The following is a 64,883-nucleotide window of genomic DNA, read 5'->3' on the forward strand; positions in this document are numbered from 1 at the left end:
TCTTGAACTGTATTGAAGTGAACATGTATTATTTGGGACTGTTTTGAAGTAATCCTATATATATAAACCTTCTTACCTACACTCCATAAGGCAGATATCACCAACACACACACATACACCTCCTGTCTCCAGCACACACACATAAACTCCTTGACCCAGATATCAGCAACACACACACATACGCCTCCGCTTATCAGCACACACACACACATACACTTCCCCTCACTAACACACACACATGTTCTTTTTCAAGGTTCTTTCTGGGGCCAATATAATCCCAAGCACCAATATTTCTGTGTACAATGTTTGATACCAATATATCTGTATACAATGTTTGATTGTTTGGGAAAGAATAGTTTGTGTGAAATCTTCCTTGAGAAATTAAAGGAGTTGAGTCCGGTGGAAGATAAGAAGTGACTCTCCGCCCCAAATATGTCTATATATACTGTTGTTTCTTCATGCAAAATGCTCCCTGTTTCTGACTGGCTGGTCCCGATATCTGTATCGCACGGCAGTAGAGCGGGGAGCCCGGAGTGCTCTGTTTCAGGGCACTCTGTATTTCGTATTGTGTTTTTTACTGTATTAAAATCTGATTATTGTTATAACTTTTATGCCGGTGTTTTGAACTCCTTCTTTTATTAAATCTGACCAGGCTCATCTAAAGGACGGCGCGGAGCAGAGGTGGGCTTTAAGCCACCACTATTGTGTTTGCTCACCAGAGAGTTTAAAAGCCAGGTGTTCAAATGAAGGAGCAGATGAGATGGAGATGAGGCTGGTTTTAATATCCTGTCAGTGTATTACGGCAATTCCACCACCTCGGCCCTCCCTCTTGTTTTGCTTTTTTGTGTAGTCAACTCTTGATTTGTCAAGCTATGCCCTTATAATGCATTTGTAATCACATTTATATTATATTTCCTCAAGTATCTTCTCCGACTTCGGCCCTCCATATTGCCAACAAAACTGTTACAATTTTAGACTTTTCTCTGATCCCTTAGAAGCCTGTCACTTTTCAACACAGTGACGCCTTTACACATATATAGTAACTATAGTAACTAAGTAAAGGAGCATGTGCGTGCGTGGAAGTTGTGTGTGAAGTCTGAGAGCGTGTAGCTCCCGTAGCAAACTTTTTGAGAAATCAGGTTATGATCAGATGAGCAAGTTGATCACTCAAAGTTTATAGCGAAATACGATGTGGGGAATGTAATGCCACCGAAGAAACCAAACAAAAAGGCTAAAGTGCCATTGAATGAGAGCAGCGGTCTTTCGGGAGTGAGTGACACACAAGCAGCAGAGGAGAACGCCATGGAGAGCGGGGCCTCGCAGGTGAACCACTCGGAGCTGTCAGTACTAATACGCTCCATAATAAGAGAGGAGATAGGGGCTGCTTTCGAGAAATTCCAGCCGCAGCTTGATGCTTTAAAGGGAGAACTTGACTCATGTTGTCAGAAGCTCGGTGATATGGAGGAGGGGATAACCGACATGGATTGTAGGGTTGCTTTACTCGAAACCGCAAATGGAAATCTAATGAATGAAAACAAAGAGTTCAAAGACAAAATAGAGAGGATGGAGATTCAAAGCAGAAAGTTTAATCTGCGTGTGATTGGACTGAAAACGGACATTGAGAAGAGCGATCCCATTGCCTTTGTGACAAACTTTTTAAAGGAGGTGTTCGGAAGTGAGCTCTCATGTGAACCGGCAGTCGAGATTGCATACAGGATTGGGCAGGGGACTGATTTGAGACCCAGACCTATGATTGTCACTATGCAGAGATATCAAGCTACGGAAGCTATCTTGAAGCTGGCAAGAAGCAAGGGAGAGATTCGTTTCCGTGACATGCGAGTGAAGATATTTCCTGATATTACTCCGGATATTGCCAGGAAGAGAGCCCTATTCAATGACGTCAGGATGAAGCTGCGCAAGGCTGAGGTGAGGCATGGAGTATTGTTCCCCGCAACGCTCATCGTAACCTTCAATGGACAAACCAAACTTTATCGGGACTGTAGTGAAGCTGAGCATTTCTATATAAACAGTGATAAGCCCGGTTTCAGTTCAAACCAGAAATGAAGGTGGGAAATGACTGATTGACATGACCTGATAGATGGTATGATTATACATAGAGAAGAAATTAATTGTATTATGAAAATGGGAATTGTTGCAGTTTTGGTGATCTCCACAATTGTTTTATTTTCTTGTAGGCCAATATTCACTGGTCTATGAGTTATCTACTCATTTATTTGAAGTTATTTACTTCATCATCTGCGACTGCGAGTATGAATGTATGTTTATTAGATTTTGAATAGAGACAAATTTCAACTTGTCTCTATTGTTGTTCATTCCTCCTAAAATATAATTGTTATGTATTGATTAGATCTAGTGTTGCGAGACATTACCATGAATCTATTTCATACTATTATTTAAAAATGTTTGGGAGCTACCGGGAGGCTCGTCTAATTGAGCGAGTGAGTATGCACATTTATAGCAATCTATGTGCAGATAAATGTTATGTGGGTGATGGTGTGTGTGGTTGAAATTGTGTTACATGTATGTTTTAGTTCAGCTCTCATTTTGATAGGAAGTGAAAAAGAGATAACGTTTAAATTGCCATCTTAATGTTGAATAAGTTACCAAGTAAAGGGTTTAAATTGGCTCACATAAATATATGTAGTCTAAGAAATAAAGTGTCTGAGATAGAGGAAATATTATCATGTGGTATTCATTTGTTAGCAATATCTGAAACTCACTTAGATGACACATGTAATGACGCTGCTGTGGATATTGATGGATATAGAATATTTAGAAAGGACAGGAATGCATATGGAGGTGGGGTGGCAGTATACATTCAAAAGCAAATACCAGCTAAAGTGAGATATGATTTGATGTCTGCTGATATTGAAGTACTTTGGTTGCAAATTAATTTACCTCACTTGAAAACTTTGTTGGTAGGATGTTGTTACAGACCTCCAAATGCAAACTTAATTTATTTAGACAAATTATGTGAAATGTTAGACAAAGTTTGTGATCTTGACAGAGAGATTTATTTTATCAGAGATTTAAATATTGACTGGAATATGTTGCACTGTGCCCTTAAAAACAAGCTGCAGACAATAATTAATACATGTAACTTGGTACAAATGGTGACTAAACCTACTAGGATATGCATAAAGAAAGATGGGTCAAAAAGTGCAACTTGTATTGATCATATATTTACTAATTTTAGCCATGTATGTTCTCAGGCAATATCAATTCCAGTAGGGTATTCTGATCATAATTTAATAATTATCGTGAGAAAGACAAAGGTGCCAAAAGCTGGACCAAAAGTAATTGTGAGGAGATCTATGAAATATTTTAGTGAAGAGTCATTTATACAGGATGTTCAAAAGATATGTTGGAAACATGTTTTTGAGAAAGTCGATCCAGATGATGCTCTTGATGTCTTTAATTAGTTATTCATGCAGGTGATTGATAAACATGCTCCACTTAGAAAACAGACTGTAAGGAACTTTAGAGCACCCTGGTTAGATGAGGAATTAAGGGATCTAATGAAACAAAGAGATGATGCAAAAAATGTAGCTCTCTCATCAAGTTATGAGTCAGATGGGCAAATGTATAGAAGGTTAAGGAATTATGTTACAGCATTAAATAAAAAGAAAAAACAGTTGTATTATGGAAATACAATTAAAGAGATAAAGGATGACAAGAAAAAACTGTGGAGTTTAGTGAATGGCATGATGGGCCGTAAGCCGAAATCCACCTCAACATATCTTGAGGTGGATGGGTCATTTTTGACAAAACCAGTACAAATTGCTAATCGTCTGAATGATTATTTTCTTGATAAAGTAAAACATTTGAGGAGAAATATGAATCAAACTATAAATAGTAACTCCACATTTCTAATAAAGGATTTAATTATGAAAAATAAGAAGTGTACATTTAAAATAAAAAAAGTGACAATTACAGATGTTGAATGTCTGCTAGGTAAATGTAATGATAAACCACCAGGAATGGATCATTTAGTTGGTACATTTCTTAGATATGTAGCTAATTTTGTTGCAGAGCCTATCTGTCATATTATAAATTTGAGTATTGATAAATGTATTTGCCCACAGGCATGGAAAATAGCAAAAATTATTCCACTTGCAAAAAATCCAGCTGGACCATTTTCTGGTACAAATAGCCGTCCAATAAGTTTATTACCAGCATTAGCAAAGATAATGGAGAGAATAATTTTCAATCAAATACAAAAATACTTTGAAGGTAACAAACTTAATACTGTAATCAACATGCTTACAGACCTGGCCATTCCACATGCACCGCTTTAACACAAATGACAGATGACTGGAAGGGCGAACTAGATAATAGGAAGTTAGTGGGTGCAGTACTACTCGATTTTAGTTCTGCTTTTGATGTCATTGACCATTCTTTGTTGTTACACAAGCTGGAACAATATGGTTTTCATTTTGAAACGCTGAAGTGGTTAGAAAGTTACCTGACAAATCGAAGTCAAACTGTTTTTTTTAATGGAAGTCTCTCAAAGATTAAAACAGTCACTTGTGGAGTACCTCAGGGTAGTTGTTTGGGACCACTTTTATTTTTACAAATGACCTACCATTAGTGTTAGAAAAAGCTAAAATTGTAATGTATGCAGATGACTCAACAATATATTATGCAGCATCAACTACAAGAGAGTTGACAAATGTTATCAATAAAGATCTACTACTGATATCAGAGTGGGTCATAAATAATAAGTTGGTACTTAATGCGGGAAAAACTAAATCGTTATTAATAGGATCAAATCATCAGTTAAAAGGTGAACCAAAATTGCAACTACATTTGAACCATATTGAAATTGAACAGGTCAAGGAGACACAATTGCTAGGTATAACCCTGGATCATAAATGATCTTGGTCTAAACAAATTGATAATGTTGTATGTAAAATGGGAAGGGGTGTGTCACTTGTAAAAATAATTGTAAAATATTTGCCTGTGGATGTCAGTAGACAAGTTTTGGATGCTTTGGTTCTGTCGCAGCTTGATTATTGTTTGGTTATATGGTCTAGTGCTGCTGAAAAAGATTTAAACAAACTACAAGTAGCACAAAATAAGGCAGCACGATGTGCACTGCAGTGCTCCTACAGAACCAGAGTCACTGAAATGCTGGAGACACTGAAATGGTTAACTGTCAGACAGAGGTCAACTTATATTTTATTAAATTTTGTCAGAAATATTACAGTGACTCACTCACCAGATATATTATCACAAAGGTTTATATCGCAATATGCACAACATAACTATCAAATACGACATACAATAGAAGGAAGGTTTGTATTACCCAAATCTAAATCAAATATGGGACAGAAAACAGTCATGTACAGAGCCATGGTCAGCTGGAACTCTTTACCGGTTCACATCATTCAGGAAAATTCTCAAGTACATTTCAAAAGGTTGCTAAAAAATTATTTAAGTATTACAAAGTAAATTTGAACTGTGCCTGTGGCTATGTATGCATATATTATTATGTACACTTATTTGTATTTACTTTTGTTTGTATTTAGGATGGCGATAATTGGATGACCATTTTAGTTTTCACTTCATCCATCCATCCATCTTCTCCCGCTTATCCGTGGTCGGGTCGCGGGGGTAGCAGTTCCAGCAGAGAGCCCCAAACTTTATTTTCCCTGGCGACATCAACCAGCTCTGACTGGGGGATCCCAAGGCGCTCCCAGGCCAGCGAAGAGATATAATCCCTCCACCTCGTCCTAGGTCTACCCCTTGGTCTCTTTCCAGCTGGACGTGCCTGGAACATCTCCCTAGGGAGGCGCCCAGGTGGCATCCTAACTAGGTGCCCGAACCACCTCAACTGGCTCCTTTCGACGCGAAGGAGGAGCGGCTCAACTCCGAGTCCCTCCCGGATGACCGAACTTCTCACCTTATCCCTAAGGGAGACACCAACCACCCTGCGGAGAAAACCCATCTCGGCCGCTTGTATCCGCGATCTCGTTCTTTCGGTCATGACCCATCCTTCATGACCATAGGTGAGGGTAGGAACGAAAATGGCCCGGTAGACAGAGAGCTTTGCCTTCTGGCTCAGCTCCCTTTTCGTCACAACGGTGCGGTAAAGCGACTGCAGTACCGCTCCCGCTGCTCCGATTCTCCGGCCCATCTCACGCTCCATTGTTCCCTCACTCGAGAACAAGACCCCGAGATACTTTAACTCCTTCACTTGGGGTAAGGACTCATTCCCTACTTGGAGTGGACAGTCCATCAGTTTCCTGCTGAGAACCATGGCCTCAGATTTGGAGGTGCTGATCCTCATCCCAGCCGCTTCACACTCGGTTGCGAACCGATCCAGTGAGTGCTGAAGGTCGCAGACCGATGAAGCCATTAGAACCACATCATCTGCAAAAAGCAGTGGTCCAATCCTTAGTCCACCAAACTGCAGACCCCCTCCCCCATGACTACGCCTCGAAATCCGATCCATGTATATTACAAACAGGATTGGTGACAAAGCGCAGCCCTGGTGGAGGCCAACCCTCACCGGAAATGGGTCCGACTTACTGCCGAGGACCCGGACACAGCTCTCGCTTTGGGAGTACAGAGATTGGATTGCCCTGAGTAGAGACCCCCTCACCCCATACTCCCGCAGCACCTCCCACAGTAACTCCATGGGAACTCAGTCATACGCCTTCTCCAAGTCTACAAAACACATGTAGACCGGATAAGCGTACTCCCAGGCCCCCTCCAGGATCCTTGCGAGAGTAAAAAGCTGATCCGTCGTTCCACGACCAGGACGGAATCCGCATTGTTCCTCCTCAATCTGAGGTTCGACAATCGGCCTGACCCTCCTTTCGAGTACCTTAGAGTAAACTTTCCCGGGGAGGCTGAGTAGTGTGATGCCTCTGTAATTGGCACACACCCTCTGATCCCCCTTTTTAAAAAGGGGAACCACCACCCCGGTCTGCCACTCCTTCGGTACTGTTTCCGACTTCCACGCAATGTTGATGAGACGTGTCAACCATGACAGTCTCTCTACACCCAGACCTTCAGCATTTCTGGGCGGATCTCATCCACCCCCGGGGCTTTGCCACTGTGGAGTTGTTTGACGACCTCAGTGACCTCCCCCCGGGAGATTGGTGTTGATCCCCCGTCATACTCCAGCTCTGCCTCTAACATAGAGGGCGGAGTTGTCGGGTTCAGGAGTTCCTCAAAGTGTTCCTTCCAACACTCCATTAGTTGAGGTCAACAACGTCCCATCCTTACTGTACACAGTTTGGATGGTTCCCTGCTTCCCCCTCCTGAGGTGTCGGACAGTTTTCCAGAACAACTTTGGTGCCGCCCGAAAGTCCTTCTCCATGTCTTCTCCAAACTTCTCCCACACCCGCTGCTTTGCCTCGGCCACGGATGAGGCTGCTGCCCTTTGGGCCTGTCGGTACCTTGCAACTGCCTCGGGAGTCCCCCGGGATAACAAATCCCTGAAGGCCTCCTTCTTCAGTCGGACGGCTTCCCTGACCACCGGTGTCCACCAGGAGGTTCGAGGGTTACCGCCCCTTGAGGCACCTAGGACCTTGAGACCACAGCTCCCCGCCGCGACTTCGGCAATATAGGCTTTGAACACCGACCACTCTGGTTCAATGTCCCCAACCTCCACAGGAATGCCCGAAAAGCTCCGCCGGAGGTGTGAGTTGAAGGCCTCCTGAACTTGGGCCTCCTCCAGACGTTCCCAGTTCACCCAAACTACACGTTTGGGCTTACCAGGTCTATCCAGAGGCTTCCCTCGCCACTCGACCCAACTCACCACCAGATGGTGATCAGTTGACAACTCCGCCCCTCTCTTTACCCAAGTGTCCAAAACATACGGCCTCAGGTCCGATGATACGATAACGAAATCGATCATGGACCTTCTGCCTAGGGTGCTCTGGTACCACGTACACTTATGAGCATCCTTATGTTCGAACATGGTGTTTGTTATAGCCAATCCATGACTAGCACAGAAGTCCAGTAACAAACCACCACTCCGGTTCAGATCAGGGGGGCCGTTCCTCCCAATCACGCCCCTCCAAGTGTCTCCATCATTGCCCACATGTGCGTTGAAGTCTCCCAGCAAGATTAAAGAGTCCCCTTCAGGAGCCCCATACAGGACTTTTTGCAGGGTCTCCAAGAAGGCTGTATACTCTGAACTGCTGTTGGGTGCATAAGCACACACAACAGTCAGAGTTTTCCCCCCCATAACCCGCAGGCGTAGGGAGGCGACCCTCTCGTCCACTGGGGTAAACTCCAACAACGAAGCACCCAACCGGGGACTTGTGAGTATCCCCACACCCGCCCGGCGCCTCACACCTTGAGCAACTCCGGAGAAGAATAGAGTCCAACCCCTATCCAGAAGTAAGGTTCCAGAGCCGACGCTGTGTGTAGAGGTGAGCCCAACCAGATCCAACTGGTAACGCTCCACCTCCCGCACAAGCTCCGGCTCCTTCCCCCCCAGAGAGGTGACGTTCCACGTCCCCAAAGCCAGCTTCTGTCGTTCGGGTCTGGTCCGTCGAGACCCTCCGCTTTCACTGCCACCCTTCTGGCAGCGCACCCGACCCCATCGCTGTTTCCCATAGGTGGTGGGCCCGCGGGACGGAGAAGCGGAGGTATTGCCCACGTTGCCTTTTCGGGCTGGGCCGGGCCGGGCTCCGTGGCAAGCCCGGCCACCAGATGCTCGCCGACGAGTCCTCCTTCTGGGCCTGGCTCCAGAAGGGGACCCCGGGCTTCCTCCGGGCCGGGTATCCTCACTTCCTGTGTCGTCTTTCATGAGGTCTTTTGAACCAATCTTAGTCTGGCCCCTTGCCTGAGACCAATTTGCCATGGGAGACCCGACCAGGAACACAAGGTTCCAGACAACACAGCCCCCAGGTTCATCAGGGCACACAAACCTCTCTACCATGGTAAGGTGCTGGTTCTTCAGATTGTTCACTTCATTTCACTGTAAATTGCATGAAATTATGAGCTGTTTTGTTTTGTTTTAATTTTATTGTATGTATGTTTATGTATGTTTTGAGTGTGTGAGGACCCCAGGAAGAATAGCCAATGCTCATGCTAGTGCTAATGGGGATCCTAATAAAGACAAAAAAGACTGTTTTGTATTTGTGAATCCCTTCTCATTAGATTCTGGGATTCTTTAAATCCTTTAATTGTAAAATAGAGCTGTGCAGCACACTTCAGTTGCTATAAATATTAATGTAACATACTCTATACGTTACCATGAACTCCATTGTAATAGACAATGACAACCTCTTGGCAGAGCGGCTAGATTAAGTGATGGAGCACATGTAATTAACCCTGGGGAAATTGCTGCCTAAAAGTCTAATTTCCCAGTGGAAATATTTCTCAGTGGGTTTAAAAGCCTGAGGGTCTTCCTTGTATTGACCAGCAATAGCACATTGAAAAGGAAAAAGAGTAAAAGAGTCATGTTATATTAGCTACGGATAAAGATGTGTAGCTGAGCAGCAAAACTGTTTACTTGGCATTTTGTTGCTGCTTAAACAGTTCATCCTGGATGTATCTACAATGTGTGAATACTGCACTATCAATGGTATTCAACAAATGAATGCCCAATGGCGTTGTAAATTATATTTAATTTAGATTATTTAAATGTATTGGATGTCATGCATAATTAATTTAAGAGCATATACATGTGTTTATATTCCTATGTTTACATACAAACCACATACCATTAGGCGCGTTCACACTATGGTTCACACCAAGTACTTTTCCCACAAAGGTTCCTGAGAACTCTTTAGTTCTCATGAACTAATAAATACAGATCGCGTTCACACCGGAAATTAGTTCCTGGGGGTGGATTAGGCAAATTAAGCCGCTGATGTCACTTCTTCTTCTTCTGCTTTGGGTTTACTGGCAGGCCGCAAACAACTTCACGGCGTATACTGCCGCCCAAAATCCCCGGCCGGAAGTCTCCGGAGTTAGGGACTAGCTTCAGTAGAAGCTGCTGGGACTCCCAGCAGCTTCTACTGAAGCCTTCCGAGTAAATCGCCAGAACGCCGACACCTCCTCATCTCCACCGCTCCCATGTTTTATTTTGTGTTGTCATAAATTAGTCTCTCTGCGTTTCTGCGCTGGGCTAATGCTAATGCTAATAATGCTAATGCGAGGATAATAAAATGGCGGCTTCACAAAACTTTTTGGGAGTTTGACGGGGCGTGGTTTGCAATCCGCCCAGCCAATCAGACATAGGAACCGTTTTCTCCCACGAAAGTCCCTGCTCTCTAGCACTGAAAAGGGGGTAAAAAAGGTTCTCATGAACTAATTTAGTTCCTGGGGCTTGTTGGTGTGAACGCAACTAAATCGTAGTTCTCAGGAACCTTTGAAGAAAAAGTACTTCGTGTGAACGCGCCTATTGGGCATATTGTCTGGATAGTTTTTTTGAAGTTTGTGGAATTATATCCTGAAGTGAAATTAAATGTTATTTTGTCTGAACGCTCATATTTAGAGATTCAAGTTACAAAAACAAAATACACAAGAATAGTTGCCTTAGTGCTAACTTGTGTTACAATGATATTTATAGAAATCATAAATGAGGTTACCTCAAACAGCTCCAACATTGAAACGCTGCTGATATTTTTATAAATCAGTAATATTTATCAAGTGATTATGTTCATTATAACACACTGAAAGAACTGTCATTTGTATTTGTGTTTTTCATAGGGTGTTTATTTTTAATGAGTAAAGGATATATCTATATGATACCTTTACCGCTGGATCTCATACTTAGGGTCATATTGTCCTTCTGATTCTTAAAACCCAGAGCAGGACACTCACTCACTTTAATGGAGCTGTATTGACTAAAACTGCCAAGTGGAGAGTGCAAGTATGAATAGGGTGAAAGTGACGTCCACTGATTGGAGCTGAGGGACAATCTTATAGGAACACTGCATTAATAGAAGGAAGGAAAACCACAGCCTTTTCTCCATATGCATCTGATATGCTAAGATGTCTGCATAAAACATATCTAGGCCTGTTAGGGTCATTGTCAGGAACAAGAGTGAAGTATTCTTATTGGATAAGCAGTTCATATTCATGGCTAATTGTGGTGCCTTAAGTTTTCTTAAAGCTCTATATTGTCCAATCCTGCTTACATATGCAGGAGGTGTGCACCATGTATGTACAGTACATGTATAATTAGTACTCCTCATTGGAGGCGAAGCAAAACTGTCTTCACTCTGACTGTGTGCTGTAATGTATGAGTAGCACAAACATGTCATTGAATAGCTTTTAATTTATTTTATATGTATTTTGATCATGTCACTCACTTTGCACACAATAGTACAATAAGCCACAATGTAAGGGTATTGAAGTAAGGTTGAATGTACAAGTATTCGAAGAGCATGGCTCTTTCATTAGCAAATAAATTGCTGTCCCCGGTTACGTTTTGGAATTGATCAATGCCAATGGCCCCGAGGCCTGACACAAATTCTGACACACCACAGAGGCAGCTGTGAAAAGAGCTGTGGACTACTCTGCAGCCAAACCGTTGCCCTTACACGTTCAAGTAATATGCACTGGGAGACGTGTAAAAATGACATTTTGTGTCAAAAATGTAATTACCTCACAACAATCAGGACTCTACATGCACATGGCAACATCACAGCCAGACAATGGGCTCACAGCACCTCATTAATCAGCCAGTGTGTAAAGGATCAGAGGAAAGAGACAGGGATCAAGATGAGTCTCAGTGGAAATATGCATCACAAATAACTTTTTATTTGTCTTGGTCCCTGTGTTTCATGACAGCTGTTACTGTAAATCACATGCTGCCTTCAAAAAATGTACACAATATGCCTAATGGGGTCCCATAGTGTTTAATCAGGCATTTGAAGGCTGAATCTATGCTTTTCACCCTCAATCTTGAATCATTATCTTCCCTCCACTTTTAAAAGACTAATTTCAGCTGTGCTTTTTAATATGGCGTGTCAGGATAAATCAATATGAGCACAGCATTCCTGGTTCAATTCTGTCTGGGGACCTTTGTTATGTCATCCCTCTCTCCTCCGATGTATCAAGTATGTAGACAAATGGAATCATTTTTTCTTTTCCTGTTAACTTTATAAACCTCACATAACTGAGTGAGGTTTCCATCAAAGTGTATATCTGAAAAGGTCAAAACTGCAAAAATGTTAACTTAAGCCTATGTCAGTAATTCAAAATTGTCCAGGAGTGGACCTGTCAGTGTGAGTCCGTCTAAGGTGTACATTTGCTGATCCACAAAAGGAAACTAAAAAAACTCACAATGTACAAAGGATGTACAAAAACCAATAGTTTTTCTACAGAACCCGAGAAACATTGTGGTCATTATTCTTTCTTTCATTATCCTGTTATCAACCTAACCAGAGTTGTTACCATTCAAGGCCTAATGTTACAATGTTAATGTACACAACTCAATGTATTCCTTCTTGCTAAATACAATATTTATGCAAATCGATTTCCCATTTTGGTGAATCTAACTTCCCACTGTTCTTCTCTGCATGTATCTGTGGCCTTTCAATCACAAAGTAATAGCTAGACCTCCCACGCTCTGTAATAAAAGCCTCTCAGATTGCACAGTTGACAACTGGAGAGTTGCCAACTGTGTTGACACTAATAGTGATCTTTAGACTCAACTGAAAGCCATATAATTAAGGTCCAAGACTTCTGTAAGTGGCAACCTGAAAACAAACTGCATTGTGGTTTCTAGGTTTTCTTTTTAACCCTTTTTCCTCCAATGGACTCCTTCACACTGTTGAAATCTTGGTTTTGATGTTGCTTACATTCATGTCTTCAATTAAATGTTTTCTTAAAATTCACACACAAAAGATCACAGTAAATGTCCAACTTACTGTACGTCAAAACCTGAATCAAATGCTTAAATTGACCTAATATCTGTTTTCATATTCATTAAAATGAACTGAATCACTGAATATGTATGCTCTTGGCAAATTCCAAAGACTTTTGTATTATTAAACTAACTGTCATCATGAAGCTTTTGGAAGTATTCATATCCTCTTGGACAACACAGTTTTTCATGAATTTCAATCAGCATTTACATAAAGTATTGCTTGGCAGAGCAAACAAATTATTTGATTTACTTAGCAGGGGCCTTGGTATTTTGGTTTTAAAACACTGTACCATCAATCATTTAAACATCTTGCAATGAATCAGTGTTGTTTTAAATAAGAGTTAAATTAGTATTGTTCCTGCATCAAACAACATCCCTCTCCTTTACCCTGACTGCAGATGCAGTCAAGAGCATCCAGTTAATAGTGAGAATATGATGTGAGGGTAATCTTTTGAAGCTTTTCCACGTATTTGTCTGTGAACACTAAAAATAACTTCAGAATGTGAGAAAGTGTGAAATGGAATAATTATTTTTCCTATAGTATAATGCATTCACACAGTGCCACACGTGAGACCTAATGAACTGCAATCACTGCATTATTCTGCAGTGTAGTTTGACGTATAGCGACAATATCCCGTGACTGACCTCTCAAATTATACATGTCCATGATTCAGTATCATTTCAATATTTATTGCAAGTAAAACATTGAGTTTTTAGAAAATTCACATTACTGTGAACTGGGGATTTTTGATTGACATCTCATATTATCAGATGGCTGTTTTTTCAAAAAGCTAAATGATTCTGAGCACGTGCAACTGTACAGTGATAGACATAGACATAATCTGTTGAACTCGATTGATTTGATGAGGTCATGTAAAAGTTCCAGTGTGGAGGTTACCAGGGCACTAAAGGCCATGAAAGCAAATAAAGGATGCTTATTTGATGTGAACATTAAGATGTCTGGGGGGAACTTCAGTCTGTTGGTTGTGAATATTAATTTGACAGAAAGGGGGAGAGTCACTTCAGATACAGGACTGTACAATTATATTCTCTGTGGTGAACAGTGAGGTTGATTTAGGAGAACACACAATTTTGATGGTGGTTGAAAACTCAACTGAAGGAGGGTAGGTTTAGCCATATGGGCTTGAAAAGATTGTGTCTTTGTATTTTACACACACTACTTGCAATATTTCAATATCCTGTTTGTGGCTTCTTCATGCTGTTGACACAAGATCATCTGAAAGGTCACAGGAGATAAAGGTATACACTGTGGGCTGGCTGATAGCAGGAAGAGGGAAAGCTTAGTCCATCTGGTATTTATGAAGTTTAAAACAGAAGCCACAAGTATCAATCAATCTCTTTCATCGTGTGTGCCATTCGTGCGTCACTGAGTGCGCACTGCTCCCTGCCTGCCTGCCTGCTTCTGCTGCTGCTGGAGGAAAGGAGGTGCGCTCACACCCACATTCAACAGGCAGTGTGGGCTACTTGTTACATGTTTCACCGCGTTTATATTAATATTGATTTAAACTGAAGAGTGCAGAACGATTGGAGACTTTCACTGCAGGGACCTAGGGAGGAGATGTGCTGTTTTTAGGGATGGTAATGTAATTAAGTTGCGCGCAATGGTACATAGACACAAATATGCTCTCTCCATTTGAGTTTTCAGCTTAGTAAGTAGCTCATACTCGTGAAACTACTAACACTTTTAAGTTTCGCGGAAAGGAAAAAAACTATGGCAGCTCCACACAACGGATCCAACATAACGGGGAACTACACTAACCAGTTCGTGCAGCCGCCATGGCGCATCGCTCTCTGGTCCGTAGCCTACAGCTCGGTGCTGGCGGTGGCGGTGTTTGGAAACCTCATCGTGATATGGATAATCCTTGCCCACAAGCGTATGAGGACTGTGACCAACTATTTTCTCCTGAACTTGGCGTTTTCAGACGCGTCAATGGCCGCATTTAACACTTTGATCAACTTTATCTACGCTGCCCACGGGGAGTGGTACTTCGGGGAAGGCTACTGCAAATTCCACAACTTCTTCCCGGTCACATCCGTGTTTGCAAGCATCTACTCCATGACTGCGATAGCTGTGGACAGGTGGGCATGTCAAATGCTGCAAGGAAATTATTAAAAGAATGGGATATTATGTTGATTTGTCTTCAAGCCACCACTCTTTCTATACTATAGTTGGTAGCTTATGTGTGTGTGGAACATTTGTATTGTAATAATGACGATTTAAGATTGTTAAATGAAAATCTAAATCTAATCTGCATTTTGATACATTGATAATCAATTAATTTGTGGTGAAGAGGGTTAAATCAATAAAGCCACTGAGGTAGGTTAATACATTGTATTGCACAACCATTCAAAGACCTGACCATCAAAGAAGAGATGAATCTTTGGGATCAAATGCACAGAGTAATGTTTTCCAAGAAAGAAAATCTGTGTCCCTTAAAGACTTTCATATCAAGTGCTTCAGCATGATGTTTCGGACATCTTTTTTCTGATTATTCCACTTGGTCACTTTCCAGAAGAAGTGGTGGAAAATGTAATCTGGTGCTTTAAAAATAGAAAAACGTACATCAGTGTTAAGTCTAGCTTGAATAAAAGCTGCACTCCATTTGGCAATGCTTATGCAGTTCAACTGATGTAATGTTCTAGCTCATGCCTTCTTGCTCGCAGGAACTAACTGTATGGAGTCCCTATTAGTTTAATTATTATTGTTCCAATAGAGTTAGTGCTGATTTTAGTAGCCTTTACATTCATTTCAGATCATTATGGAAAAATGGAAAGGCACTTTCTCAGTCCATCCACCTCCCCCCAATCAGCCTATTCCTAACATTTATTTTTACATTTCACTGCCAATTAATCTTAGATTCAAGATGTTGTTTCTGAAAGAGTCTGCAATGCAGTCACTTACTGTTTGTGTGCCAACACCCTTGAAAAGATCCCCCATGCCCATCATGCTTTACACCCTCTGATTCCCTGGTTTTCTACCATATGAACTCCTATTATTCATCTTCTTTCCTCTTTCACACTTCTTTATTCTTTGTTCCTCCAATCTCTATCTCTTTCCTGGCGCTGTTGTTTACAGTAATGTGTTGATGCAGTCATCATTATCAGCCGGGCTTTGATACTGTTCAGTGAGCCATCATATGTCATACTGTTTGAATAAAGGGATTTGACTGATGAAGGAAGAAGCCACAAGCCGAACATAATGAAAACAAAATGGGTTTAGAATCTCCATGCAGGCACAGTGTGTGTCCACAGCTAGTGTTGAAGTGTCACAGTGTGTTTGGGTGTTGTGCGAGGTGTTGTCCTCCTCCGGTACTTCTCCTTGACACACAAAGGGAGGAATGCATTTCCTGAAGCCATTCTCATTTTGGCTCCTCTACAGAAGCTTCCCTGGGTTTATATTTTTGGCCTGCAATGTCTGTTTGATTCTGTCACTGTGTACTAAGATAGGGAACATCGGAATGACCTAGATGATGCAGATGTAACCTCCGGTCATGCTTTCCCTAACCCCACTATGGTGCTGTCTCCACGCTGATGTTTTGAAATGGCATGAGGCCACAGTTCAGAATCATCTGTGAATTTGTCCTTATTGTTGACTCTCTACTGGCCAAGTGTGTTTCCATAGGCACTGAAGCAAAGTTAAAAGATAACTGGCGAAGCCTTGAAGCTTTTTTGATAAAACAGCCAGTGCCTTTTTCCATTCCTCACACCTTTTTATCTTCTTCTGTGGATGTATATACACTTTATTATCGTGTGCAGGTAGAACTGAAGAAGGGGTCAAAGGCAGACATATGATCATAACTGTAGTTTATTGGTTAAATTGGTCTGGTTTTTGAAATATGCATCTGTGAGATTCCTGCCTCCACCCTAATACAATGTACTGTAGGTTAATGGGAATTTGCTTCAGCAGCAAAACAAACAGCAACATTCCTTTCATGAGACAATAATCCTGTTCCTCTGGAAGATCCACATCATTTGCCTTAACTACTTCCGGGATTAATAATAGTCTGAGCTCAAATAGTCAAAATCATTCAAACCTATGTATTTTCCTAACCACTTTTCCTTGACTTGATGGGAAACGTAATGAGGTAAAGGACAGATGTAAAGGATAATCCAAAGGATTTAGGAAAAGATACACGGTGAAATGAGAATCTGACTGCCCTTTTTTAGCATATTTATTCATTAAACATAGAACAAAGTCTGCCACAGTGAGAAATGCACTACAATTCAAGAACTATTTATTTATTTAAATGTACCTGCTGCTAATAGTTGTGTGATGGCATTTTCTCCTTTCCTTTGGTAAAGGATGCTCTAGTGTTCCCATTGCTAATGTAGATAGAGAGAGGAAGCAACTTTAGCATTTATTGAATTTCTTATCATGGCTGCCAATTAATACTCAAGAATCGTTTCACGCAGTTATAAATCCTCCTTCAAAGTAAACAAAACTATTAATCGGAAACGTATCTCTTTGACAACTGTAAACAATGATATCTGCAAAGTTATGTATAATGTGGACTTTGTTCCTGGGAGATGTTTTTTTATGGAATAGTTTATTACAATGCTGTCAGCAACACAAATAACGGTCATTCACTACCTTTGTATTGTGTGACAGCAGAAGTATCGGAGGTGGATTAATCCAAACAAGAAAAACTCAAGCTATCTGCATTGCTCAATACCATTAGTGTTGTCATTTGAACTAACCATTTAAGTATTTTATTAAAATATGCTTTGAAGTAAGTGTGGCAGAAACATCAAACACACTCCTCTCCTCTGAGAACATGTAAGCCAACACCAGACATTAAGCTGTCTGCAAAATGATAGATTCTCACGCTGGTAGTGTCATCCGGTAATCTCTGCGTGTTAAACACCAGGCGGTGATAAAGTGAGTGTTTAGCTTGTGTTGTCACAGCACAACTTTTCTAAACAATACGTGGCCTGTAAGTTGTCATGCAGCTTAAGGCATAACAGACTCCCAGGTTGAACAAAAAAGGTGAAATTATTTATTAATTTGCTGTTTTAATGTCTCTGTGATCTTAAAATGTGTGATTGGAAACCGAACAGGACTGTGTGTGTGTGTGTGTGTGTGTGTGTGTGTGTGTGTGTGTGTGTGTGTGTGTGTGTGTGTGTGTGTGTGTGTGTGTGTGTGTGTGTGTGTGTGTGTGTGTGTGTGTGTGTGTGTGTGTGTGGGTCTTCATATTTTTCTCGTGTTTCAGGCTCAACTTGCCTGTCTTGGGCAAAGGGGAGTTGCATAAAGCCGGATGAGGAAAAATGAAGATTAGCTTTGTTTAGTGGTTTAAGGTATATTAGTTCAGCCACCATTGTGCAAGCTCCTTGGATTGGACTGTGTGGCACATACTTGATTGGATATCTAATAATCTGTTCACACACTGCCAACCACAAGGGCCGTGAATAAATGCCAAGCAATTACTGGTACATAAACGGGGCCTTCTTGTTGTTGTTCCTCAGAGAGTTCCAGTCATTGAGGTGACAGGACAAGACCCATTATTTACCATGTTATGCAGATACATTTGCATTTCAAAGCCTGCGTTAGCAGCTATTGGAAATCATGAAGCATCCTGACATTGGTTAATGTCCAGCTGGTAATCACTTTCCCGTTCTGAGACCTTCACTGTTAGGCTCAAACTAAATCTGGAGCATGCATCAATTTCTCTGAAGAATCCAGCATCACAGTGTTAGTGGACTTTTACAGACAGAGAGACAGAAAACATAGTATATTATTGTTGTAGAAAAAGCGTTTGAAAATCTTGAATCATAATGATTTTTTTTAGAAATGTCTATTCAAGCTTAATCACATACAGTTGTGCGTCCCAAGATAAATCTGAGAGTTTGGCAAAATAGAGTGATGCATATATGAAATTATTCTTTTTTTACCTCTTGAGTAGAGTGAACATCCTTAAATAAAATACTGAAAAAGAATGTGAAATTGCTCGTACACTAGCAATAATCTATAATGCCATAACCTGTCCAAGTTGGTGTCAAACGCTTAACCACTCTTAAAGTATACCTGAATAAACAACAACTAAACAGGGAAGTGCCTTCCATGGTAAATACAGAGTAAACCAATCAGTTATTTATTTTTCTTTATTTTATTGTAACTGAATCAGCAGTCATTCCCCTAGGCTCCACAATATATGTTGTCGAGGCTTTCAACATAATGATCTCTTTCTCATCTCTTTCCTGCAGGTACATGGCCATCATCTATCCTCTGAAGCCTCGTCTGTCAGGGAAGGCCACCACAGGAGTTATCATCTGTATCTGGAGTCTGGCCATTGTGCTTGCTTTCCCTCTCTGCTACTTCTCCACCACCCAAACTCTGCCCCGCAGGACCCTCTGCTACGTTGCCTGGCCCCGCATGGCTCAAGACCCCTTAATGTGAGAAACATTTTGTAGTCAACAGTATTTCATTCAGTAATTTCAGCCTCTGCTAACCGTTGCATCAGCTTGGTTTAAGTTCCAATGTTGCTTATTTTAACAGGTTGTCGTCATTTTTTTGTAACATAAATTAGGATATACCATACATTTTATGTGTGATACAGCCATCCTCAACTCAGTAAACATTTCGAAGCACAACATACCAATAATTAATTGGTAATGTGAATTGCTTGCAATACAAGGATGCTGCCGTCTTAAAGGTCCCCTATTATACTGTTTTTCATCAATATTATAGGTCTCAGATATATACAAAACATATTTCTGAAGGGCTTGGCTCGAAATACCAAACAGGTCATGCATTGTAGCATCCCATAAACCCCTCTGTTTCAGCCCTGTTCCAAAAGTGCTGATTCTCTGTCTGTTACTTTAGATGAAAAGAAGGAGCCACTCCCCACGCCCCTCTGAGAGATATTTGGTTAAAAAGAACACAATAGTGCTCTAGGAGGAGATTCAGGTGATAAGGTGGGCGGGGTTACCTTGGTTGGTTATTGGCTAATGGTTACACAAGCCAAAAAAATGACATCATAAAGTGGTCAAAATCTGATCAGCTCCTTTTCAGACAGGTTTTTATATAAATGGATCACGACAGAGAGAGATCGAATCTTTTTCCTAAAAACGTTCAGAATCTCTTAACACAGAGGGGACACATATTTATGTATAAAATACATGAAAAAGTTGATTTAGGTGACCTTTAATTTAAAGGGTTCCCATGCCCCCGAGAAAAACCCAGAAGAGTTTTCTGATCTTACTTTTCTTTACCCATCCGTCCAGTCCGACTTACACAGACTTTGCTACTCTACAAACATGTCACCTGGCTCTCTCCTTTGCATCTTTCCATAATTACTACAAACAGCATTTGGTTAAATATACTGTATTTTGTCATGCGGCATTTGCTTAAAATGACTGACACTGTCTTTACTATGGACAGTCTCAATCAATTACAAAGTAACAGTCTGTTTGTCTAAGTGGTGACTCTCAAAATGTAGATAAAAACGACATTCCTCTGGCGCAACAGGTCCCATAAGTACATGAGGCTGAGTAAATAGTAGAATAAAGTGACTGTTGAAAATCAAACAACTCAAAATATTTCATAAATGCAAAAGCTCTCCTTTCTCTTCCTTTTCCTTCATAGGTATCATATCATAGTGGCGGCCCTGGTCTATGTGCTGCCCCTAGTGGTGATGGGCATCACTTACACCGTCGTAGGGTTGACTTTGTGGGGAGGGGAGATCCCAGGAGACTCATCTGATAACTACCACGGACAGCTTAGGGCTAAAAGGAAGGTAAGCATGCTTGCGTGGTAATAATACACCATTAATTCAACAATTCAGATATGACCCGGGGCATCCCAATTAGTAACTGTGAACATGATGATCTTTGAATGCCACTAGTCAGAGAACGAGGCATAATCTGTAATGTTCTGCCACTGAGCAGCCTGAAGACAATTTGAGCCAATATGCCATAGACTTGACATAGAACTGGGAGATCTCTTTCTTTATACAACTGGAAGGCATTTAAAACGTATATGTCACAGCAGAACAATTATCCACCTTGCTGTTACTTCTTGCCTTTAGGATTTATGCCTATAGGCTATCTTTGTTAATTTGATTGCTGAAGCAAGAACATGTTTGGTCTAATTAGGGAAATCCCACCCCACTGAATCTAATTAAGTCTTAAGGTTATCCTGCTGATACTAAACTGATGCAAACATAACATCACTCTAAGGAGATAAGACCAAGACACAAGAAGGTTATTCTTAACACAATCTGTATCATTTTGAACAAATCGAAATAACTGGAAATAACTCCCTTTAAGCTCTCTGTTGTGTTTAGGCACAGACTGAAAACTCATCTCTTTCGACTCCACTTCGAGCGATAGAATTACTACCAAAGCACTTATATACTAATAAAGGGCTGGCTTATCTAAAGCCAGTTGAGTAGCACTTGAAATGTTTTTGCTCTATGAAACCTGATGTACTTATATGATTCTGTTTTCTTCAAGTTTGTATTTTGTTGGTCGAACGCACTTATTGTAAGTCGCTTTGGATAAAAGCATCAGCTAAATGCAATGTAATGTGTTTAATCACTTGAAGCTATATTACAGCTTTTCACTTTTCTTTAATGAGTATAAAACATGCAGCTCATGCAGGACTATTAAGAAACCTTAAACATTGTTTTTCTTCACTAAAGCAGGAAAACTTGGGTCTCTAAAGGAATACATAAAATAAATAGGAATATTGCATCTGATTCTCATGGTGGGATGGAAAAGCAAAAATAATTTAGATTAAGCTCAACAGATAATGAAATGTTCTTAGTTCCTCAGTGTTTTAATTATCTCTTAAGTTTTTCAACAATTAAACTTTTACTTAAAAGTGAGCACAACAGCTACAGCATATTGCTTAAAACAACAATAATTATTTTGTAAGCCTTTTGTATGTGTGTGCAGCAAGTAAATACACCTCACTGTGAACATTTCAGGGAAGGAAACCTTGATTTCTCAGAACAAAATGTGTGTGGTTGTCGCCAACACTCAATCAACTCCTTGTCCATGCACAGGGACAGGCACAGGCTCTGAAGACTAACAGCCTCTTAAGGCATTATTTGTTTGGAGGACATTTTTGGAGTCAAGGTCTTTATTTTTCTCAGCAGCTAATTCAAAACACACTTTAACAATAAGACGGCTACTGCTACAATAAAGAATGACTGTGAATAACTTGCAGCAGACAACACAAAAGGGTAAAGGTGGATACATCAATTACTAGAGCATAACTTGCAAGTTAAATATTATAATACTTCCTGTTTATATGTCCACTGGAAAACATTAATATGCTTCTGATTTGGTCACCTCACTATATAATTTCCCTTTGGCTACGCGAGCTCTGGAGCACAAACAGAATTGTTGCCGATGAGTTCACTGTTGGAAGTGCTTTACCTCTACACACATTACTTGTATCCAATCTTTTAATAAGAATCAGTATTTCCGTGACCGCAGGGATCATCATTTCTGAGTCCTCCAGGCAGAAAAGGTTTCTATGGGGAGTGTGTGAAGATCAATAAGTGAAAGAAGTATTTGTGTCTGTGTGTGGATGTTGATGGTGCACAGGAGAATTCAGGTTGTGTCCATTTCTGTTTTTACTATGATACATCAAACAGGCTTTTCTATACACCCTAAGGGAGGCTGTTTGTGCCGCTATGCATGGGTTGTAACTCCGTATTTGTATATGTATATTCAGTATACTGTAGACTTTCAATATGAAAAAGCTATCTCATTTTACTATTTGAAAGAAGAGTGCCTGGGACCTCGTTTTGGACTTTTAGTTATTTCTTATTCTTCCACGCTACTTTCAAAAGCAGTTTGCCAATTATTTTGGGTTTAATGTCTGAATTTGAAATGTTAACATAGTTTTGAAGGATACATCTTTCATCCTACAGCCTGTCCTTACCACTGGTTTACAAGGTACAGTGTGTTATTCCTGAGGATGAATGTCATGAAGGTTGAGAGTTTTGTGCTGTCAAGCTTTAGTCAGAAAAGGTCACAGAAAGGAGAGAACAGCCTGGGGCCACACAGTCAAGCATCATAGCTGCAGCTCAAAAGCAAATGCTTTACCCTGCTCCAGTCTTGTGGCAATGAACCTTAAAGTATGTGTAAAACCTTTACTAGGTAAAGTTTAATTATCAGGTAGAGTCTGTCATCACGTTTAGTACCTACTGTATTTGGTATTGTTAGCATGGAGGTTATCTCCAATGCAATAGATTGCCATTATTGGTCACTTCTTAGATTTGGATGTTGCATAAGGCACCAAGCCCCACATTTGACAACCCGTTTTTACTTGTGGGCTCACACTCTCCAAGATTTCAAACCAACCAACTTTTTTCACCTATTATACATACACATTGTTTACCAAAATGTGTTTCTGAAATAATTTGAGGCCATAAAGCCATACCGTTTCAAAAGGCGTTTCTTCATTTTAGAATGGCAATGGTTCAGTTGAAAGCTGTCCTGGAGTTTCCAGAAGGAGTAGCTTGTGCTGGATGCTCCTGATTTGCATAAAGAAGCATAGAACCTACATATTGCACATTTAAAAGCAGCCAATGTGACACCCCAACTCTCAAAGTGTGGCGCTACCAGAATGCACTGCTAATCTGCTTACTTATGATTGTGACTGTGAACATTACATGTCCTGTGGACAGAAGAGTCTCCAGCTCTGGTTTTTGTCGATAGCAGTGCTGTTAGAAATACTGACTTCAGCATACCAACTGGCATTGGCACAATGGTAGCGCTCAAGATATGTAAAGTTGAACTTTATTTCTTATAGACCATGTTATTTTAAGTTTTAAAGTTTTAGCATGTTAACTAGACCCACTAGGCCCCCCTAATTCGATAAAAATCCAATTAATAGATGTTGATATAATTGATCAAATACACAAATATGTCAGCCTCATGGGGAATCTACAATTAAAGTTAAATGATCTGTAAGGATTAATTATCTGGGTCCATAAATGTCAAATGATGTGCTAAACTACTCAATCAATAATTTATTTATGGCCACATGGCCGAGGTCGGAAATGTATTTGTGGCATACATGGTGGGTAAGCTGATTACAGCAATGTCAGTAACATCAACATTGTAGACAGATATCAAAATCACATTAGACACATGACTAACACACAGGAATTATTCTTATATTGCCACAAGACAGATATTATTGAAAACATATATTTTTTTAAATGTGCAGTACATCACTTATGGATACATTAAAAGTGCACCTCTTAGAGGGCATCAGCGGGAAGGGTGGTGGGCAGGTTGAGAGGGGTCAGCATAATTTTCTCGCTATTGTTATTGTTTGTTTTGCATGCATTGATTCAATTGATGGTAACCTTAGTGGACATTTTTTCTTTGCCTCCATTACAAACTGTTATGAATGAGTTGATTATGCTCTGCGATGTCAAACTGAGAAAGATGGCTTTGTTTTATTTTATCTTTGCTCTGCTTTCTATTTTTGTCGCTTGTATTGGTGTTCCATTTGAGTGGTTTGCTGATTTGGGTGCCAAGAGATGTGTATGAGTCAGTGATGGTAATGAGTTATCCTGAAATATGTATATGGGTTTTCGAGAATGGGATATGCCTGAAATCTAAAATGATTTATTGTGTTTTATAATGTGTTATCAAGGCACCAAGTAGCTGTTGGGGCTACTGAACGATGGTATTTGTATTCTTTGTTGATAATGATCTAATTATGATTTTGTGAGATGAAGCAACCCTGGAAAGCACCTGTTCTGTGGGTTAAAGTTCAAGATGAAAGGCTATTAATCGTAACAGCTTCCAGGGCAACAAGTCCTCCAACTCATATGACCAAATAGGTCGATTGTTCAAGCGCTTATTACGACCTATAATCACGTTTTAAAGTTTTCGACCTCTAGTGCTCCCGTTGACTGCAAACGCTCCAGAGGGTCGTATATTCACAAATAATCCTCTCTGTAAAATCCTAAATTGTAGGATAGTTGGGCCATTAAAATGCTTTTTGATTAGATTTCTAGCGAGAAGTGTATATTGTACTTTTAGAATCCACGTCCAGTGGATGTGTAGGATCTATAGTATATTACGAAGATGATTTGAGGTCTCACCAGGAGAACGTGTAACGGCAGCGTCCATGTAAAGTTAGCGTCAACCCTCACGGGGTGAAAACAGTATTTCCGATCTCGAAGTTTTCATAATAAAACCGTATTCCTCTCACTGTCAAATGGTTTTAAAGCTATATCTGCAGTACTCATCCATTAAAAAACATCAGTTTATCCTTCATTGGTTTAAATTGTGTACACTGCTTTTGCGTTTGTCCCATAGGTTTTTCCCTTTCGATTCTGAGAGACACATTTCTTTTTTTAGAAGTTTTGATAGGCTAAAACATCGAAGTACCCATAATCCTCAGCTATCGTTGAAGCTCGGTGATTGGATGTTGTAGCCGCAATGCATGTTGGGATATGGTGTTTATGCGATTTGAAATCTGATAAACATAAAAAATAAAATACTTTATTCCGAGTGTGCTTGCTTTTCTCTTTGAAAGTCATCACATAACGGCATTGTAATACACGGTTCGGCTGCATTAAATATTACACATCTGCCGTAGTTCTTTATTTATAGAGCCCTGATTAGAAGACCTTTGGTCAAACTGAAATAAATGCCGCCGAAACTGAATACTTGACGTGGATCATTAATATATCAGCAATTAAACAACATCTTCAATTTCTCTTCACACAATACGTCTCCTTGCAGTATCAACTCTAATTCGGCTGACTTTTATATTTGATCCAATTGGTAGATAGGTTATATTTACACCATAACGGTGCACAGCTGATAGAAAAGGACTTGTCGTTTTTAAAGATATTACTGATTTTCTTTGCATTAAAGAATGTAAATACTGAGTTGAGAGAATAGTCAGGGGTTTTGGGTGATGGGAGACACATCTAGGGAATCAGAATTTCAATAGCTTACCATTGCATGATGGATATGCCTTTCTGTCTATGATGTTTTACAAATCAGATATTAATGTGTAGAACTACAATATGTGAAATATTATAGCAATATCCTGTAAAATTATGTGAAAACAAGAATAAAACTACATATCTTCAGATGTTATACATACATAAGTCTCCTACACTAATAATACAAAGTTATTATGGCATTGTATGCTGTGTGTTATTTGTAACATCTTCAGAAACTACCTTTCCAACTCCTCATGCAGTTGACTGTTACAGGTCTATACAGGTTCATGGTACAATGCATAAGCTTGAAATCGAGAGACTGAAACTTTATTTTCCTTTACCGTTCTGTTTTAATTTCACAATAAAGATAATAGTAATATTATGTTTGATATTATTATGTTTTATTAACTAGACCACTGGCTCATGTTTGGTGTTACACATATCAAAACAATATATGTGTGGATAACAAAATAAATCCATCATAAACTAAACTGGAAATTATACTGGAAAGTATAATTTATTGTGTTAACACTGTAAACTTGACAGTTTTTATCCCGAACCACCTGGTGGTTAAAGCACGTTATTGAATTATTTTTTGAATAAGTTATATTTGATGAAAAAATAAAAATATTAAGAGTAGCCTACATACAAAAAATAGGGGGAAAGTAGAAGGTCAATGATAGAAATATAGAATAGAAAATATCAAGAAGATACTGTGGTGAAGGTCTTCTTTTTTATAAGAAAAAAACGTTGGGGCTATCAACAGAAAAATATGAAGTCTGACAAATTGCTAAACGTTTAATATATTGCATAGTTTATTTTGGCACTTGACAATCAACTTCACTGAATTGTACGGCCCGTCCACACACAGGCATGAAAAAAATCTTTCAAAGGTTCGCCCATTCACTTGAATGGGGTGACGTAGAAGATTTGTAATCTTCGCCAAACAGCATTGTGGGGAGCGGAGCATGGCTTTGCAAGCATCGTGAGCATCAAAAGTTGAGCAATGTTCAACTTTTGATGCTCCCGATGCTTTCGAAGCTGGCATCAGCCAATCAAATCCCGTTTATGCAAATCCCGCCAGTACAAGCGCTAGCCAATCAAACCGCGTGCAAGCTGGGAGAGCCAGACCGCAGTTAATTTCCTCATATTCCAAACGAGAAATTACGGTAGCAAATCACCCGGTTCTTTACGACCAGAACTATTTACCGGGATACAAACCGGAGGAACCAGGCATGGAGGGAGGTGGCAGAGACAGTGGGTGAAACTGGTAGGTTTTCGCCTGTTTGGGGATTTTATATCCAGTTTACTTCGTTTTAACATTGCTATTGCTTTGTATGTCGGGGGAGGGAGATTCATGTGATTGGTTGTTGGTCGCCTTGGGCGTGTGAAATCGCCAAGCTTCAGACACGCCCAGAATCAAGATTTTTCAAGATTTTTTTCATGCCTATGTGTGGACCGGCCATTACTCATGTGTAACTAAAGTCTGCTTTAAGGGTTGTTTATATTTCACATCATTAATCAGAATCTGCAAAGTAACTAAAATAAATGTAGTGGAGTAAAAATAACAGGTTAACCTCTGAATTGTATAGGAGTAGAATTACAAAGTAATAATAAATTACATGTTTGCTGCTGTAACAAAACCATTTCCCAGCTTGGGATCAATAAAGTATATCTTATCTTATCTTAAGATGATCGATGGCTACTGCCATATTTGCAAGATTTGCCTCTGAACCTTGACAAATGCATGTTTCAGGCTTATCAATTCACAACAGGAGGGGTCACAAACATAAGACCAGCTGTTAAATAAAGCTCTTCTGACCTTAGCTGTCATGTGGGTATATTAATGCTGCCCAATTTTCACCCATTTATGAATCATATGTTTTAAATTTGATAACACCAATGTGTTTCGTATCCCCTCAACCTCCAGGGATGTACACAGTTTAATACTGGCAACTTCTAATTATGGGAAATACGAAAACGTCTTTTAAAACTACAATTCCCAGTAGAGATGTGCCATAGACCATGTTGCGAAACACAATAGCCAGCATGTCAGTGTAGTTCTGGGGGGGGTAGTCTGCCGCGGATTCATTCCATTTCAAAGAGCTCGGCATAACCTTGGCGCACTGCCACTCCAACATCCAATCACAGAGCTTGAGGACTAATCACCGGGTTTGTCAAGCAAAGCGTATGTTGTAGTCCCAACAGTCGGCCATCCTAAACTCCGAAAAAACTATTTGTTTCTCCAAATTGAAGGTTAAAAACACAAAAGCATTGTACACAATTTAAACCAATCAATGTTGTGTAATTAACAAAGATAAACTGATGTTTTTTAGTGGATGAGTAATGCATATACCACTATGTAATCATTTGACAGTGAGGGGAATACTTCCGGTTTTATTATGAAAACTTTGAGACCGGAAATACTGTTTTCACCCCGTGAGGGTTGACGCCAACTTTACATGGACGCTGCGGAAAGACGTAGTATATACACGTTCTCCTGGCGAGACCTCAAATATTCTTCGTATTATCTAAACTATAGATCCTACACATCCACTGGACGTGGATTCTAAAAGTACAATATACACTTCTCGCTAGAAATCAAATCAAAAAGCATTTATTGACCAAACTACCCTACAATTTAGGATTTTCCAGAGAGGGTTATTAGTGAATATACGAACCTCCGGTGCGTTTGCAATCAACGGGAGCATATTCCGCAAATTGTTGTTTCTTACACGACCACTAGAGGTGCTAAACTTTAAAACGTGACTATAGGTCGTAATAAGCTGCTGAACAATCGACCTATTTGGTCGTTTTTTGGAGGAGGACAGGCTGTTCCAGGGTTGCGTCCTTTAACAAAACCTTTATTAGACTGAGTTTTCTCCTCCACAGAAAGCTCCTCATCAGTGTCATATACAGGGCTCAATATCCATGATTTACTGTTTCTTTAAGCGATTTACTCTGTTTATTGAATCGAAGGCAGTACTGAAGTCAATGAAAAAGACGTACGCATAGGTGTTGGTTAACTCTATCTGTTATAGTGTGTAGGTATAGAACTGCAACGGCATCCTTGGCTCGGGAAGCAACTGATAAATATTCATCAGAGGGGTTGTGATGGATTTCCAATAAAAGAGAAAGATCTGCTTACACGCTTTCATGACCACAGATGTTCGAGAAATAGGTCTAAGTCTTTGAGGCTTTGTCAGTTTTGTCAAAGGAATTATGGTTGAATCGTTTAAGACACAACATTGGCTGAGAGAGGTGTTGACGATGTCAGTGAGCATTGTAGCCAGTTGAGCTGCACAGTTGTTGAGTAAATGATGAGATGGATCCTGTCCGAGCAGGATTCCCATCTTTAGTTTTTTCCTCAACCTCCTGATTATAAAATGGACTGGTGGGAAGAGAGAAATGCGGCTCTGGAGACCAACGTCCAGGTGTCGGGCTGTATTCACTAGGAGCAAGTTTCCTTGAATTTGATAACAGTTATATATGATTCTGCATGTTAAAGTGTTTCATGTTAAACCAGGAAGCTTTGGAGTGAAAGTCGGGGATATTGATTACTAGTTAACACACGTCAACAGCAGTCTGGCTCTGACCGCAGCCTCCGTGACTGACCAATGCCATTTTGATGACGGAATACAGCACTGTGGTGTTGCTTTAAAGGTGGGGTATGTAATTTATTTCAGATACACTTTTTGTTATATTCCATGGAATGCTCTTAACATCCCGATAGCAAAGAATACATGAAATGCCTTGACAATAAATACATAAACAAATGTAATATGTGGAAGCCATAGCACTGTAAAAAGCACGACCAATTTTAGCCGGCCCGGCTAAAATTCGGGGGTTGGGGCGGTTTTGGCGCAGAGCGTTGGTCATCAGATCAAGGGGCGTTGGTGAACTCCAGTTCGAATCCCGCCTCGGCCGCCACTGCGTCAGGCCGTTGTATCCTTGGGCAAGACACTTTACCCGCATTTGCTCCTGTGGGTAATGTCCGCAGTAATGACTCTTACATGTCTAATATGTGTAATGTGATTTAAAGTGCTTTGAGCACCTGTAAAAGCGCTCTAATAAAAAATGTAATGCATTATTATTATTATTATTATTATTAAAATAACTGGATGGCCTACCTGCATGTCAGCCTTCCATCTGTGCACAAACTTATCTCGTCTGCGCGTCTGTGTGTGTTGGAGGAAGTGGCAGATTTTTTCCGGTTGTGTATTTTCAAATTCTAGCGCACTCGAGCTGGTTTCTCCAAAATTACCTACCCCACCTTTAAATGTCTGTGTGTGTGTGTGTGTGATTTTTTCCCCCTTCTTTTTCCTACTTCTCAAAACCTAGAGAGAAGGATTTTAATGACGTGCAACAGTTTCAACTAAATGAGTCACAGAGGTGGCTTCCAGATAAGGTGGACACTTTGGCCCTGGAGTGAAAAAGAAGGACAGGGGGTGAGGGGTGAGGGGGAAGGAATGTCTTGAAAGCCTATCATGAAAGCTTGTGTTTTTGCTTAATTGTATTTTGTCATAATCAAAACATCAACAGGATATGTTGTCTTGATAAATATTAGGTTGTCACGACAGAGACATTACAAGCAATGTCAACGTTGCACTAAATGGGTCGAATGACTATGATAAAAGTCATCAACACTCATAATGACTCCTTCATGTCCATGGCAGGTGCCATGTTATTGTTATGACAGTGTTATGACAGTGTTATGACAGTCTTTAGCACATCCCCTTCAAATAAAGTGCCTTCATATAAGGAGACATTTATGATGTATCCATGACCAGAATGTATTCATGGTGCGGAACAGTAACCCTCTCAAAGGATTGACAAGGTCATTCATTTTTTTTCATAGTTCAATAGTTGTGAACTTTAATGAAAATAACTAATTAACTAAAGTTAAGATCTGGAAGATGGTAATTTCACACAAAACATGAAGAGTGTTATAATGTGAAATGAAGCAATAAAAAGGTGAATCTTTCTATCATTTTTCATCATCTTTTATTAGACACAGATTGACATCGTTGTCTTGAGTTAATCCTTTCTGTTGCTGTTTGTTTGATTGATATGTCAGTCTAAAGTGCAGCACTAATAACCATCATAAATCTGTCAATCTGTATTCCACTTTTGTTGTAAGCACCATCGATTGCCAGTCCTCTTTTCTGTCTGTACACACATGCACACACACTCAAATGGATGTGAGTGTGTATGTGTGGTTTGAATTACCTCTACAATATCAAATGTTTCCTGAACTGAAGTACTACATTGTTAAGCTGCAGTATATTTAGGTGACCTGCAGAGATAATGGGACATTTCTAATCCTGAATCGACTGGTGTTTTTGTCCTAAGAGTGTGCACAGCTAAGTGCACGTTGATCCATATTTTTAAAAGTCCAAACAGAACAATTAGGTAAGGGTCTTTGGCCATTTACCAAACCATCCTGTATCACAAAGGAGTCGGCTGCTTTCATTTAAGAGTGAATGCTGGCTTGAAGTACTGTGTTCACAGCCTCGTAGCCTGCTGCACTCTTTCTTTACACCAGTGATTGCCTAAGCCCATTCGTGAATTATGGCTTTTATTTTGTTCAGACCCCCCCAGCACCTTCCTACTCTTTCTTGCAAAGGCTTTTAACTAGCCTCAAACAGCAACCCTGTCTCCTAGAAACGAGGTTAATGCAGTTCTTAAATAAAGTCTTTATTGGCAATTTAATTATTATAACAAGGATATTAGAGAGGCTCAACTTTAATCCTCAACATAATTAATATTCTTAAAATTGTAAAGTGGTGTTAAATAAAAAGAATTGGTGACAGGATGTCAAACACCTACAATGTATTGTGTGCAGAGAAGGCTGCACAATATTTTTGCGGGGTTTCACTTCGCACCAACAGACCTACAGCACACACTGTCACTACTGCTAGCTACAGCTCATCATCACAAAATGTGCAAATGTTCATTTTAGAAGGAACTTTAAATGAATGTAAATTAATTCATAGTTTCAATTGATTAATCCATCTATTCAACGGATGAAACTTATCCAAGTATCTCACATACTTTTAATCAATTGTCTAATTAGAAACTATGGTTTCTATATACAGCTGGGAATTCATGAAAGATAATGTGATTTGATATAAGGTATTTCTAAGTCATAATGTTTCCGTTTGACCTTATACGTTGGTTGGTATAGCAGTTAAAGATATACTGAAATTCATTTTGTGGTTAAGATGGCATTCATAAGACTTAACATGGTAAACTTTGCAGACACTTGCTAAAGATAAAATGGGGAGGTGGCGTTATATGATATTATGTTCTCAAATTGCTTACATGGCTTTTAGTAGATGCGGTTGGGATTTGATTTGTAAGTGAAAATTCACTGTCCTGTTTTGATTTGATCTTTCTTTTTGCTTCACCTTTTTGTTACTGAATCAGTTTCTCACTTGTTTAATAACTCATTCAGGCATTTAGGAACGCAACTGTAGCTGAGGTTTGTTCTTATCGTTTCACATTTCAAATTGTTGGTTGGACTCACTCATTCTGGCTTCAAGCTAACTAATAGGTACTCATTTACTGGATTAATGAAGAAACATAAATCCATTCCTGGGGCAAGCCCAAAGCATGGTACAATCTAACTCAATTTCCATTTTATCCATTATAAACCTCATTAGCATGCGTCTTTCATTACTTTTGTTCATCATCAAACTAATATGTTTTGTTCCTCAACTCCTATTTGTTTCCAACTGCTTATTTGAATTTTAATGTGAAATGGTGTAGTTATGGAAATGTTGATCGCATGGTACAGTGAGTCAGTATAAATAATATATTACGGCTTCTTTTAATTATTTCCTGCTCTTCATTTATACTAGTCATCTGGCTGTGTAGAAAAATAAGCACCACTTCATAATAGTTGGACCTTATAAAACTCTTTGAAATGTACGACTATTAAATGTTTCACATTTACATAAGTAATTACTAACATAATGCAGTTTATTGAAACTCCATTTGCTCCCAGTATATTTAAGAGGTTAATTTACTTGTTTTTGAAGCTCTTAATGGTTGGGGATCAGTCTACGACTTTGTGTCGTGTTCGTGCTGGGTTTTTAAAACCAACAAATATTTGCACAAGAATATGTAAAGACCTGTTAGAAATGCAGTTTCGGCCCATTTTCATATGGCAGCTGAAAACCAATCAAATACATGTTGACTTTAAGTGTATGTAATTCTTCTTATTGACCAGTTTACTTGCACTCCAATAGTCGACTATTATTCCGAATATGATAATATTTCACATTTGTTATGGGTCATGTCCAGTCAAATACATATTCTTTATAAGTATGTACATTTGTTTCTGATAAAGGCTTGTTTATGTTGATTTTAAGGTCTAAAAGCCAGCCTTTTCCGACAATATGGATGACACAATCAAAAAGCAACAAATCATAATAGTATACACAGCTCAAGCTGTTCCACATTACCATATTTTGTCGTGATCAACAAAGTAATATGCGGGGTATGCTAGGCTGCATGTAAACAAGAACATTAGTGGAATATTCATTTTCATTAGCCATTTCAACAGTGTAATGGAATACTTTGTTTTTAGTTATAGGAAAAACTTTTAACTAACTCTTAGTGGATTATGGTTTTTAACTAATATATTTAAGCATATGGTGTATTTTCTTTATGCTTTTGTTGTCTTTTTGCCCTTGTTTTGTAAAGCACTGTGGTCTAATTATCTCGTGAACATTTCTCTATACGTAAAGTTTATGTTTATTATCAAGCGCTTCATTTGCTTAATCACCTTAACCGTCCTACACAATCTCTGCTCTTTTGGCTGACATCTCAGTGGATTTCTTCACATCACTTAAAGCTCTACCTAAACAGAACAGGACGTTTTTACTTCCAGGAAAGTTTTCTCCCATCCATGATATATGTTTCCCTGACATATACTGCAATGAATTGGGTTGTGACACTGGACTGTGAAACCGTGTTTCACTGCAAACATTGATGGAACAACCTGTTCCTTTAGATTCACTCTTTACAACATCAGGAATATTTGTCTCCTACTGACCCAAAAGGCTATGCAGGTTCTCCACCCAGACTCTTGTCATCTCACATCTTGATTAATGCAACTCCGTCCTGGCTGGCCAGCCTTCACGTGCTATCACACTCCTATACTCCACACTCTACACTTGCTTTCAGTTGCTGCCCACTAGTTTATTACACTGGTACTGTGCTGTGAATGGATCCGACCCTTCCTACATCCAGGACATGGTTAAACCATACACTCCAGCACCTGTTTCACCTGCACCTATGCCATACAAATAAGAATATAAATCCCATTTCTGTATGCAAAAGGTACAAAGGTTTGGCTTATTTGAAGATAATGTAGCAGGATTATTGTTGTTCTGAATTTGAATGGTTGAATGCACTCAATTGTGTGAATCAAATTGGACAAAAGCGTCAGCTGAATTAAATGTATTATAACTGTATTAGCTGAAGCTGCTGAGCGTTCAGTACAGTTTTGGTGGCTTCTTGACACTTAATACTCTCACATTTGATTAACACTATTTGCTCTGCAGGTGTTATATTCTACTTGCAGGCATGCCTAAACAAACCAAGTCTTTTTTATCTTTTAAAGACCTGGAGAGGGTTATCAATGCCTTTGTGACCTCGAGACTCGATTATTGCAACGCTCTATACGTGGGTATGGACCAGGCCTCAATTAAACGCCTGCAGCTAGTGCAGAACGCAGCGGCACGTCTCCTCACTGGCCACAAAAAGCGTGACCACATCACCCCAATTCTGGCCTCACTACACTGGCTTCCAATTCTGTTCCGAATTGATTTTAAAATCCTTTTATTTGTTTTTAAAGCACTAAATGGGCTGGCTCCGGCCTATATAGCTGAACTCCTCCAGCGCTACACCCCAGCCAGAGCGTTAAGGTCTGCTGACCAGCTGCTACTGGTAGTGCCTAAAACCAGGCTAAAAACCAGAGGGCACCGAGCCTTCGCGGCGGCTGGCCCTAGGCTCTGGAACACTCTGCCCCTCCATGTGAGGTCGGCCCAGACCCTAGGGGTTTTTAAATCTAAACTAACAACTCACTTCTTCACCCTGGCCTTCTAATCAGAGCAGAGCACGACTCATGACACTTCCCTGTGTTTGATTTTTATATTTGATGTTGTAATTTATTGTCTTCTGTTTACATCGGTAGGAATGTGTTATTTATTATCTGCATGTGCAGCACTTTGGCTCGACCGAAAATCGTTTTTAAATGTGCTATAGAAATAAAATTTGATTTGATTTGATTTTAAACATGTTTCAATGAAACATGTTCTGCCTGTCGGCATTTTCATTTGTCTCCCTTGCTTGCCACCAACAAGGGACAAGGAACATCCTCCCAATATATTTTCTACTTGCCATTTAGCGGAAAAAAATTCCACTGCCCTCTTCACCTTCCTTTCCATATCATATACTTTAGATGAAATTGCCTTTGGATTACACAGACATGTTGCTATGGGCTACTTTCAAGTGGATTGACCCTCCATACTTGAGAAGTTCAGTGAATACAAACACTTTGGATTATACGCTCAACATGATGGAAGAGTGTAACACCATTGTTACTGCAGGGCCAAGCCACATGCTTACAATCTCTCCTGGTTAGCATCGGTACCTTCTCACACGAGGAAACAAAACACCACCTATGTTCAATTATAAGACATCGGTGGAATATATATTCTACCCTGGGTATCTTTCATCCGCTAGCCTGCTGCCTTCCTATTATGTTAGAAGAAAATTGCGTTGGCCATGAAAATGATTAGATTCAAATCAATATAACTGACTAGTTTATTCTCAAAGACAGGCTGCGGATTTACTGCAGGGAGCAGCTGTTTGCTGAAGAGAGAGATATGTTGCATTCATCATGAGTGAGGATTTTTGATGTGAACCACTTGCATGAATTCACTGTATGCTCATGCGAGAAGCATAACCTTGTATGTGTTTTGCTGTAAAGACCGAAAATACAATCCAACAAGAGCAAATTAAGTGTCTGCCACATGATACTTTAATATAAGCCATGTAGCATTAAAGCTACCTCGTTTGCTGTAGTGGGACACATCTGGTAAACCTTTTGCAAGTAGCAGAAGGAGAAAGAGTACAGTGCTTATAGCTACTCTTTACTTTTATTGTTGCAAACCCATGTCAAAAAAAATATGATTACAGAGTATATATTTATATTTTACAACATGTGTGAAGGCAGACTTCAGCTATGCTAAAGTTTAGGATTAGCTTGTTGGCCGGTTAGTTCCATTTAGTAATTTATTTTTATTGTTATGTCTATAATCTTTCTCTTTGGACTCTGGGATCGGAGAACATGTCAATTTAATCCTACAAAATACAAAATAACTCGCGTCCCAGCATGTATTTCAGCACAATAGCATGAGTAGTCCGACTTCAGGACTCTTCGGTAAACCCATTATTATTCTTATTATATGACACTTTTCTCCACTGGTCTTTGGAGTACAGCAATCATAAAACATCAAAGTGGTAAAGGGTAAAAAGACATCCTCCCTTTGCTGTTTGCTCTAATATATGTAAATGTCTTATATTTGTTCTTCACTTCTTCTCTCTGCTCTGTCGGGGCCAATTTGTGTTTGATTTTCAACTTAAATAAAAAAAACGTTCAAAGGGTCTCTGAATGTGAACATAAATACATTCACTCAAAAATGTACTCGGGCATGTTCAGTATATCGGCTGTATAGTAACCGTGTACAACATAAACAATTACATATCTCTGTTTTCACATTTTTTCTAATTTGAATGGTCCTCTGTATTTGCTACCCCTGCCCTTGTGGGGTCCCCCAAGGAACATATTTGTGTCCCCTTTTACTTCCATTAGGCCACGCATGTTGTAAAAACACAATCATTTACAAGTCTATGCTGATGATGCACAGCTTTCTGTTATTGTAAAAGCTTGGTTTCCTCCGTTTTAAAATGTAATACATTCTTAAACATTCAAGTGGAAGACCTTCTTACATTTAAAGTCACTTGGTACAAATAAATGTTTTAACACTGTTTTTTTTGTACCGTATTTTGTTTTGTGTTAATTGTCCTATTCAGAGTTCTTATCTATTTTCCTGTCTTGATATCTTAAAATACTCATGTTTGTGTGCCTTTCATCCTTGCAATATTATAAAACACTTTATAACCCTTAAAATATACTGCAAACAATACACGTGAAAACAGAAACTCTATTGTTTTCTTTGTCATTATTTTCTATTTGTGCACCAGTGAGGCCTTCAACTTTCATTCAAACTTTTGCACAATGCCGATGCTCAGCTTAGAACATTATAACACGAAGCCATGCTCTTACTATCAACACTATTATATAATATGAACAAAAGACATCGCTTGAAATATGTTCTCTCACATCCTCATTAATCCCCATCCCATACAGACATTGTCTACATCTCAGTAGAGAGTCCAACAATGTTTAAATAAACCACAGCATGAGCTAACCTAAACCTCATGTGCTTTACAGGATATTCTTTCAACAATGTTTATTTAACTGCATGAGCAAAAGCCTATATGGGTTATGGCTTCATATCATGCTCAAAATCTTGGCCTCCATGGATTTTACACTATAGAAACTTGGGATGGATGCACGTTCTTAGTCTGCTCAGGCACATTTAACTATCAATAGTAGTTGCCAGTGTATAATGCTCAAAGTATTTTCAAAAGTCTTCAACCCATGCTGTGTCTGCTTGTTCCCTTCTGGACTGTTGCTGATGATCAATGCTAATAACACAGGCACAATTACATTTAATTGTTGCTTAATTAGAGCATCAACCTCTTGAGTCAGGAATGTATGTTCATAATTAGAACATACTTCATTATGTGCACAGTTGCATGGCAAAAAAGAGTATGCCAAAACAATGATGTGTTAAAGCACACTGTAAGAAACGTACCATGAAATTCACAGTATGTAACTGGCAGCAATTGACAAGTTACATTCTGTAAAATTAATTACAGTAAGTAACTTGTCAATAGCTTCCAGTTACTTACTGTAAAATTAGATACAGTAAGTAACTTGTCAATTGCTGCCAGTTGCATAATGTAAAATGAATTACAGTAAGTAACTTGTTAATTGCTGCCTATTACATACTGTAAAGGTAATCACAGTATTTACAAGTTATTTACAGTAACAGTGTAAAATGAAACACAGTAACTTCCGAGTACTGTATTTGTGTTTACGGTAAGAGTGTTTTAACTGTAAAATGAAACACAGTAGCTTCCAAGTACGGTATTTGTGTTTACAGTAATAGCGTTTAAACTGTAAAATGAAACACAGTAATATGTAATTACTTTATTTTGTTACAGCAGTAGTGTTATAGCTGTAAAATAAAACACAGTAATTTCCAAGCATTGTATTTTTGTTTACGGTAATAGTATTATAACTATAAAATAAAACACTGCCATTTAAAAAGTACTGTATTTTTGTTTACAGTAATAGTAAAAATAGAAACTTTAATGCTATCATTTTAAGTTACAGTATCAGTATTGTAAGTGTAAAACAATTTATTTATTATAGTATACTTCATGTCATGCTGGTAATTTACAGATTACCAGAAATTCTTGACACAATTTTAAAGCTCACCAATAACTGCAGGGAGACAGCAAACAATACATTTTAACAATGTATTCTTAATTGTTGAACGGTATCAAGGACATGTATGGGTGAGCATACCATGGCTACCTCACATGTAGTCTTCCATTGCATATCCCATGTACAATTTTCTTCCATGTATTATAAACTGTGCTTAACTGACCAACAGTCAATCAATCAATGTTTATTTATATAGCCCAATATCACAAATGTTACATTTGTCACAGTTTGTACAGAATATCAGTATGACAATACGACACCCTCTGTCCTTTGACCCTCACATCGTACAAGGAAAAACTTCCAGAGAAAACCCACAGTTTAAAGGGGAAAATGGGAGAAACCTCAGGAAGAGCAACAGAGGAGGGATCCCTCTCCCAGGACGGACAGACGTGCAATAGATGCCGTGTGTAAATCGAAAAGATAATACATTTACAACATAGGTAGACCAAATGTTTGGAAATGCATGTGTCTATAATAAGAAGATGAATCCACGAGGATGTCAGCAATCTTGTGGGAGCCATCAGGGAAGTAGTATGGTGAGAGTCAGGCAGGACCGCAGAGACAGGTTCAGCCACGACTCGAAGTCCAGGACTCAGATCTAGTACTCAGGATAGAGGATCCAGGACACACGACCACAGCAACAGGATTAGCCTCGACTCAGGATCCCGGCGTATATATGGACACAAAAAAAGAGATTTGGGTGAAGCTGGGTTAATTGGAACATGAGAGTACACCGGTACAAACAGACAGAAGACGGAGTAAGGTGCCCCCCCCCCCAACAGTCCAAGCCTATAGCAGCTAAACTAACGTGTCTACATACATGCACTCCCTTAGGATAGGTTGAGGGAAAAGGGTAGCAAGTAAGAAGTAGGAAACAGAGGTGGAGAGGCACACGCAGAAAGGTCCCCACTGGAACCTGAATTGGTTAGTGGTAAGAAGTAGGTCTGTTGCTACGTTCCACACTCCCTGGCCGGGCTAGGCCTTCTCTGCAACCTGTTACCCTCTATTAGAACCTCGAGAGGTCAGAGAGGGGAAAGGTTTTGGATAAAGTTTTAAATATAAGATCTAAGTTTTTAGGAATTAAGTGAAAGAGTAAGAACTAAAATGTATAGGTGAAGAGGCACAACGTATCTACGTCAATGCACTCTTATTAGATTATTTTATTTTATCACTATAAGCTTTATCAAAAAGGAAGGTCTTAAGCGTACTCTTAAAAATGGATAGGCTGTCTGCCGCCCGAACACAAACTGGAAGCTGATTCCATAAATGTGGAGCTTGATAAGAAAAGGCTCTGGCTCCCATTGTACTTTTAGAGACTCTAGGAACAACCAACAACCGTGCATTCTTGGAACGCAATGCCCTAGTAGGACAGTAGGGTATAATGAGTTCTTTAAGGTAAGATGGCGCCTGCCCATTAAGGGCTTTGTAGGCGAGAAGAAGAATTTTAAACTCTATCCTGTGTTCTATAGGGAGCCAGTGTAAGGCAGCCAGAACAGGAGTAATGTGGTCCCTTTTCCTAACTCTAGTTAGTACACGTGCTGCAGCATTTTGAATCAGCTGAAGCGACTTAACTGACTTCTTGGTACACTCTGATAATAAAGAGTTACAATAATCCAGCCTAGAAGTAACAAATGCATGGTCTAGTTTCTCTGCATCGTTTTGAGGCAAGATATGCCTAATTTTGGCAATGTTGCGTAGATGGAAGTAGGCGGTCCTTGAGATTGATTTTATGTGGGCGTTAAAGGATAAATCCTGATCAAATATAACACCAAGATTCCTTACAGTCTCACTGGAGGCCAAATTAATGCCATCCATAACTAGTATATCTTTAGATAGTTTGTTTCGTAGATTCTTTGGGCCGAGTACAATAACTTCAGTTTTAGCCGTGTTTAACATCAAAAAGTTTAAGGTCATCCACGTTTTTAAGTCCTTGAGGCAGTCTTGAATTTTATTTAGGTGATTGGTTTCATCAGGCTTGATGGATAAATATAGTTGAGTATCATCCGCATAACAGTGGAAATTTACAGAATGATTCCTTATAATATTGCCCAGCGGAAGCATATATAGTGTGAACAAAATAGGTCCAAGCACTGAGCCCTGTGGCACTCCATGGCTAACTTTGGTTTGCATGGAAGATTTATTGTTCATATATTAATGAAGAGTAGTAAGCTGCTCTCGCTTTACGCAGTGCTTTTTTATATTCATTGAGAGTAATATGCCAAATTAAACGAGATTCTGCAAGTTTAGTGGAACGCCATATCCTTTCAAGTTGTCTCGACTTTTGCTTTATTTTTGCGGGTTTCAGCATTATGCCATGGAGCTAGTCTATGTTGTTTTATTTTCTTCTTTTTCATAGTAGCAACAGAGTCCAATTTTATTCGCAGCGCATCTGTAGCACTATCAACCAGTGCTTGAATTGGAATGAAAAAGGTGCCAGTACTCTAAAATCAGCAACTTTTTCAAGTCAATTTTATATATACAGCCCACAAACAAGAATTTGGCTACTATAATGCTGGTGGGTTTGTCTCTTTACTACTGTATATTTTAGAAAGGTTCACTGTACTTAACATTTTTTATGATAGGCAGCGGATATGGCTAAAGCTCAGTAAGGTCAATATTAACTGAAAATATAGCAATCAAAGTCTAGATCTTCTGCTGAAGACACATGAAGCAGAGACCTTTCAGGTGAGAGCCCCTCTGGTGGTGTTCAACATTAATGACAAGGAAACAAAGCTCTGGTCAGAAGCATTTTTTATAAAAAGCTTTAACAAAATTAAGTATTTCTGTACATTTTGAATGCAATCTAACTTTCCAACTCAGAAAACGAAAAACGAAAAAGTGCCAAAAGTCTTCTCACATGGCTGAGCTGCTTTGCAATATACTTCACCACTGAAGAATACAAATATGTATAAAGTAAACTATGATGCAATCTAACTTTCCAACTCAGAAAAATGATAAAGAGCATGAACAAAGAACATGTAAAAACAAATGCAAAATTTGCACAATCTAAAATGAGAAACTGTAACTGCAAGTAACAAAGTCTGAGCCATGGTAAAGAGTTACATTGAACACCAAGCTGATCAGATAACTCCCTGGTTGGTCTGAAGTCCTTCTATCTCCAGGATCTGTACAAATCGGCACATTATGCCAAAAGTCTTCTCACTGGGTGAGCTGCTTTGCAATATACTTCACATTGTTAGAAAAGGCTCCAGAAGGCCTTGGGGACATCAGCATCAGGGGCTGGAGCTGGACAGGCTTTTTCATCAGCACTTCTCCTTCCCTTTGCCAGCCAGGACCTCACATACTGTTCCGGATTGAACTGTCCTAGTGATGGTCCATTACATTTAATGAAAACCAGGCTGGACAGTCGGCTGACAGAGAGAGCATTCATTTTTGCAGTAAGGATATCGTTCATGCAGCTGAATGCCCGCTCACACTCACTAGTGGAGACAGCGATGGTTCGGACTGCTTTCAGTAGAGGCTCCATGGCAGCAGGTGTACGGGATGCCCTGGTTTCCTTGTATTCGCGAAAGCCCTGAACAGTCTCTCTTCTGTCCACTTTCAGCACTTCGCACAAACGTAGCACCTCTACGTCCCCATACTGTACGTCTAACTCCTCTTCAGGCCAACTTCCAGGATGGATAACTTTCATGTCCTGGATTAGCTGATTGTCCCGGGCCTCCCGGCCATGTAATGGGATTTCTCTTGTGCTGACATGAGAGGAGGTTGTGGAAGTCATTCTGTGTCTCAGATTCTCTACCATACTGCGGAAAAACTGACCTGCATGAATCTGTACAAGCCTGCCATTCTCACGCAGGGCAACACCCTTGAAGGACTTCTCAGCTAGAGCTGTATGAACTGTAGTCATGTGTGGGCCAGGCATGGTGACCATGGATTCAAAAACTCGTATTTCTCGAGTTAAGAGCCTATCTGCTGTAGGCAGTGTCATCTCTCTTTTTTGGAGTTGCCGAGAGAGGTCGCTGAGCTCTGTGAGCGCATCGTACATCAGTCCCAGATTGCTGACAAACGTTGCAGATGTGAGCACATCATCCAGGCCCTTGTACTTTGCTCTGTCTCTGGAATCCCTGCTCGTGTCGTTTGCAGCATTTGTGAAGTGATCATGAAGCACTCGGTAGTTTTCCCAGACTGCTCTGACGCTCCTTTCACTTGAAGCCACCCAGCGGATGGACAAAACACGCCCTATCACCAGGAGACGCTGTCCGACTGCTTGCGCACACTGCGCTAACTGCCTCTGATTTTTGGGGGAGGCATGGAACAAGGAATAGAGTTTGTCAAAAAAGATCTGGAAATGATTGAGCCCTGAGACCTCCTTGACCACATCCCCAACTGCCAGCTCTAGACGATGATTGGAGCAGTGCCACACAAACAGGTTTGGGAATTTACTACACAACTGGGTAGCAACGCCTGTTCTCTTCCCTAGCATGACTGAAGCCCCATCACATGCAAAAGAAACGAAACACTGACCTAAAAAGTCCTCGTTAAAATCTCTTCCAAGACACTCCATTAACGCCTTTGTGATGTCATCAGCCGTTGTTCCATCCAACTCGATCAGCTCCCAAAAACGTTTCGGGCTCAGCATCAGCTAATGCTGAGCGTAGACACACAACAAGCACCGTTTTACCACTAATAGTGGTAGATTCATCGACCAAAACACAGAGTTTTCTTTGGTTTTCTGTAATGTCTTTTGCCATTTTTTTCTTCAGCTCATGAGCTATGTGGTCGATGATTTCGCCACAGGTTTTATTAGAGTGCAAAACCCTGCCCACGTTCAGCCCATTCAGTTTCTGTACATTCAAATCAATTGGCATGTCTGTGAATGGCCGGCTATGTTTGCCAATTTTATATGCCGTTCGAAAAACTCTGATAGTGGTGTCTAATTCAGATTTATGCATAGACTGCACTTGATGTTGAATAGTTTCAAGTGAAGCAGATGTAAGGATGTCAGCAGCTTTTACATGGGCTTGTGATTCTTTATGTTCTTTGATTTTTTTTCTCAGGCTAGCTTGTTGTTTGCCCTTGTCAACACCGAAATGAGACACTGCACACTCACCCCATTCAGTTGACAGTTTCAGTCCTTGTCCAGTGTGTATTCCCAAAGATTTGACATCTCTGCATATCCGACATCCTAGCTTCTTATCTTTAAGAAGGAGCCATGCATTGGTCTTGCAAAAATATTGCACCTGGTCCGTTGTCCAGCAGTCAGGTGCATCGCTTTGCCCGGTGTTGGTGGTGGCAGTTGAGCCAGCAGCAGCTAACGTTAGAGGCTCTGGAGGAGGCGGCGGAGCTAGTGCTAATGCTAATGCACTAGAACTTGGAGCAGGAGGATCAACCAAAGAAAGCTCCCCATCAGACACAATTTCCAACACAGGCACAGCATTCTCTGTATTTGAAGTTTCTTCCAGCGACAACCGCTGTCTTTTTGCACTTTTATTAATCCACGCTAACATTTTAGAAATGCTAATTTGTGACGTGACTTGCTTTCCTTCTCTCGGGGGCGTGCCTGCTCTGTTCTATCACTCTACATAGCCACCCACTGGGTGGGAGTTGCACTGCATAAACACAACACACGTGCATCTAGGTATGTAAATTGTAAAGCATTAAAACATGGGTTTACTAACAGTTTTCAGTATGTTGTTACTTCGGCATTATTATTATTATTATTATTATTATTTTGAAACGTGTATTACTATTAAATCACGGTCAAATAGGTTAATTTTGACATAGTCGTTTCCACCACAGTATTTACATGGAGAAGATAAGCCCCGCCCCCTCTCCAGCACGTTCTGTTTGAATGACAGGAGTAAACAGCTGACAGCCGCTGTGAAACTCCAGCGGTTAGAGCGATGAGAATGTCCGTTCGGCACCTCATGACGCATCTACTGAGTACCGGGCGGCTGTATATATATATATATGGATGTATAATAAGAACGGCGGGAGAGTGTTGAGTACTGGCACGGTGCATGAGTACCGGAGTACCGCCAGCATGCCGGTGTTGCAGTATAACGTGAGTCATGACAACTGGCGACATTCTATTATTTTCGTCATAGGAATCCGGGGCGTGTACATTGAGGACCCATTGTTGACTTACCATGGCTGCTTCTCAGGTCGATTAAATGAAATCCTTGCTTCCCTCACTTGCGTCGTTTCCCTGCGTTTAGTCCCTCCCACCAGGGAAGCATGGAGGGACGCAAGGAAACCACGAGAAGCAGGGAAATGAGTTTTAAGAGCAATGGGACGTCCTTTCCTCCGGAGCGTCACGTGAAGCGACGTCCATTTGTGATGATGCTGCACAGCTGATCGTCTGACAGCAGCTCTGTCCCCGTTATTTCCACACACCCCCCCGCCTCTGTTAGTACACATTTACTGACACAAACATTTGTATCATCTGTTGTAGACCCAAATAAATAAAATAAAATAAGATCTAATTCTCAAAAAAGAAACGCCATTCTTAAAATGTATAAACGAACAATAGTTTGATTAATATTGATTAGAGTGCACAATAGAAATAAAATAATTGAGAGAAGAAAAAGAGATATGTTATCTATCAAAACCCAGTTAGATTAACATTCATTGGATTGCACACTTTGTTTGTTTGGATATGTAGTAAATTAATATTTCAATAGCACTTAATGACTGACTGAATGGAAATGACAATAAATGAAAATGTAAAACGAAAAAAGCGATCATGAAAATGTTTCCAAAAAATGAATTAAATGATTTTTGACCACTTTGTTGTTCAGATATATCACATATTTGTAACTAAATGAAACATGAATTGAAACAAAACACGGTATAAACTGAGGAGTGACTCCCGTGAGGTTCATGTATTTTCTTCACTCTGCTCTCATGTCAAGAAGCATCAGATCAGTGCATGCACTGCCTCGTCCAATCAGTGAGCGATGCACAGTAAGGGGGCGGGGTGAGTATCTGAGGATTTCATCGGAGGATGGTCTGGTGGTTCCTCGGTTATCGCTCCTCCATGATCGCTCCTCGCTCCTCGATCCTCGGTCCTCCGGCAGAAATAAGAGCCATGGGACGGTACTCAAGATGGCGCAGGCAAATCAACTTCCGGTGAGACCGAGGACCGAGGAGCGAGGAAATGAAAATAGTCGACCTGAGAAGCAGCCCATGTCGATCGCCTCGTTTGTCGTTTACGTTCATCTTTTGCTATATCTGCCTTCCTAAGATCACTTTGATGCACATTCAGTACTCGTATGTGAGGTTGTGGGTGAGAGGTGGATATCGTGACGCTTACAGGGAGGTATCGAACATTACAAAGTAGGTGACTGTGTGGATGCCTGTTCAAAATATTGCAAACTTGAATAAATCATTTAAATTATATATTTGTGTCCGACTTTCATTTGTACATCGTTATTAATGTGATCTATAGTAGCTTTGATAGCTGTCCATACCTTCAGACAGCCTAAAAGTAAAACACAAGTCGTTTATTCACAGCCCGAACGCTCATCGACATGACTCGATCACTCATTACAAGTTGTGATCAGCTCCGATTAAATTGTGATATAAATGCTGTAGCTATTCTCCAGGGAGCCCGTTTTTTTATGAAATACCTGTATCCCTCTCATCACAACAAGACTCTACACTGTGCAGGAAAAACAATTACATACATGAAAATAACCTTGATGCATGGGAATGAATCACACAAACTATCTTCCGTGGCTATACTGATGTCACAGTAACGGTCAACCACAGAAACGTAAGTCCAGCGGGGCACAAGTTGAATACATATAAAACATTTGTACATCGTTCTTAATGTGATGTATAGTAGCTTTGATAGCTGTCCATACCTTCAGACAGCCTAAAAGTAAAACACAAGTTGTTTATTCACAGCCCGAAAGCAGCATCGAGATGACTGGATCGTCTGCAGTGTTGGGCAAGTTACTTCCAAAATGTAATACAGTACATTACTTATTACTGTCTTTTTTAAGTAACAGGCTACGTTACATTACAATATTACTGTCTCTGAAATGTAATGACTTACACTACTTTTATATTAGCCTACTTTTGATCACAAATACATGGATCCTGAGATTGAAGCTCAAGCCGGTGACCAGTGAGATTGTTCTAACAATTTCCAATAAATGTTATTCTGAAACATAACTATCACTGTTGTCTTTCCTTCTATAAATGAAGCCAAAAATATGTCAAGCTGGCGCTTAGCCCTCCAAAAAGTGCATGGTTGCAACTTAGACAGTTAAACATTTTATATCAGTGGGTCCTCATGGTGCAACGGAAGGCAGACAGAATTGCTTAGACACAGGTGTCACATGAACTTTAAATGTTCTGGAAAGTTCCATATACAGCTTTAGACTTTTTTATCTCATGAAGTCCCTAAGTGACACACACTGAACAGTCTGGTGGGTTATGGTCCTTGTCTTTTGCTTTTGTGTTCCCATAACAACATGTCCAAGATGTCCATGTGCCAGGCTAACACATGTGACAGAACTAGCTACATTTGGAAAGGTTTTTTGTTGCTAAAGTTAACATTCAAGCCATTTAAGAATAAAAATGCTTACATGACATGTCATTTGTTAAACATTAAGCTGTCTTCGGCTCTTTTCTGATTCTGATTACATATAACCTGTTGTAGAAACATTTATTGATGAAATTGATATGAAACAAATGCCATAAATATTGCTGTGACACTGATGTCACATCGGGACATTAACCCTAAACATTCACAGTAAACCCGGAGTGACATATATGCACAATTACAAATATGATTATGATCTGCTCAGTTAATTTAGCTTAACATATTCTTTATTATTCAATTTAAAGTATGTTCAAACAAATGGAAACCAAAAAATCATCCTCATTCATGAAGTTATAAATAAGAGTTACTTTACCATTAAAGCCCAATGTGACACATATGTCACATTTCAGATATTTGACACTAGGGGGGGTTACTTGTCAGAAATGTGTTCTAGGTCTATTTAGGTCTATTTAGTCTAAATGACGTTCCCCTTAATTTCCCCAAAAGTAGAAATGGGTCCGGGTTTTTATGGGTTAAACGTATAGGCTTAAAGGCATAATAGAACTACTGTATTATATGTATTCAACGTGTGCCCCGCTGGACTTACTTTTCTGTAGTTTACCGTTACTGTGACATATCAGTATAGCCACGGAAGATAGTTTGTGTGTTTCATTCCCATGCATCAAGGTTATTTTCATGTATGTAATTGTTTTTCCTGCACAGTGTAGAGTCTTGTTGTGATGAGAGGGATACAGGTATTTCATTAAAAAAACGTGCTCCCTGGAGAATAGCTACAGCATCTATATCACAATTTATTCGGAGCTGATCACAACTTGTCATGAGTGATCGAGTCATGTCGATGAGCGTTCGGGCTGTGAATAAACGACTTGTGTTTTACTTTTAGGCTGTCTGAAGGTATGGACAGCTATCAAAGCTACTATAGATCACATTAATAACGATGTACAAATGAAAGTCGGACACAAATATATAATTTAAATGATTTATTCAAGTTTGCAATATTTTGAACAGGCATCCACACAGTCACCTACTTTGTAATGTTCGATACCTCCCTGTAAGCGTCACGATATCCACCTCTCACCCACAACCTCACATACGAGTACTGAATGTGCATCAAAGTGATCTTAGGAAGGCAGATATAGCAAAAGATGAACGTAAACGACAAACGAGGCGATCGACATGGTAAGTCAACAATGGGTCCTCAATGTACACGCCCCGGATTCCTATGACGAAAATAATAGAATGTCGCCAGTTGTCATGACTCACGTTATACTGCAACACCGGCATGCTGGCGGTACTCCGGTACTCATGCACCGTGCCAGTACTCAACACTCTCCCGCCGTTCTTATTATACATCCATATATATATATATACAGCCGCCCGGTACTCAGTAGATGCGTCATGAGGTGCCGAACGGACTCACCGGTACTGCGTACCGGTGAGTACCGGCCCAATTCCAGCACTGACAACATTGATCATGTTGTTGATAGTATCAACAACATGATCAATTGGGGTGGTGTACATTTTGTATAAGTTTCCTCCCCTACATGCAGCCATGCTATCGAGTTAAGTATTGATGGAATCTCTTCCTTACATTTGGCTATAGCACTAACAGATAGGTTTCTGCTGCAGGAGCTTTTGACTAATGCTTTGTAGTCTAGTAACAGTACTTCAAAAGTTACCAAAAAATGGTCGGATAAAGCCGGATTATGCGGTTCGACTAATAGTTGCTCAATTTCAATACCATAAATCAGAACAAGGTCGAGAGTGTGATTATAACAGTAGGTTGGTTTATTTACACTCAAAAGCAAAACGCCTCACAAACGTATTAAGATCAACAGCTTTAGTGCGTTTTGATTCAATGCTGAGTACAGCCAAACTTGACAGTCTCTTCTCTGTCATTGTAGACCGCAAATACCTCATTCCTTCAGTACTTACTTGGGTCAGAATGCTTCTCGTTTTGCACAGTCCCGTTCAAATGAAATCGCCGTCGATCATATTTCCACGCTCGCGCCAGGGCCGGGGGAGGGGTTACAAGACGTGCGTCTTGTGCTGCATTCACTTGCACTTGGAAATTAGAGACTTTCTCTCATAAATGTCCGATGAGCCACAACTTTTCTTTCAAAACAAAGCTGCCAACTGGGGTGGCAAGGCCTATTTTTAGGGTGGCAGTTGCCACCCCATGCCACCCCGATAGGTGAAACTATAGGCTACTAGCTACAGTACAGATGCAACTAGATGAGCTGTTAACTCTCGCTCTGACTTTTTTTTTTTAAACTCTCGCTCTGACTCAGACAGGTTGAAAGAGACGACACACGCATTTTTCCCACCGGCATTCCGCGAAGACCCGCCCTACTGTGCCTCTGATTCGCAGAGCAGTGTATTTTCACCCATTTCTCAATTTGATATTTAAAATCTGATTACACACATGTGTTTACCATCCCCTTAAACCCTCAGTGTATTCTTAATTCAGTATTTATAACTTCCAATTTTAGGAAAAACACTATATTTAAAAACTACAATTCCCTAGAGTCACGCTATACTAGGGTGACCAGACGTCCCCGTTTTCCGGGGACAGTCCCCGGCTGAAGTCGAATAGTCCATTTAGCTTAGGAACCTTCCTAACGAAGTGAAATTACCCGGAAGTCCCTCAGTGGCAGCCATGATAAGTGCCGTTCGAATTCTCTAGATCAGTGATTCTCAAACTTTTTTCAATAATGTACCCCCTTTGAAAAAAAAATTCAGCCAAGTACTCCCTGATCAGCGCAAAAACTATTTGTTAGGGAAGAAATGCCTATATAAAGAGGTACAGTACAGTGCTGCACCATCGGTATTAAAACAACAACCTTGTAACTGAGAAACACTTAAATGCTACATTTCAAATGTTTACAATCCATCTCTAAATTCATGGCAAACCAATTTTAATATCATGCACTAACACTAAGATGACATTAGTTGCATTGAACTGATCTTTTTAATAAGTTGTACTTACAATTTAGTGAGAAACATGGGCTTGTGCTTCACTGAGGATCTTTGTTATTCTCAGTGACAGGAAGGCCACTGCAGTTATTACACTTTGCGTTTTGAAATATGTGTAACTCTGTTAATATAAAACCCACACTGCTCAAACTGCTTTTTTTTTTCCTTCCCATTAACAGTACTCCAACGTACCCCTAGTGGTCCGCGTACCCCCATTTCAGAACCACTGCTCTAGATCAGTGCTTCTCAAAGTGTGGTCCGCGGACCACTGGTGGTCCATGAGCGCCCCCTAGTGGTCCGTGAGTATATTGGTAACATTTCACATTTGAAATAAATAAAAGTTTTTCGCACTCTGGCGGGAATATCTTCGCAATGGAACGAGCTTAAGTTTCACTTTCGATTGCATGATATAGCCCAGATAAATACCTTCATCACACATGTGGCCACTTGTTTGTATCATTTTCAGGCGATTTGTAAAAAACGATGTGTTTTTGGATATTTGTGGAGTTAGGTGGTCCGCGAGTGTTTTTTTATTGGTTAAGTGGTCCTTGGTATGAAAAAGTTTGAGAAACACTGCTCTAGATGATAGGAAAGGAGGTTTCAAACTTCCTTTATAAGCTCCTTTAGCTTAGGAACCACTGGACCTCCCTTGATGAAAGGAGAGGAGAACATGCTGCCCCACAATGCCTTGCAGCCGCGGCATTTGCCGTCACACAACAGTCGGCCGTTCACAGAAACAACCGATTATGACCGAGAAATGATATCATGAAAGTTACGGTGCTTATTAAGCATTTTAAAACGTATATGGTAACTTGCCAAAGTGCTTTGTTTTTAACGTTCATCAGTATTATAATCAAAAAGAGAAATATGAACGTTAGTTTTCACTGAAATGATCAAATAAAGTCAACATTTCACAGTGTTTACTGAGCTGTGTGGGGTTTGTTCAACTTTTAAAAGATGTTTGAATGGTGATATACACAGTGATAGATGTTAAGGACTAACGTTTATAATAAATACATTTGTATTGATTTTAAGATATTTTCATAGTTCATAATCATACGTATTGGGATCATTTGTATTAATGTGGACCGGAGGGAGAGGGTGAAGAGCATAAGTTTCACTTTCCTTTTTTATTTAAATTCCAACTTCGGTCATGAAGAATATGTTTCTCTGTTGTCCACGTTCATAAAGCATAAAACAACAGCATCAGAGCACGGTGCAGAGTCCCTAGATTAGTTTACAGTAGTCCATCGTTCTTATTATACATCCATGTTGTAGTCCGCTGTATAGAAAACTGTAGTTTCCATAGTTTCCCCACAGCAGCAGACGCACATTTATGACATCCGCTGGCGCATCATAAACACGTCGGATAGTGAAAGTGCAGTCGGATTCTCTAAAGTACCGCAGTCTCTTCTCCTAAATCCTTTTGAATTATCCTATCCACTATCCCTTAACCCCGTGAGGTTTCACTCAGAGGTCAAGGAATAGACGATAGGGTAGACGTTAGGAGCTGATTTTTGGATTATCCGACCGCAACCCCCGTTTGTATTGGCCTGTCCCCGGTTGAAACTGTCCCCGTTTTTTAATATACATTCACATAGCAAGGTGAAATAAAACGTTTCATGTCAGGAAACACTGGGTAAACACAGACTGTGGTCAAGCCAGCCCGCACATTGTATTGCGGTGCGCGAATATCCTATGCATTACGTTAGAGGCCTGTACAAACTGCCTTCAAAATAAAAGCGTCTACTCGGTCAATAACAAATATACCTAAAAAACACAACAAACATATTCATATATACTGGAGCTTAAATTAAGAAATATGTACTATATAATGTGATCAATAATAATTTAAAACAAACTACGTATAACTACCACATTATAACTGAGTGAATGTAAAATGTAAGTAGACATATCTGACATTTCCACTGGGTGACTAATTTCAATTGATGTTGACACCATCTCACAACACTCCTAAAATAACATTACTTTCTGAAGCACAATTTAAAATGTATGCTGTTTAAAATCTCAAATTAGATCTATTGTCCATCTATATTTTGATTATTATTTATTGGAAACTGTCCATAAACAAAGAGTCATTCGAAGTCAATTAAATACTTATTTCACTTCAGGGTGATAGCAGGACACCCCATCTAGTCAATCAGAGAAAATCAGGACATTCTGATGTAGAGTTTCAAAATAAAATACTTATGAAATCTCATATATGGGCTATCGTCCTTGTTTGTATCCAACAATTAAAATGTTCAAATTACATTGAGCCAGAATTGTCCCCGTTATTTCTTTAACAGTGAAGAAAATTGGATATGTTAATGATATATTGACCGCAAAACACAAAATGTCCCCGGTTTTAATATTGAAAATCTGGTCACCTTACGCTATACAGTTTTTCCGGTTTCCAAAGACATAGGGTCTTAAAAATATATATCTACTAAGTATATAAAATATCTAGTATAGCCAAACTAGTAATTACACTGCATCAAGATTTTGTATATTAAGAAAAAGATGTTGGTTTATTTAAGATATTTTAGATATTTTAGCTATTCTAGAAATGGGGTTTTTTGGTTGGTTCTTTCTTTTTTGGTTACTGTGATCTTCTACTGTACATTGTTGGTTACTGTGATTATCTACAGTACATTGTTGGTTACTCTGATCTTCTACAGTACATTGTTGGTTACTGTGAATATCTACAGTACATTGTTGGTTACTGTGTGAATATCTACAGTACATTGTTGGTTACTGTGTGAATATCTACAGTACATTGTTGGTTACTGTGATCTTCTACAGTACATTGTTGGTAACTGTGATTATCTACAGTACATTGTTGGTAACTGTGATTATCTACAGTACATTGTTGGTAACTGTGATTATCTACAGTACATTGTTGGTTACTGTGATTACCTACAGTACATTGTTGGTTACTGTGATTATCTACAGTACATTGTTGGTTACTGTGATCTTCTACAGTATACATTGTTGGTTACTGTGAATATCTACAGTCCATTGTTGGTTACTGTGATTATCTACAGTACATTGTTGGTTACTGTGATCTTCTACAGTACATTATTGGTTACTGAGATTTTATACAGTTGGGACGTTACTACTGATATTTGTAGAGTAACTCCAGAGGTACTGTAATTTTTGGTTGGAAACACGGTATTATACTCTAAAATAGTATACAGTAATTTACTGTGCACAAACACTGTAAATAACTGGATTTCACAGCCATTTTTTACAGTGCAGAGACATTCTTTACACATTCAAGAAGCTAGCCTCATATGAAATACCGTGTGTAGGTAATATATGTTGTATGGAGTTCATAGGCAGTCTAAATATGGACTGTTTAAACTCAACCCAAGATCCCTTAGCAAATGTTTCTCCTCCTCAAGTTTATTTACATATCAATCATATTGAGAAACTTAACTTTATTCAAAAGGAAAGGACAGCTTTTTTAAAAACTGTAACACATTGTGTTTTAATATGCTGCTAAAAATAGTCCCCAGCAAATACAATAGAGAGAATAGAAGTCTTAATTAAATGTTCACACTGGCATTAAACAAAACTACTGACTGACTGCTTTACCACTGTTTAGCAGCCTTCCAGCACTGTTTACAGGATGCCGTAAACTTCTTTGAGACATGCACTCCGAACAAGGGGTGCCAGGACTTTTGTTTAGTTTTTGGGAGGAATGCAATGATGTCTGTTTTGTCTCTGGTAGCGTGCCTGTGCTGCCTGCTTTTGAGAAGCCACGCACTATATTGGATTGTGTTCCCAGTTATCACACAGAGACAATGCAGAACCATTCATTAACTTCACTTCCTAGTTGTTAAAGGATTCATAAAAAAGAGAGAAAATTGAGAAAATAAGAGAATTTTTGTATTTAATAATGTGTGTAACTACTAAGAAAATGGTTTAATACCATTTTACGATTTGCCATAGAAGTTGTAAGATAAAGAACAGTTTATCTTTCTTTACCCTATAGCATATATTTCAGAAATATTATCCCGCTGTATTCTAGGAATAGGAATTTATTACCATTAGCACGTAGTAAAAGTGTGTACTTTATCATGCAACAAGAAGGTAAGACTGGCCAGAACATGTGGCGCAGTCTGGACTTTGACATTATTTATCCAAAATCTTTCAAAATTATTCTTATTCCTCTCAATGTAACATACAGTAATACAATTAATATGTTTTGCAGATTCATACCAAGATCACTTTATATCACAGACGGCTAACTTTCAACACAAGATGGTAATTGCAGTGCTTAGGCTATAACTAATTGTTGCTATTGGGTAGGTTATCTATTTCTTTATTTCACATTGATGTTTTATGTGGTGTGCCTTGTGATTTGTGTTGTTTTTCGAGTTTGTTCTGGGACCCCCTTGAAACTAAACAATGCTTCTCAAGCGTTTTATCTTGATGCAATATATTTGCATTTAATAGACTCTATACAGAGTTTTACAGTCTGTGGCACTCAACAGAAACAACAGTATATTTTATTTTGTAAACACTGTAAACTTGATAGCTTTTTAAACCACACCTCCTACTGGTTAAAGCACGTTATTACACGTTTAGAGTAATTGCAATGCAGGAAGATTGTGTTGCTTTTTAATGACTGTTTTAAAATGCCTTTTTCTTAATGTCTTTCATTTTTGTAAAGCACTTTTGAATGTGTTATATTTTATGAAAACATACAAAAAATAGTGGGAAAGTAGAAGGTTAATGATATAAATATAGAATAGAAAATATCAAGAAGATACTGTAAGTGATCTTTACAATAAAACAGTTTAGTGCCTGATAGGAGAATGTGCAAAACAGACAAACTAATAAGGCTTTATTTATACATTAAAGAATACTTTAGTTTAAGGTCTTCTTTTAAATAAGAAAAAAGATCTACAGATAAATAATAAGCCTGACAAAGTATTTAACGTCTAAAATATTGCATGGTTTGTTTTGGAACTTGACAATCAACTTTCCTGCAATGTTAACTATGTTGAAGCACTTATTTTAACCAATATTATACCTATTTATTATACTCTTATAAGATGTATGTAGATAGAATAATAAATGTGCAGAATACGACAGTTTAATGGTGAAAGTATACACACATATTGATAGATGTCTTGTAATGCACTGTTGAGGAACCTGTGACCCAAGTTTTTCATTCATTGCATAACTACACCGTAGTTGTGTATAATATGATATGTCAATAAACCTTAGAAAATCTTGAAATGGATGTGCAAAATAATCATTATATACAGTTTTTAATTAACTATTAGTAGAGAATAACGAGTAATGAATATGCTTTATAGGGATCTGCAGATAAATATTTAGTCTTCTCAAGCACCAACTATCAAATATCTCTCCTGATTATTGGCACTTGACAATCACCTTCACTGAATTTTACTCAGGTGTAACTAAAGTCTGATTTAAGGGTTGTTTATATTTCACATCATTAATCCAAATCTGTAAAGTAACTAAAATAAATGTAGTGGAGTAAAAATACGGTTAACCTTAAAGAAAGCCCTCAGGATTATAAAAGACCGACCCCCATCACCCCAGCCACAAACTGTTCTGTCTGCTGCCGTCCACAGCATCCGGACTAAAAACCACCAGACTCAGGGACAGTTTCATCCCACAGGCAATAAGACTATTAAACACCTGAACTTTGAAACAACATCCATAACATTCATCTGGCTGCTACTTAGAAATGATGTATCTAATATATCATATTCCAATCACTTGTATATTGACTCTTATTGCACTATTTCACTTTTTACTATTGTACTATTTTTCTTTTTGTATTTACCTGCACTATTTTTTCTGTGTAGCCTATCTGTTTTATTGTGTTTCACTGTTGGAGGAGCCTGTGACCTAAGGGGGGGGGGGGTAGGGCACGTCCGATTCCTGTTTTGGATAGTGTGCCGTCGATGGGTTTCATTCCATTTCAAAGTGCTGTTTCGGCATTTTAAAGCAGCCATTAAAAAGCAACACAATCTTCCTGCATTGCAATTACTCTAAACGTGTAATAACGTGCTTCAACCAGTAGGTGGTTTGGGTTAAAAAGCTTACAGTGTTAACAAAATAAAATATACTGTTGTTTCTGGTTTAGTTTACGACGGATATATGTTATTATTGTTTTGATAAAGCGATGGAAAAAACCCACAGCAACACAGAAAAGATGGTCTTAACATGACCCAGCGGTCTAGTAGTTAATAAAAAACAATAATATCAAAACAAATTATTACTAGGCCTACTAACTTTATTGTGAAATTAAAACAGAATGGTAAAATAATAGTTTCAGGTCTATTCTGAGGCCCGATCTCTGTAGATAAATAAAGAACTATGACAGATGTGTAATATGTAATGCAGCCAAACAATTTATTACAATGCATTCATGTGATGACTTTCAAAGAGTAAAGCAAGCACTGCTGAATAAAGTATGATTTTATCTTTTACGAAACGTTTTTTTTCATATGGAATGCAGTTGGAGGTCAACCAATCACAGAGCTTGAGGACTAATCACGGGGTTTGTCGAGCAAAGCGGAATGATAGCTGAGGATTCTGGGTAGTGTAGTGTCTTCGGCCATCCTAAACTCTGAAAAAACATTTGTTTCTCCGAATCGAAGGGGAAAAATACAAAAGCATTGTACACAATTTAAACCAATCAATGTTGTGTATTTAACAAGGATAATCTGGTGTTATTAAGTTGATGAGTAGTGCAGATATCACTGTAAAATCAATCGACAGTAAGGAGAATACTTACTTCCGGGTGTAAAATCCTCCGTTATCTAATGGGAATGGACGCTCACATTGCTCTTTGCGTCCGTTTATGAAGCTGAAGGAGACTCAGCGCTATTGGACTATCAGGGAGTGAGACTGTGTTGCTGTGGTAACGGCGGGATCTTCTTCTGGTTTATTGTTGTTATAAAAAGGACTATTATTACTATTAAACAAAAAGCATTTGAAATACAGTCAGTAGCCATCGTCATTCCAATGTGGGGGGAGTGGTTTTCACCATCATTATCATCATTATATATTTTTTAAATGACTAATATTGGCCTACAATAAAGGGAACATGATCAAATAGGAATATATTTATCTTTTAAATAACGTTAACTAAAGGGAACAATCTATTTGACACAGCTGAAGCTCTGGCCTTCCTTAAAAACTAACTAATTTAATAAAAATCACAGTTGTATTACACACAATGCACTGTTTTTTTAGAACAAAAATTGGTAACTAATGCACCATAATACATTCTGATAAAAAATAAAAATTGTTATGAATACAAATAAAATAAAAGAAGCGTCCTGTGAGTTACTACAAGCTATAAAGTAGATTTTAAAAACGTTTTATAGAATAAAAGCTCACTGCGGGACGTTGTAGAAATGCGTGTGTGCACCACGACAAAGGAGCCTCATTCACTTTACATTGGGGTTGTTTGCGTGGTGCAGACACGTAAATGTAGCAGAGTCTGTGACTCCTCCACTTACTGCGGTGTTAAGGAGTCGTGGTGGAGTCACGTATTCTGGTGAGACCAGGTTGGTGGCACCATATGCCATACATTTGACAAGATCAAACAAACAACAAGTAGGCTACATACTCTCTTGTTTTCCATAACAATTACCAGGACCTGTCAACATTCTGCAATCCGGAAGCTACTAAATATAGATGCTCCACATTCTTCCACCAAGGTTTTCAGTTCCAGGGAAGTGGCGGGTTAGCAGTGGTTTATGATTTCCTCCACACAGTGCTGTCCTTCACTCTGTCTCTCTTAATGCTTCCAGGAATCCTAAACAGAGCTACCAATGACAGCTGGTGAATGTTTCTCATCCTCGTTCTCTCCTTCTTCTCGCAGGTGGTGAAGATGATGATCATTGTTGTTGTGACTTTTGCCCTCTGCTGGCTGCCCTATCACTTCTACTTCATTGTGATGGGTCTTAACAAGCGTCTGAGCAGGTGGAAGTACATCCAGCAGGTTTACCTTTCCGTGCTGTGGCTGGCAATGAGCTCCACCATGTACAACCCCATCATCTACTGCTGCCTCAACAGCAGGTGAGTAACTACCAAACTACTACTGACAGCGCTACTACATCAAACAACCACAGTGGGATTTATTTTTGTTTGTTGATAAAACACATTTTCTTCACTGAGGGTAATACAGTTAAGTTCCTCTTGAGTTATATTAAGTGCTTTATATAATAATAATGCATTACATTTATTTTATTAGAGCGCTTTTACAGGTGCTCAAAGCGCTTTACAAGTACACATTACACATATTAGACATGTAAGAGTCATTACTGCGGACATTACCCACAGGAGCAAATATGTAAGATCAAGGGTATTCTGGTAATCTCATTGGATGGAAAACATAGAATCTCTCTAGTGATTAAAATGCTGTATTAATGAGTTGTTATGACAGTTTAAAAAAGGGGTTTAAGAAATGATATTGCTCTTAAAAATGTAATTTATTTTGTGTCTCAAAGAATAATTGCCTTCTGAAAAAGCTCCAAGCCAGGATCACAAGTACTGTCCCTTTACTGTGGAGTACCCTCACCATAAGTACTGCACTTCCACATCACAGACTTGTATTTCATAACTAGCCAAATATTTAGACACGGGTCACTTACTACCTAAAAAGCTTCACTGGCACCTTAAATAGAATCTCTTGTCAGCTAACCTTTTGTGCAGTATTGTTTTTGAACTATATTATATACAACTGGTTGCTTATTTAATTGTATATATCTCACAATACCCACTTCACACATTTACTCACTTTTCTGCCCTGTGTTTTTCAACCCTTTCCCTCTCCCTCTTTATGTGGCACCAGGTTTCGCGCTGGCTTCAAGCATGCATTTCGTTGGTGCCCTTTCATCAAGGTATCCAGCTACGATGAGTTGGAACTTCGCTCAACGCGGATGCACCCGACCCGCCAGAGCAGCATGTACACGCTGTCCAGAATGGATACCACTGTGGTGGTGGTTTACGACCCTGCCGAGGGCAATGGCGGCGGCTCTGGGAGGAAGCAATCCCTGTCTTCCAAGAAGCGAAGCTACATCACAGCACGCCACACGGAGATCACTGCAAGCAACGGGGGCAGTGTGCCAACGCAAAATGGAGGGGCTCCAAGCGCTCAACCTGAAGAGTTCTCTTGAAGTGTATTCCCACAAACACACAAACGCATGTAAGAAATGTACACACATCATGCTCCACACATTTTACATTCAGACGGTGTAGAGATTTTTGCTTAATTCGCATTGCTTGATTAGACTTAGAAGCATTGTATCAAAGCGGCTCCTTTAACCGCATGGATAAAGAGAGTATTTAATACTGCACCTCGATGGATAATATTGATGTTTAAGCTTCTCTTGAGCATAGATGGATCGTTGAGCGGGTCAGCTTTAAATGAATGTTATAAGCAGTTTTTATTTAACAGTTACACAGCTCAATCAAGTCCCCATAAAGTGTTTTGCTACTTATTCTGCAGTAATTGGTGTCAGCCGATATCAAGGGTGAACCTGAAATATGTTGTATTATATGCTATTAGATTTGTTCCTACATAATGCCAAACAGACTTTGTCTATAATCCTGTTCTATTGCCTAAGCCAACTGGGTTGTGTTTTGATTTGTTTTGTTTGTCAGCAGGACTACTAGTTAAAATGGAGCAGATTTCCATACAAAAGCAGATAACAAGTATAATCTAATGTTTATATCCTGTTTGGAGAGGAGGGTTGATGTGGAAATGGGGCCTGTTTCACCAAATCTCACAAAGGATTAGGCGCATTCACACCGCAGTACTTTTCCCACAAAGGTTCATGAGAACTTAGTTCATGAGAACTCTTTAGTACAGATCGCGTTCACACCGAGTAAATCGCCAGAACGCCGACACCTCCTCATCTCCACCGCTCCCATGTTTTATTTTGTGTTGACATAAGTTAGTCTCTCTGCGTTTGTGCGCTGGGCTAATGCTAATAATGCTAATGCAAGGATAATAAAATGGCGGGTTCACAAAACTTTTTGGGAGTTTCACGGGCCGTGGTTTGCAATCCGCCCAGCCAATCAGAAATGGGAACCTTTTTCTCCCACGAAAGTCCCTGCTCTCTAGCAGGGACGGAAAAGAGGGTGAACAAGGTTCTGATGAACTAATTTGAGTTCCGGCTCTTTTTGGTGTGAACGTGACATTTCGGAACTATATCGGAACTAAAGTGGGAAAAGTACTGCGGTGTGAACACGCCTATTGTCCTTTGCAAATTCCAGATAAATGTGTTTTAGGGGCTTTCAATCCTCATACAGGGCTTGGAATAGGGTGTTTGTTGTGATTAATGAGACGTCTTAAAATCTGCAGGAGAGGAAATAATCTAATTTAGCAAATTGCGGTTTGGTGACAAAGGCCTCTTCTCTCATCACCTCTGCATTAAAGCTAGGGTTGGGAATTAGTTTCAAAAGCATGTTTTGTTCTATCAGTCAAATGTACATCCCGACATCAATCCATCAATCACATGCTCTGACAAAAAAATAAAATGTTTATGAGCAGGCCCATCAAATAATTTGATTAGACCTCTACTTTAACTTTATTGTATCTGGGGGGAAATGTATCTTGCAACCAGGAATACAGAGATATGCACACAGCTTCACAAAACTTGATAAAATAAATGGATTCAAGGATACATGAATACATGCTCTGCACTCATCTACCCAATCTCTCATGAACTCAAACTCCAGAGGTGGTCTTGCAATGCATGTTCATGAATTGTATCTTTAGATGGAGGCATGAAGGGATATTTTTCCAACTTATTTTTGCTGTTTTTTCCCCAAAGTTGCCTACTCTAGCTTTAATTTAACACTGTAATGATCTGTTTCATTGCAACACATTGAGTTAATTCTGCTCTGATTGAAATTAGCATAGTTACACAGTCAGTGCACTGCTGTTTCGTAATGTTCTCTGCACGGTTTAAATGATTGTTAGAGAATCAATCAGTTCTGCTTGGAGCTTCACTGCTAGGACTGTAAAACCATCACGTAATAGAGATAATCTGAAAATATGCCATGGTGATTGTAATTATGTAAGTATGTCAAAGTTTTCATGTAACTACACTCTCAACGTTATGTGATGCAAAGGATGCACTCTGCATTCATGTCCCCCTGAAGCCATAAATGAGCAGAAATTGAGTTGCTGTTACTCCATTAGGCTCTATGTGTGGCTTTGAGTCTGACTCTGAAAGCATTGAAATTGTGCTTGGCTTCCAGTTATGTAACGGTTGTAAATAACATGTTTCTTGTAACTAGCAACAAGCCAGAGGCAAAATCCAGTTTGCAGCATGTCAATAAAAACAGGCTGCTGCTAAATTAGCAGATTGAAAGCGTACCAACCAACTACAGACCGGCGGTTCAATGTCTCTCATATTGACATTTGCAACCGAGGGAATGAGAACATAAAGGAAGCTGCACAGTGAAGTGCAACCTTCATGTGAATGTTCCATAATGTTCTTTGAAATGCCTCCGCACAATGTGTAATGAGAAAGCCTTTTGTTATTGTTGGTGTTGCCTCTTTTTTCAACTCCCTGCTTGTGTGCACATCAATTGTTGAATCTGCACCAAGCAATCACTAGCCTGTGCCATGTTGGGTTTACAATATAAGTGGAACCATACTGTGACAGGTTTATATAAACCATACTGCAGAAGCACACACGTGTTTTTATTATTTGTTTAAGTTTAGTAGTTGCAGTGAAATCTAAATTTGGAGTTGTGTCATTTGTATTATAAAGTTGTTAATAATGTAAAAAAATAGCAAAAGGGTTCCAGACATTGATTTTGGAAAATGAAAGCTTACATCTTCTAGATTGAAAAATACATTTCGAGACACATTATAAATGTCCTTAATTATTCTAACCAACAGTTATGAATGTTAGAAGACATCTTGAAAGTATTTACTCAAGAATGTGAAAAAAACAAGTTGTGCATTTCAGTGCGATGTATTTTTATGCTGTCATCTAATAATTATATTTCAGTTGAAGTTTGAATATTTGTATGTGGTAATCAATATAATGTTTTGGTTCTTTGTATAAATATGTGTCTTTTGTATGAATATACAGTACAATCTGTGCCTATTGATGTGAAGAAGTAAGTAACCATATTGTTTGTGGTGTTGTTAAAGGATCATTTGTTAATTCCGACCTGAGCCTACATTTTTGTTTGTTCGCACCACAAAAACCATTCTGACGTTGTGATAACTTCACTATATTCACTTGTTCAACTTACTTAACTACTACTGTCACTGCTTTTATTATTGTTTGTCCTTTAAACTAATTATTCTTACATTATTATTGCTGGCAAATGAAATATATTTCAGTAATTTGAGACGTCTGAAAGGTGATTCATTGCTCTGCATTGGTGAGTGATGATGTATTTGTTTATTTGTAGCTTCATTGCATCTCTCTTCTTTATAGTAACAATAGTGTTATTAAGTGACATGATTATGAATACATGTAGCTGTTAATAGTCCAATTCAATCAATGAAAGGATTATTTGAAAACTGAGCAAAATAGTTGTGTCTGTTGTCTGAAACAATGCAGTTTACTGTAGTAATCCGCAACTTTTAAATATCTCAATTTCTTATATTTCTCAATTTTGTTCCATGCAGCAACAAATATTCAACCCTTAGGGAGCAACCTGCTTTTATGAAGGACAATGTTTTCTTGCAGTTACCTCTACCACATCTCATAATTACCTGTTCATGTAAGCTTTAAGATTTTGTTATAATGAGATATTTATCCTGTAATGGCAATGTCCTTCCATATCTACCCTTTCCAGATTGTTGAACATTTACATATATTACCTGTAAACAGGAAATTATTATATTGAAAACCCACATCCATACAAAAACTAATCTTCTATTAGCAACACGTGTTGATATGAGAATTAAAGGAGAAAGTAAATTATGAATTTCCACTACAGCCTTTGAGATTCAAAACCCAACAAAATATGTAAGTATGTATAATCTTAAACATAAATCAATATATATATAGACACAGTCGCTGTAAAGCGCAGATTGAACTGCGGCCATTCTGTTATTTTTAGTCCCTTTAACCATAACACAAAAACGTGTGCTCTATTTTAGGAGTGCAGTCACGCCATTGAAATGCAGTGCAATGTCAACATAATTGAGATCAACTCAAATGTTGCGGATTATAACATTAAATTGACTTTATTAAATTATTAATATGTGTTGTTGTCTCTGTCTTGCTTTACAATATGGATTAATAAACTATTCTTACTGCTACACAGAGTAAACAATTGTTCATGCAGAGGGGGTTCGGTTCCAGTCTGTCATGTGTTGCTTGTATCATAAAAGTAGGCAGTCTGTTACGATCTGAAGTTTTACATTTAAACCAAACATGTAAACAGCTTCCGTGACAACCAGTTCATGGCATATGATATGCTAAAGGATATACACGGTTAGGATCAATCCTTTAAAAATACATCAAGACAAAATCGTAACATCTCTTCACTGCACAGTGAGTACCTTTGACTCAATGGGTGGACAAGTGAGGAAAAACATAAACATTTAACAAGAAGCAGTTTAACTATACACAAAGTGGCAAAATGGCAGCTGTATTCCTTATTCTGCTAAACTCCATGGATTCAATGTCTTATTTGACATATTTCTCAAACTTTATTGCAGTATATAGTAGCTGGCCTAATCTAAAAGTTGCTTTGAGAATTGTGGGCTCGTAGCCTCCAGATGTTCTGTCAGCTGACAGATGTGCATGTTACCAGGCAACATACATCTTACAACCACCTTTGAGATTACTTCATCACTTCGACCGTTTAGCTTATCTATGTGTATTTTTTCAATGGTCTGAAGCACAACAAACAAGATTTGTTACAGAAAAAGCTCACCTATAAAAATGATTAAATACAATGATAACAAAAACACAGGTGGCAGCTGGTGGCTAAGATAACTTTTGGTTAGACATCTATTTTTTTCTTGTCATAACGCCACCACAGCTTATTTACCAGAGGTTGTATACAGTAGGCATGCCCGGAAATGTAATGAACCATCAACTGAAGCTGAAGCAGATGGAAAGAGAGAGAAAGAGAGTGAAAGGGAGCATACAACAAAAGATAAATTAAACTAGAATGATTTACCACCAATTAAATTAACAAGGTAACACAGTATTTGTTCATGTCTGAGGGTGTTTTGATTTTAAGGATAATTTGACATGTAGCAGCAGCATGTAGCGGTTCTGGAAATATCACTGCAGTCTAATGGTAATCTGAAACTAATGTTCCTTAAAAAAAAACATTAACTTCTATCATTCATCACATTTAATTTGTTTTGTAAAAGAAAAGAAAAAACATGGGATGTTCAGACCTGATCCTCTCAGATTCTAATTGTAGAATATACGGTACATATATAATGCTGGAATATTCATTCCTGAAGCACATGAAGTTTGCTAAATTATTCATCCCAGCTGTATTCAACTATTATTTTACTCTAGAGTGGTGAGCACTGCTAAATAAGGCAATAGGTATGCAGCAGCGTGTCTCTGCTGTTCAACATTGCTTTTCAGTCTTTTCTCGCAGTTCATCACTCAGGATTTCTTTCTATATTGCATTTGAATTTTTAATTGGTGGATAAAGAACAAGATATAAGAAACCATTTATGATAAGAATAGTGGTGGTCTAATGGATAGTGAGGTGGGCTGCAGATCGGAAGGTTGTGAGTTCAAATCCTGCCAGGAACACCACCACTAGTGTGCCCTTGAGTAAGGCACTTAGCCCTTAGTTACTCCAGGGAGAATGTCCCTGTAATCGGTTTGGATAAAAGCGTCAGCTAAATGAAATGTAATAATTATAATAAAATACGTACTG

The 64,883-nt window shown here is 39.2% G+C and overlaps 1 protein-coding gene across 1 annotated transcript; it reads left to right on the top strand.

Moving 5' to 3' along the window:
- The first annotated feature begins 14,395 nt into the window (after positions 1-14,395).
- Positions 14,396-59,903, top strand: tacr3a (tachykinin receptor 3a). The gene is made up of 5 exons (XM_034216458.1): positions 14,396-14,968; positions 19,091-19,279; positions 20,472-20,622; positions 57,868-58,064; positions 58,840-59,903. Exons 1-5 carry the CDS (start codon positions 14,601-14,603, stop codon positions 59,162-59,164), a joined length of 1,230 nt encoding a protein of 409 aa, XP_034072349.1. The 5' UTR covers positions 14,396-14,600; the 3' UTR covers positions 59,165-59,903.
- Positions 59,904-64,883: the final 4,980 nt, after the last annotated feature.

The sequence above is a fragment of the Gymnodraco acuticeps genome, unplaced genomic scaffold (genome assembly GCF_902827175.1).
Source record: "Gymnodraco acuticeps unplaced genomic scaffold, fGymAcu1.1, whole genome shotgun sequence".
NCBI lineage: Eukaryota > Metazoa > Chordata > Actinopteri > Perciformes > Bathydraconidae > Gymnodraco > Gymnodraco acuticeps.

What these genes read in the sequence shown, in the direction of transcription:
- tacr3a (XM_034216458.1), top strand. Translation starts at nt 14,601, where the DNA reads ATGGCAGCTCCACACAACGGATCCAACATAACGGGGAACTACACTAAC. An exon ending in AGCTTAGGGCTAAAAGGAAG is followed by an intron (nt 20,623 to 57,867) that starts GTAAGCATGCTT and finishes TTCTTCTCGCAG; the next exon opens with GTGGTGAAGATGATGATCAT. An exon ending in TACTGCTGCCTCAACAGCAG is followed by an intron (nt 58,065 to 58,839) that starts GTGAGTAACTAC and finishes ATGTGGCACCAG; the next exon opens with GTTTCGCGCTGGCTTCAAGC.